The sequence below is a fragment of the Parus major genome, chromosome 2, assembly GCF_001522545.3.
Source record: "Parus major isolate Abel chromosome 2, Parus_major1.1, whole genome shotgun sequence".
Taxonomy (NCBI): domain Eukaryota; kingdom Metazoa; phylum Chordata; class Aves; order Passeriformes; family Paridae; genus Parus; species Parus major.
Genome location: NC_031769.1, coordinates 144879358 through 144951446, shown reverse-complemented (window position 1 = coordinate 144951446; position 72089 = coordinate 144879358).

Sequence of the window (72089 nt, the reverse complement as noted above, 5' to 3'; positions counted from 1 at the left end):
GAAGTCAGTTCCATGTGATACAATTGAAAAAAGATGAATCTCCATTGCTAAACATAAAGCACTACACCAAGTTCAAGTGGGTTCAAATTTAATTACAGCTTCCCAAGACTTACAATAAACACTGTTATTAACAAGCTTCTCAAAGTAACCACACCACAACAATTATTCTTCTATTTAATCCAGAAGTGAGAGATCAGGTTATCTTCAAATATTTCAAAGTTTTAAGAGATTAAAATTAAATGCCTCAATGTTATTTTAATAATAATAATAATAAAAATAAAATATTATTTTATAATATTGAATATTTCTGTACTTATTCACAAAAAATTCAGTTATCTTTAAACACTGACTTTAAACCAGGTCTTTTATATAGACTTTTTATATATGATTAGAAGAAAATTTCTGGGATTCAGTTATTATTTGCAAGAATTAAAATAACAAATTGTAGATATTCCCTTGCCCAAAATTTCTTGCTAAAACTCTGTGTTTGAGTGTGGCTAAAAATATCGTGTTCTTTTCTTTATACCAAATAATGGTGAATGCATTCAGCACCACAGGTCCACCTCAGCTCCTAAGTTACTTGCACGTTAAAGTTATAGTAGTTTGCACAGATGTATATTTTTTGTTAATAATGAAATCAAAGAACTATTCAAAACAGAAAACAAGTTTTATTTTTACAAAATAAAGAAAACAGTGTGTTCTGTTTTACTAAAACTTTGCCAAACATTTTAATTTACTGTGATTAATGCACATTTACAAGTTGTCCCAGAAAAACCAAACGCTCAATTTAAAGAAAATTTATCAGTTAAAGCAAGTGCATAAGTGTTTTTCATTCTCAAATCTTATATTTTAAATGGCACTTATTCCTTACATTAATAGATGACTTACAAGTAAAAAAAAACTCAACAATTTAAAAAGGGGAAAAAATGTATTCTAAAATGGAACATTAAGATAGGAAATGGTGAAACATATATTTAATGAGAGGTAAATACTGAAAAATTAAAAGTCAGCTGGCATGCCCCTGAGCAACTGACTTAGAGATATATTTACAGGCTTCATTGATTTGCCCAGCCTGTGGGATGAGTGAGTCATAAAATCACATTAATATAAAGAGGGAATCACATAAAGTCACTGCCTGATGTTGTGAGGACCCTGTGAGCTGGCAATGTCTGGCCAAGCAGTAAAATAAGACTTTATTTTTTTGAATAATGATTATGTGGAAGTTTTTCTCTGTCAACAAGGCATGAGCACCACTCATGCAGAGGAAAAATGTTAGTGAACTGTCCTGCCAGCCACCTACCCAGAGCAGACTAGGTGGATTCCCACCAACCTCAACAGATAGTTTTACATGTCTTGTCCAAAGGCACAAGGTCTAGATAAAAAAAAATCTTCTGAGACAAAATGGGAGCAAATGAAGAAAGAAAGAGGAGACAGTCTGTTGCATGAACTACTTTGAAAAATGTCTTCTGTTTAAAAGTCCAAATTTATTCCTGTTACTTAGTTATGTCTTGATCAAACACAACAGTAAATATTACTGGGTAATCTGTATCTGGTGGAAGTGCCAGTGCCCCTTTAGTATCGTCTAGTACATCCAGAAAAATAACTACCTTTGGCTGGCTAAAGGATTACTTTAAAGAATAAAATTAATTCAAGAACTTGCCAGAAAGCCACTGTATTTTAATGTGCCTTCAGTTTCCTCCTTATATCCCCAACCTCTTGTGTATGTTTCCATAGTTTTCAAGGATTCTGTGATGAGATGTTATAAACCAGAATCAAAGTTCTGGCAAATCCATTCTGACATGAAAGGTTTGCACACACCACTCAAGAATTATCTTTGTTATCAGCCAAGCCATTGGGACAGTGAGGTCATAGTGAACTCACACCAGAATCAACACTTCCACTTTTTGAGGGATGATCTGAGACCTTTTACTGATGGAAGTGAGCAAGAAAGAGAAGGGAGAAAGCACAAAAAAGAATACTGTATTTTGAAATATGATTACCTGACAGCCAGATCATTAGCATGGTTTAGTGGGTGTGGTACTTGGTCGAGGGGCTGAAGTATTTCAATGCCAAATCCAGAAATAAACTGATTCAAATGGTTAAAGAAAATCTCCAAGAGGTGGAGGTGTATTGTGTGTTGAAACAACAGCAAATGCAGTGTTAAAAGAAAAGTGAAGAGATAAAGAAGCAAAGAGTTCCCTCTGTCTCAATAGTAAAACTAAAACAAATCCCTTATAACAATAGCATATTCATTGAAAAATAAAATTCTGATCTAGCAAGACTCAGGGGTTTGGGGGAGGGAAAATAATATCTATGGTTTGATTCATGAATATGAGGGAAGAAACCTCACATTTCTATCTGCTGCCTTAGGCACAGCACTCACTCTGCAAGTGGGAACAATGCCTGAAAAAGTTTCACCCCTTTATTCTGCCTTCACTAAGCAGTGGATTACATGCTGCTCACTTGTTCAGTTTGTCCTGTTGACATACTCTAGATATGTGTATATAAGTAATTAAAACTGTTCCAGGGCCAGGACAGGGACTTGGCTGGCTTTGAAGAACAGGATGTTTTTAACCTCAGTTTCATCCCATGGCTACACTTGCTCTAAATAGTACCAGAGGGGTCTCTGGATGTGTCGTTTAGATTATGGTGATGTGTTTGTATGATCCCATACTCCCAGGGACACCAGCTGAAACAGGGAATGACACCTAAACATAAGAAAAAGTTACTTTTACTGTGAGGGTGCACAAACACTGGAAAAACTTGGGCAAAGAGATTTCACAGTCCCTATAACTGGAATTGTTAAAAACATGATTGGAAGCTGTCCTGGGCAGCCTGCTCCAGTTAGCTTTGCTGTGGATAAGGGAGATGGTATTTCATTACTATTACAAATTCAAAGAATGAAAAAGTGGTTTGGTTTGGAAGGGATCTTACAGATGATACCATTCCCTGCACAGACACCTTCCACTAGCCCAGGTTGCTCCAAGCCCCACCCAGTCTGGCCTTGGACACTCCAGGGATGAAGGATCCACAACTTCTCTGGGAAATCTGCTCCAGTGCCTGGCTGTGGCATGCTTTGCAAATAAGCAACTTTTCCAGTCCAGGTCTTTCCTTATGCAAATTTGTCACCTGCTGTGGATGAAGAATAACCCTGTGTTTTCCCTTAGTTTATTCAAGTGAAGGTGATTGTTCACTTTCACAGAAAAACCTTTAAGAAGAAAGAGACAATTTAATGACAGCCACAAAAATTATTCCTCTAGGGCCTTAAAAATTTTATAATCATTTAATTTGGAGCAGCAGCACCAATAAAAAAAAAAGGGATATTTGTTACTCTGGCAGCTGTGAGGTTCAATTATTAGATGAGTAACTGGATGAAATGAACTGAGAATGGTCAAACCCAATAAACACCCATTGTGAAGACAAATATGAGATGAACTGCTGCTGCTGTCAGCACTTGGAGGTGCATGGAATTATTAACAATATTTTAGTGGGACAGGTCATACCTTAACAAGTTAAATCAATAGCACCACCAAAATCACTGCTGAGCCTAATTTGCAGTGGAAGACTGGCATACCTGACCTTGGCCCTCTCTAACAAGCATGCCATCATTAACAGAATACCTAATAAAGGATAAAAGCATTATTTCAGACAGCCCTAGAAACTGGCTTACAAATTAAAACCTCATCATGTAAATTCACAGATTGGAGCCAAAAAATTATCAGATGTTGGCTTTTTTTATTCTGTTAGCACCAACACTGCACAGATGTTGAGCTGTGGGTAAACCACAATACCTAGAAAATAGGTGAAATTAATCAGGGTTATATTGTATCCCCATTATTTCTGGAGGACTGAAGTTGTTCTGTGCATTAGAAGGGTGAAGTTTTATTCAATCTCTGTCACTAGCCACTCAGCTATGTAACACTATTACCCCACCCAAAAAGGGTTTTCCTTGTTTGTTTCTTTGAGATTTTATTTATTGATTTTGTTTGGTTTTATTAGTTTTATTTTAAATTCCCTTACAGGAGCTACATTATTGATAAATTTGAATGATAATTTGCTGATACCAGAGAAGAAGACTAGGGCTGTGTGCATGATGAAAAACTTTCTTCCAGGAAAATCTACAGTATCTGCATCATACACCTCAAAAAAAAATAAAATAAAAAAAAAATAAAAAGTGTAGTTCAATTTATAAAACCATTCTGTACAGTAATTACAAACATGATAATTAAAGTCACATTTCTTATCATTTTAACAAGAGCTATGAAAACTATATTAATCCGTACCTGCTTTAGACTTTACATCTCTGGTCAACTCTATAAAATTAGAGGTAATTGTGAAGGTCATATAAATGCCTGGAATTTTTTTATGGCACAGGTTTTTGGTGGCAGAAACTGTACAAGGTGTAATTTTATGGAAGGAAAAGGTATCAGTTTTCATCAGATTAGGATGTGAATAGTTTTTTTTATTTTCCCTTTCCTTTCCCTTTCCACCATGAACTCTTAAGTTGTCTTCCAATTCTGGTAATTTTGATTCTTCTCTAACTGCTCCTACCTTGCTATATTGCTTCCTGCCCCAAGTTATACAATTAGGGCCTATCAAGCAATAAAAAAACAGAGACAATAGCAATTAATTTTTTTACCTACTCTCATTGCTGTGGAATCCTTTCATCCAGGGAGAGGGCCCACTGTGATTAGCAGATCTCTGTTAGTGAAGTCAGTGAAGTGACTTGATGGAAACTGGAGGCAGAATACCAAAATGCAGGCACAGATAAGATGAGGAGTTATCAATGAGCAGGAAGGACTTTCCTTGTCACAGAACACAGGTTTTCCTATTGCTTACCAGCTGCTCCTTGTGGCAGCTCACTCTCTAGAGACTTGGACAAAATACTGGAGAAAATGATTATTCCTCAAGGCAACACACCAGCAGATTATTAAGCATCCCATGGGTTAAACCACTTAAGAGAGAAGTATGTTGACTACGATGCTTTTTTCCTCTGAGGTGTTTTCTGGAGCTGGGCAGGTTTTATTAGATGTTTCAGTGATATGGAGAGGATTTAGGTACATTAAATTTATCCCCTGTTGAGCACCTGCAGGCAGCACGTGAGTAGAGTACATGTTGCAGCTTTTGTCTGGAGCTCAGAGCCTGTGAATGGGAGCTACCACCCTCTCACTGTAAATTTATTTTAGGGCATTTACTGGTCTGCATGCCTTGATGGTGTCTCTTTAAATAAAATAATTGATTAAAAGTGGGTGGAAAGAAAACAAAACGTTTTATTAGGGCACAATATTGTATTGCAATAGTAGCAATAAAAGGGGCTTAATGAGCTGATGAACCCCAAGGGATAAATTTATCAATGAGCTCTTATTTGGGACAGCAAAAATTGATACAGGGCACTGAAAAACTTTTTGATGGTGAAAAAAAGGAAAAGGAGAAAAAAGGAAATTAAGGCATTCTAGATGTAACTCATCTAAACCTAATTTTTGTGTTTTGGTCAATTAAATAGCAGTGTACTCTCAAATTTGGTAAGTCCTTCATAGATAAAGTATGGATTTATTGTAAAAAAAGGAAAATATCTTCTTTTCTGTTTCAATGGGAACAAAATCTCTTGCTTATATCTCCCTTTTTTTTTTTTTTTTTTTTTATTTGGCAATCCTCTCTAGCTGTCTAGCAATTTGCATACATGTAGCACCTAATAAAAAGATACTTGTTTTAATACAGTCTTTTTGATGACCTGCTGCAGCTAAACAGAAAATACATTGTTTTTAAGTCTCGGACAGTGGAAATAAATTTAGTGCATAGTTTTATTTTTATCCTTACTTCTGAACTGCCTTTTTCCTAGTAAAATTGCTATGAAATGCAGGTCTTATATGTGTCTAAATAAAAGGTGGATTTCTGACTTCATTTTATTTTTAATGGGCGGATGCAGCAATGAACTTCAAAGGCTCAGAAGCAATTTTGTTTTCTTCTCTGGATGTAGCCAGAGCCTCACACTGATTTTTTTTTTTTTTCACATGGTTCAGCATAGCTGCAAAAAAAATGTAGCATTTAGAAGTAATTTTTTAATGAGCTAAAATGTCAGGATTTTAAAACCTTTTTAGCTTTGTTTTCTTCTGTGTTCATTTAATGATTATTAAAGGAGTCTTGAGCACTACGGAATGTGCATTGGATAATAAAAAGACCTAATGAGTTGGGACTGAATCCCAGAGATATTTGAGAATTGTCACATCACTGTAAGCTGCAGCACAGACACCTCAGAGAGCTGAGATGAGGGAAAGGCAATGATGGTTTCCATCATCATTCCCAGCCTCACCTCCATCCTGCAATGGGGAAAGGGCAGATGTGCCATGGTGACGTTTGCACCCCATTAGCAACAGGTATCCCACTGCTCCCACTGCCCACAGGAGGGGTAACTTGGCTGGCATAGTTGCCTTCAAGACATATTCCACCTGGGAATGACAACTATTTTACCTACAAAATGTCATGAGAGCCTCCTGCTTTTAGTTCAGCAAGGCAGATGGGGAGCTGTTGTAAATTCAGAAAGCCTGAGGGTGCAGTCAAAATAGGTCCAAGAATGAGAAGCTTGGGGTAGCTGAAGGAAGAAAGAGCTTCTCTTGATCCCACTCACTGTTAGGTCTGTGGAAAGCTCAGGAGATAGCACAAAACTCCCCTCCTGTTACCACCTGCCCCTGAGGCAGGGTAGCTAAAGTCTTTGTTATTAAGTCCCTTGGGGTGAATTAGAGTGAAATGATACTGAATGAATGGCATGAGGCAGATTTATTTTCAAAAAATGTAATTGCAGTGGAGAGGAAAGTAAGTACGTGGCTGGTTTGGTTTGGTTTGTTTTTATTCTATATAAAGTATAAAAATAACATGAAGAAAATATATAAAAGAGAAAAACAAAGAAGAAGAGTATGTAGTGGAAAGAAAACATATCATCACCTTAAATCCAGAGATTTAAATTTTGTAATTTTGATGTCCATGACTGAAGTAAAGGTCTCAGTCTTAATTTGTTGGAGAAAAGCCCAGGAAACAAAGTGTTTGTCATGTTATATACATGAAAATTAGCATGAGAACACCTAGACCCATCCCCAGGGAGGGAATTCTTTGTGTCTAATGCAACACTGCACATGCAGTCTTCTGATGGAGAGTAGGGGGGCACTTTGGTATCCTTGGTGGTCTCGATCCTCCTCTCTTGCCTTGCCTGTCCCTTGTTGCCATTTCTGCACTTGTGCCATATGATCTGTCATGCACCTGAACAGGACAATTTGCTCCAGGGAGGTAGTGCCCTACCTTTGTACAGCCTCCCCATTCCAGGCATGCCTTTTTCCAGCTTCCCTACTTAAATGGTTATCTGTGTTTAAGGCTTGAAATAAATTAACTCCTTACTTCCCAGGCCTCTGAAATTCCCTTCCCTTTCTCCTTCCTAATTCCCTTCGCTTTCCCTCTTACATTTTCTGGTTTTTTCCCCAAATGAACCTGAAAACTGAGACTGCTCTGATTTACTTACTGACATTTTGACTTTTTGTTGTATTTCTGTGTATGTATACAGATAAATACCTGTAGCACTGAAGGGATAATAATGCAAGATATGGTAGATATAAATAAATTCCATTTTTGTTCATACACAATGGCTTATACCAGTGACAGATATATTTTTTTTTAATTTTTTCCTGTCAGAGAGGTCTAAAGAAAATTTTGTGTGCACACACCTGCGAAATGCATTAGAGGTTTTAGAGAGCAATGTTATACAAAAGATATTGTACTCAGAAAGAACTACTACTGAAGCACATCTTTGTAGGGAAAATACTCCACAACTGCTTCCTCATCAAATTCATGGGCCTGTCAAAATGATGGGACCTTTTCATTTTCTCAGATGTTTCTCTTGTCACATTTAGCCAGAGTTGACAGAGACCTTTTTGACACAGGTGATTTTATGAATAACCAGTAAAATTGACCCTATATATTTCTCTGCAGAGCAGACCATCCCCTGACTTTATATTTTAGCTGTTTGTGAATGTGTATCCCTTAAGAAACTGCAGCTGTCTGAACCAAAACTGAATTAAACAGAAACATAAAAAAAATCCCACAACATTTCATTTGTCTTGCCACTCTCAAGGATTTAGTAGCAGTCATGGGAGAAGTGAATTTTGACATGGAACTTGAAGGCCAGAGGTATCTAACAATTTAGGACTCCACACTGTTGTAAGAAAAGTCCCTCACATACACTTGAAACGAGATCAGGCTAGTTTTTCTAGACCAGTAGGTAAGTGTTCATGACAATTCATTTTAAGGGTGCTTTGATGAGATGCTTCCCAAGGTTTGCCTTTCAAAATTCAGTGAATTATTCATGAACTCTACGGGTTGATTCCATCTCTACAAAAAATTGATGACCTCTTTATTCACTTCTTTGCTACTGTCAGACTCCTCAGGGCTCAACAACTGTTTGATTAAAATGTCATTCCAAATACTGTGCACCATGGAAAATAAACTTTTCAGGAGCTAAGAAATTAGCTAAATCACATTTTGATTTTTCCAATATTATTGGACATTATATCAATTAAAAGGAGCTGTCATATCAATATTAAAGGTCATATATAGTTTTGCCACAATCTCTGAAACAGTTGCTGAAACAAAACAAAACAAAACATAAACACCTAAAGTTTAGCATATGCTCAAGTCTTTGTTTCTCTGTGATACAGAAATTAGAATGCTTTAATTATAGGGAAAAAAGGTTTATAAGTGTCTATCCCAAGATGTTAATGCATTTATTCCATGAATCAGAGTGAGACTGACTTATTTAAAGAAAATTATCTCCCTTTAATGGCTGCTTTATGAAATGAATAAACATCAGAATAGCCAGAAAATATTTGCTTTTGAATGTGAAGCCATAGTTTCTTATGGAACACAACTTACTTTCCCAGATCATCTATGAGAATTATCCCAGTATGGAGAAAAGAAATGGGGAGAAAATGTTATTTTTGAAAAGTCTTTGTTCAGACTAAACTTGCTAATATTCAAAATATGAGCTTGTGAGTTAGAAACCTCAATTGTCCTGTTAGCTCTCTATCTTTCCTGCCTCTGCACCATTCTCACAAGCTGTTGCCATTCTTGGTAAATAAAACTGGTGATTAAAGAGCCACACTCTAGTAACTGCTGGAACTTAAACCTCTCATTTGCATGAGAATAAAGCACTGAAAACAGAAGTTATCACATTCTCAATTCTACTCACTAGTGAAAGGTTGTGTGGGTTTTGTTTTTGATTTGTTATTTTTGTGTGTTTTTTTTTTAAAAAAAAAAATCTGTAAAGCAAATCACATACAGAAAAGAAAGGATGAGGGCTTTAATTTTCTTTTGTAACGGCTTAGCAAATTCAGATTCTGGTTGGGAAGTGATAAGGGTTTCCTGTACGGGCTCCCTGCTGTAAGTGGAACAAAAAATTGTTCAACACAGAGACCTGTGAGACAACAAATCCACATGACACTCTGGAGAGAACTTACAGAGATAAAGACACATTTCTATTTACTGTGAAAAAATATTGTTTCAAAAGATCTAATTTCCAGACAAGATCACTTCTGTGGAGCATGAAGATGGGAAAAATGCCTCAGGCACCAAACCAGATTTGAGCTCAGAGTTTATGCTTCTAATCTGAGATCACATACTACTCACACGACTTTGCCACACTCCAGCTTGTTGTTGCTCAAATGCTATGGTTGAAATATTCCTCTTTTCTTCATTATACTGCCAGTGAGCCTGAACACTTCAACAGCCAGTATGTAAAAAGATGCAGGTCATCTTTTACATTGGCCAGGTGGGTTTAAATCAGATAATAGTAAAAATGTCTTCACTGAAAGGGTTGACAAGTATTAGAATAGGCTGCCTGGAAAAGTGGTGGAGTCACCATTGTTGGAAGGGTTCAAAAAATGTGTGGATATGGCACTTGAGGACATCATTAAGCCACCGTGGGGGTAGTGCTGGGTTTACAGGTGATGATTTTAGAGATCTTTTATAACCTTAATATTTCTATTGATTCTAGATCCTATGACGTGGCTGAGCAATGCACTGTATGCAGCCCTCTTGGTCCATAGGTATTTGAACTCCAAACCTAAAACCATGAGCTCCCCACACCATTGGGTGAATTGTGACAGTCACAGCACATAATCTTTGGAGATCAGGTTCTGGCACCTGGAGTTTATGTGAAGTGACTTGGGTTTCAGGTGCCTTTCCTCATGCAACTGTTGAGATGCTGTGTGACACTGTGTCCTTGAGCCTGAAATTGCAAAATCATAACTGCTCATTTACTCTTCCTCAGCTAAATCAGTAACAGTCCTTCAATTCATCTGCAATCAGTTATTCACAGATGATAAACCTTGGATTAAAAAAAAAAAAAAAAAAAAAGAAAAGTACTTTTCTCTATGTATTTTTAAGTGATCTGCATAAATAACATGCAAATAGCAGAAATCAGGCTTGAAGATATAATAACATATTGCATGGCCAAAGAGAAACCAAACAGCATGATCCACAAAGGGATATGGATTACTAGAACTAAACAGCCGTGTCATCCAGCTGCTCCTTCTGCCCCACCTGAGGGTATTTTTTTTTCCTACTGCTTTCACACTGGGTGCTTTCAACACTTTTCAACAGAAAACTAAGAATTGATGGTCTAATGCTGCCTAGAGAACCCATTAGAGTGCATCTTTGAAATGCACAGCTACTGACTCAGACATCATAAAATCAAAGAGAAAGGCAATATTTCAATTTTCTCTCTTTTCTTGACATTATTTTTATGTAACACCTTCATGGCTTGCTACAGGCTTATTGTGTTGTGAAACACTATGTTTTTATCTGATACTTTTCCTGTTTCTGTGCCTGTGTATTTTACTAAACTTTAAATTAATTTTCCAAAGGCAGCTAGCACCATTTACTAAAGCACACAGACACAATTTGTCAGCAGACTAGTAATTCTGGGTTCAGAAAGAAGCAGTTGGGGACTGCATAAAATATCTATGCTTAGCCAGATTCTATTAACATCTGATAAACCAGAGTTGTCTGCTGTTCCCTTTAATTCAGAGTGATTGTTTTGCCACGAGCAGTGTGATTACAGCATTCCTGTGTCCCAGCAGCAAAGTATTTGTGTTAATATTAGGAAATACTGGAGAAAAGTTTGTCTTATTAAGTCTCATATTGCCTGCTGGCTTTGAGAGCTCTGAGACATTCCTGGACAGCAGTTGGAGGATCAAGTTGAACAGTAGAGTTAATTCTGAGCCATTCAAGGCTTATTTTTGAAAAAAATCCCACCTGTTTCTTGTAACTAGTTGATGTGAGGAAGTAGAGTTTCCCTGCACTCGGTGGGACTGCATTGATTTGCCTCATCTGAGGAGAACTTCTGTGTTACACTGAACTACAAGAAGACACAAAAAACAACAAAAAAGACAGACTTGTGGCGATTTGTTTCCATTTATTTTGGGTAGGATTTGTTTGTTTCCTTTATCCACTAAAACTGCTAAAATTATTGTAATTTCAGCAGCTCAACATAAAGTATTCACTTACTAGAGAAACCACCATCCAGTCAGTGACACACAAAACCTCCCAGAGTTTTAGGATGACAGATTGCTCCATAAACTATGCCAGAGATCAAGGAGTGGGCAGTGCATGCACAATTGTGCCAGCTACTGAAATTAAGTGGCATTTTCTCTTGTCTTTCTACGTGGGCATCATTAAAGGTCTCCAGGAAAGACATTTGATGATTGACAGTAAGACTTCACATGTTGTGTACAGCACATGTATTGGATGACCTTCATCTGCTGTTCTATTAAAAGAGCAAACTCATTATCTCCTTCAAAAGGCAAGGGTGATATATAAAATATTATTTTGTACTGAGGTGCCACACTCCTCAGAAGAGGTATCTTCTGTGCTGGTCCTTGGAGATGGGACTTGTCTTTTTTTCTCCAGGTTTAAAATCTACAAAGGGCACTGGGTAACAACATAATGCCTTAGAATCCAATAGGAATTCTCCCTTTTCTCTCATAAAATTACAGGCTTTAGGCAAGCCGATATTTTGGAATAATTCCAATTTAAATTATGGGTGAATTATTAGGGAAGATTGTCAGTAGGTGTCAGTTGTCAAAGGGTGGGGAATACAAGCTCTAAATGCACCTTCAAAATTTAATAACAAAACTACTAGTTCCCTTTGACAAAAGTGGGTAAGGGTGCACAACCGGAACAACAAAAACATTTCCATATACAGTAAGTGCAACTGTATCCCTGAGACATGGTATACAGAATTTTAACACATAAGCAACTCCTGTATGTTCACACATGTGTGCATGGCCTTTTTGAGGATATAATTCCCAATTTCTCTGCTGTGCTGCTGTCCAAGGTTAGGTTCAGCAAAGTTCTGCTGGGTCTGAGGAGGGGTGTCCCTTGTGCAGGCTGGGTTTCTGGCAGGAGCATCCCTGTGCTTGTCCTCGAAGCTCCAACACAGCCCTGATGCATTTTTTATGCTATGTCTGCTCTCCCTCACTGGAGGGATCTCTGCCCCTTGTCTTTAGCTTTCCCTGGATAATCTATTTAATTGGAATTCATGTGATTTATGCCCAGTCTTTGTTTCTAGGCAGACACCTTTCTACGTTTTAGGCTAAACAATAAGGTAATTGTGAAAATTTAATCACACTGTATTGTTAAGCAGCTTATCATCCTGATTAGAGGGCAAAGACTTCTCTGAAGTACTCAGTACAAATGTAGTTCAACCTATGACACTTGATGGTCAGCAGTGCCAGGGAGTCCAACCTGAAATATTTTGATATTCCGCTGCATTTTCCTTAACAAACAGAAAGCTTCATGAGAGAGTTGGCAAGATAATCAGGTACACAGGAAGAGAGAACCATCAATGTGTTAATTCTACATCTCCTGATTATATTAAATTTTGCTTTGCTTTGAGTTGGTTGTTTTATGGGTTTTTAGGGGGTTTGTTCTGTATTGTTTGGTCGGTTTTTTGTTTCTTTCTTTCTTAAAGGATACAAAGGTTTAGATTACAAATGTTAAGACGAGTGATGTCTTTGTCTAGTGTTGAACCCATGATGATAGAAGACTGTCAGAGAACACTGGGCAGAGTTGAATATATGTTAAAATGTATATTATAATTTTAATAGCGTAAATATCCTATACTACATATTATATAATATGTTGTAATAATAATAATATATAATGCTATTATATAAAATTATATATTATTGTATAAAACTATATCATATATATGAAATAGAATCTATTATATATAAAATATAAAGTGTGTGTATATATTATTTTTATTAGAAAGACATAAAATTAAAGACAATTACCTTAACTGTCATTATATATTTCTGATAAACAAATTTAACCTCCCTGCACAGTTTAGAAGTAGATATTAATCTATTTTTTTTTTCCTATAGTTAAGATTTCTCATGGAAATGTTGGTTTGGGAAGCATTTTGAGTTCATCCTGTTTGATGGGGAGCATATGCTCTGTTTGACCCCTGCCACACACAAAGATCTGGGTTATTTCTAGAGCAAAACCAAAATGATGTCCCCCTGACCAGGTTCCACATCTTTTTCTTCCCTCTAGATCTCCATTGTTATCAAGAATCTGCATGATGCAGATGAAAGTGTAACTTAGGAACTCACAAACCTGAGGTTAAAAAAGGTTACTGTGAAAATTCTGGGGGCTGAAGCTTTGCTTAGAGCATTTGAGCAACAGCAGCAATGAAACACAGACATCACCCACACATCCCTGTCCTCATGAGTGTCTAAAAATTATGTGGTACCAAAGACCTGCATATTCAGTTTAATCCTTTTTTTCCACATGCAGGTGCTAAGTAGAAGTTGTTCTTGGAGATCATGAGGGACAACACTAAGGCAGATGTTACTACAGTAAAGATGAGAGATAGATTAATAATTACTTTAATTGAAAAACATGAGAAAATATGAAAAACTGATCTTTCTGCTCTTCACTTTGCTGTTGGTAAGTGATCAGTTGGCTTCAGCACAAGGGGATTATTACCTAGTTTTTACCACCAAGTTTCTTTTTAGCTTCTGTAAATCTGTTTTGTTTGTTTGTTTGTTTGTTTGGAGTTTTTTGTGGTTTTTGTTTGTTGGGGTTTTTTTTAGGACTGGCAGAATATTTTAACACCCTAGAGCATTTTTTAATCCTGAAGCCTTTCAGAGGTATCTTCAAGAGGCTGAAAAAAGCAAGATATATCATTTATGAAAATATTTACATGTTCTTACCTTAGGTGTCTTAGAAGGCAGATGCTATGAAAAATTATATCTGATTGTCAAGTACTATGATTGGCATTGCTGAAAAAAACAGACAATTTTATGATCCTTCATCTGATGTCTACTTTTTTCTGAATATCTGGTGTACCTGATGTTGACTGATGCTGCTGCAGGCAGGTAATGTATAGTAGATTCCTTTTGCAAAAGGAGCAGATTTAATGTGAAATTCTTAAAACATGGAGTTCTGAAAAAGAGCCCTTTAGTGTTAGGATGCCCAATGCCATGTCCTACTCTAGGGAATAAACCCCAAAATTTCCAGTTCTTAAATATGCATAAGGATTTGATATTTTCTGTTGTCAAGCTCTTGAAAACTGATATCCAGACAAAACTGATCATATGTTACAGGTGAAATTTAAACTGTTTAAATACCATCCCATGAACTTGTACAGATCATTTTCCTGCACAGCTCACTGACCCACTTCAACACACCCCATGTGTAACTCAGAATTTCAACTTGAAAAATATTCATAGGAAAAAAAAATCCTAGCAGAAGTCACACTGGTGAGTTGCTAGAGCAAGGAGGGTTGAAGTACAGAAACCAGATCTCTGTTCCATACGAAAGGTTAGTCTGAGAGGCAATCAATTCTAAAAAGTGCTTTGGATGAGGAATTTTGCAGAAGCAATGATAATACTCCTGCTTCTCTGGGCATTCTGTTAGAACTAAAATATTTCTATTGATAAGCCCTGGCACCTCCAACCTGTTTCTGTATTTAAGTTTATAAGAATTGAGGGGCAATTTGAACAGACTTTTCAGCAATTGCCATTCATTCAGACACTGTTACAGTGTGGAATGGAAGGTGTAGATTCAAAGTAAATATGTTTTTTTCCCCTCTAAAAAAAAAACCAAAAAAGAACCAAATCATGCTCTTTGAACTTCAATTCACAGACACATATCCTGAGAATCAAAAACCATCAACAACAACATAAAACACCAACCTTAAACACTTTAAAATTTTGACTAGAAAGGTGGTTACAAACACAAGCTGAATAATAATAAAATAAGAAATTTATGGTATTTATGTTATTTGTTTTCTTAGAGTAGGGATTCTTGTGTATATTTTAATGGGAAAAATGCAAAAATAAAATTATAAAATGAAATTTTTTGTTGTAACCCTGTGTATACATGTGTGTGTGTTCAATAATGTTTTATTCCTAACAGCAATTCTTTAGTCTTGAGGTGCAAAGATTGGTTTACAGCAAACTAAATCTTGTGTAGAAAAGACAGGAAACTATCAGTGATAAATGTACCACTTCATGAAGACTCAGGATTGACCTGTAAATCAAATCATGAAGCCCCCTTCCTTTCTGCCCTCCACACAAATTCTAACCTGATCAGGGAAGCTGGATTAAAAGATATCATTGAGTAGTGTGGTCACATAAACTCCTACCACAGGGAGAGGCTGGACAAGAAAAGAGTAACAAAGGAACAGAAACAGAGGGGAAAATCTTAGAACTCTACAATGTCAGAGAAGCAGGACAGGAGGGAAAAGAAGCAGGCCCACTATTTGTGTAGGTGAGAAAAGTGAAGAATTAAAACAAAACAAAAAAACTAAAAAAAAAATTAAAAAATCAAAGTAATTTAAAAATATAAGGAAGAAAAAATAGGGAAAATTGAGAAAAATATTTCAAAGACAATCTTGAGAATATATGCCTGGTGTAAAATACTGTGCTTGAAAATTAAGCAAATGCAGGTGTGGTGGATCAAGGACTTAGCAAATAGAATTCAAAGAGAGAACCTGATGGAACATGAAAAATCAAGAGAAGAGGAGGGAGCTCTGTGAGAAAAGACAGGAAAAGCACAGGCTCAGATGCTGCCTAGCTACCAAGCACCCCAAGGACTGCACAGTGTTGATTCTGCTGCTTCTTTATTTTGCTTTCTTAGGTCATTCCTCCCTTCTTTATGGCAGCAGCTGCAGGGGTGAAGCCCTGGTGGCGTCAGTGGAGATGCAAGGAGGAAACAACACGCAGGCATCGGCTGCATCATCACTCCAATGGACTGAGGGAGCAGCTGAGTGGGACACCTGACACAACTGGCCATGTTTCTCCAGATTTTATCATTTTCTGACAAGAACTGCAACAAAATCAATCATACTTGGGGGGAAAATAGCTTTCACTGCAAAAAACTGTTTTGGTGTACCTTAACCAAGCTCAGGTCTGGGAAAGAAAGGAGAGTTCTGTCCTTGAGCTTACCTTTGCTGAAAAGACATTTAAAGTCTATTAACTAGTAATGGAGCTCTGTTATTGTTTGGGATTCTTTTTGTTTTGGTGGGGCTTCTTGGTCTCTTTTTGCTTTTTTTAAAATCTGTCACTAAATTCTCATGAACTCATGGGTTTGGAGTTAGATGCTTTGTTAAAATAATATTGGCAAAGATTGTCATAAGTATGTTGCTACCAAACTAATCTAATTAACATCTTTATTTATTATGAGTTACATTTCTAATTAAATTGCTCTTAACTCCAAACCTTGACAGAGGAGGGTACTCATTATTGTTCTCTTCATGAGAAGACACATACATCTGACTTACTGTTCTTGGATTCTGAAAATTGTGAAAACAGAACATGCAAGGAAAAAAAGATTAGAGAAAAAAGAAAAAGCTTGAAATAGATGAAGAAAGGATAATCCTGGATGCAGAAAGAAATCCAAAAAGCCATGACAGAAGGCAGCTTCTGTTGAGGGGTTTTGGTGTTAATTTATGACACCATATTTAAGGTGATCAGGAGTAGGAACACTTGACTTTATACCTTTGCGGCTCTACAAACATTTTACATCACAGTTCAAGCCCTAGTTCTGTGCCTACACCTCCAACTTTAAAAGAGAGAATATTTCCTTTTCTGTCAGGATGAAGAGACGAATGTTTAAGTACTCACAGTTAAGGGAGCCTGATGGCTGAAAACAAGACACTGCCAGTTGCTAGCTAGACCTCTGTGTGTGGTGCTCCAATACCAAGATTGATTGCACCAGGAAAAATTATCTTGCTTTAAAATACAATTTTTGTAAATATAAAAGCATTCAGAGCTATGCACTCTATAAACAAAAATGATCTCTCCATTTTGTGAAATTAGCTGAGAAGTAATCCCGTCTCTGACCTTTCTCACTCAGAACTGTGCAAATCCATCTGCCAAGAGTATTGTCCCCTAAAAGCCTACCAGTCTTTGCAAAGCCCTGCATCTAAAGAAGAGAAATCACTCCACGTGGAAGATTTCCATCATGCAAGCAAAGGCTCCAGATGGCAAGTGTTCTTCAGTCAAATTAGGAATGTGTAAAAGAGGGCTTGTTTATATTTACTTTAAAATAAATATAATTTAGCCTGGACACCCATTCACTGTGACCCTGTAAAATTATTTACTAAACAAAACATTGGAGACTTGTTTAGTTCTTAAGACTGAAAAAAACTCTTCAGCCTAGGAAAGTACTAGCAAATAGATTAATATTCTGTCAAGTCACAGGCTGTTTGCATCATGTCTGAGGCTAAACCCAGCTGAAGCAGGAATGGTCAAAAATCAATCTTTTTGTAGAGGCTGTAAAATCCAGAAGCTTAGTAATTGTATACACAATTATTCAAAAAGTATATGAAAGTATTTTTCTGCATAAATCCAACATAAATCAGCACAGGATTATATGCCACTGTCAGTTCTTGGAAAAGGGTGGATAATGTATTTTATGAAACGACAGAACCTTTGCTCATATTGCAGAAGAACAAGTCCCTTCCAAGATGGGAATAGATCATACACAAGATGCATACTTAAAAGGAGGACAGGACTATCACCTACTGCATGCCAATGTTTCTCCAGTGCTGTCTGTCATGGGCATTTCATTTCAAGGGCAAGGACAAAACTGAAGAAAGGACACTTCTCTCAGTCACTAATGCAAATTAAACCCCAGATGGAAATAATGGTATTTTAATAATAATCTCTAACTATGATATTATGATATCATTACAGTTTGGGTTTTTTTGTTTTGTATTTTGGTTTTTTAATGAATTTTCAAATCTTCATATTACTCCCAGGGAATAAAAATGAATTCAGACTCTGAAAAAGTAGGGGAAAAAATCAAGTCCTCTGCCTCAAGGTTTGAAAATATTGTGCGTCTTGTAAAATAAATTCACTGTTTGTCAAAAATGGAGTATCAGTTTGCTTCTAGGAGCTACCTCACCTTCATTGGTGCATGTATCAAGGAAACTGAATGGGAAATGATCCATAGATCATGGTAGGTCCTTGAATAAATTCAGAGCTTTCTAGCACTTTTGCTGGCATTTTCTGGATGACTTAGGATAAAGTCATCAGGCTTGCAGCAAAAATACTTGCATAAGTGTTTGTTGAGTTGCCAAAGTGTTGCCCCAAAACAGAACAAAAATCTTATCTGTAAATGAACTTCAAGAGTTCATGGAGACAAAACATAACTCCAGACAAAAACTGGAGACAAAAATAATAGTGAGGAAAAACACGTGTTAAATTAATTTTGTGTAACCCTTATCACTCTCATGTGAGATGAGGAAATTTTTATGTAAGGATTATATAACACTTTCTTTCCAAATGTTAGACACAAATCCAACCCCCAGCAGAAATGGGTTTTCTACCAGATTTTTGTAATTGTTATTATTAACCATTTTCTATGCTGCATGCATTATTAGACACCTCAAAACCATCAAATAAGTTGGTCTTCTGTATCTTAGAAAAATCTAAAAACTATTACTTGAGTTTTCAGAATATCTGATGCAATATATTCCAGTATCAAGACTCCTACTGACATTTCACACCATTAGTCATGGCAGAAACCTCCCCAGATCAGATTTTGAACACCTCAGCCTGTGATTGAGACCTCAGGTATCACACAACTGTTCACAGGAGGAGTGGATTCAGCATCACCTACATCTGAACATACATTCTGGGTTTCCCCAAACCTCTGTTCTGCTGGATTTCTGCACCTGTATTTGTGGCCTATGGTCCTACATGACTGCTGCATGGTATGTACAATCTCATGTTAGTGTCTTAAATTTTGTAACAAATATAACAAAACTACTTTACTTTTTTGGTTTAACCTCTGTCAGCAGCTCAGCCTCACACAACCAGTGTTTGGAATAAAAGTTCTCCACTACTGAAACAATGGCTAAACAAAGCATATACTAAAGGTCATAATTCTACCATGAAGGGCTCAGCCTTGGAATATGAAGGGTAATTCCACTTCATTACTAAGGAGATTTTCCTTATATCCTAGGCACAAACACTGTTTTTGGCATGTATGGTACTTGGAGGTTACAACCTAAAACAAACTTGATCAGGAAATTCTTGCTTCTTATACAAAGGCTGTAGGGTGAGATGGGGTGGGGGTAGGGATGGGAATCCTTCTCTGAAAACATACGAAAAAAAAGCTACTTATCCAGAATCAAATGAAACACACTGTGATTTTTGAGCAAATGTGCAGAATACATCTTTGGCTTTGGGAAAAAAACAAGTAGATTCAAAGTGCAGACAAAAAGGTCTTCTAGGGTCTGACAGTTTCCAACTTGAAGCTTGGATTATAATTTCAGTTTGCTAGCTTTTATTTTTAACTTTGTATGTTCTCCTGGGAGAAGGTGAAAGAACTAGAGGAGGATAAGTGGTTTTATCCTTTATTTAAGCTGAAGGTTGTCCCCATGAGGTGCTAATCTTATTCACTTGGCGTCGTCAATCAATTTATGATGCAAGAGGGAAAGCTGTGGGTGTGGGCTTTTAAATCACTGAGTATTATGTGTCTGGGAGCAGCTCTGGCTCTACAGGAAAGCACTGTAGCTTCTTCAATTGGCAGCACCATCTATAGAAAGAAACGTGAAATCCTCTTTCAAGCCTGTCTCCTTTAATTATAATCTTCTGAAGGCTTTGCAGATAATAGTTCCCATTTCTTTCATAGTAAATTGAGTACGAGAAATCTGTGTTGGCTTCCCAATGCCCAAGACAAATAAAGCTTTCGGTCTCTCCTCAGAAGTTTGTCTCTCAACAGGAATGTGTTGCTGTTACATGTTGCTGTACAGACTTCCATTCCTGACTTGAGGAGGTGAGAGGAATACAGACCCTCCACATTCAGAGAGACTCATTGTTAGGAAATCAGTAAGAATATTGATGAATTCCTGTGGGGTTTTGTTTTGGTTTTGGTTTTTTGTTTGTTTGTTTGGTTGTTTATTTTTATTTTTTTCCTTTGAGTTGCTTTACTGCTTTTCCATAAAAATTCTGAGACTTTCTGGTCTACAGATTATATTTCTTAACAGAAACTATCCCTTAAAACCATGAAATGTAAAACTGTTTGGGGTAGTTTAAGACCAGCAGAAAATTATGCTCAATAACAGCGACAATATTAACACCAAAAGTATGCGAAGAGAGGTGTTTTACCCACAAAAAGGTATTCTCCACCAGGAACAAAACCAAGAGTGAGGTCACATCCACACATGCTAATCTCTGCTCCCATCTCTGCAAAGGACAGTGCTGCCTCAGAGCAAGAATCCATCTGGACAAAGCTGTGTCTAACTGGGCATGAGCAGACCCAAAACCAGACAGAGCAGGGCAGACATGCTTGCCTGGAGATCCTCGTAGCCTGTGACTGTTTTCTGCTCAGGGCATATCCTCAGCCCAACAGTGAATACCAACCCTCAGAAAATTTCTTTTCCTCAGCCTTTCACAGTTCTAACTGTAGGAGCTGTATCTGCATTACTTTTGTTGTGCTTAAATCCATGATTAATGATGACAATGTGGTTAAGAATGCAGTCTCCATGGAAGTACTTCTGGAGTTTTTCCATCTCCAGGAAGAATTTAGCAGGTTTTTTGGCAGCCATGACTTCTGAACTGGGAACAAGGATAGGTTTTCCATTTCCAGGGGTGATTTCTCAAAGGTAGAATAAAAACATGGATCACAGAATCACAGAATCAAAAAATATCTTGAATTGGAAAGAACCTTAAACATCATCTAGTTCCAATCTCCTACCATGGTCAGGGACAACTTCCACTAGAGCAGATTGCTCAAAATCCCATTCAGCCTGGCCTTGGTATCCTTTGATCTCTGCTGGATGGAGGGCAGGGTGGATTTCTCCAGCTACAGATATTCTTACACTTGGAAAGCAAAATTTGAAAACAGAGGGCTTTTCCTTCCTTTCCCTTCTCTGTAAGCACCGAGAACAAGGGAGTCATAGCACAAAATCAAAACATCTACTACTAATGGCTGGAAAAATAATAACCTCTGTTCCCTCTAAAGAATCATATTTACATTTTGTAAAGAGTGACTGACCTTTTTGTAGTTAACTTTGAACATTAAAACATTTGGAATTTAAAGTTTTTAAAAATCTTACACAAGAGATAAAGCTGACTTTTTTAAGCTTTGAAAGTTTTAAGAGATGTGACAATGCATGTCACATATTTGTCAGAGAAAAAGATTTTCTAATCAAGTGATTGGCATCTACTGAAGATCCAAATATGTGAATATTTAAGTCTTTATTAAGATATTAAGAATTTTGACAAAAGAGATCAACTGGATTTGTGTAAATATTTGAATTCAAAGGCAAATTTTATTTTGGATTATCAGTTAGATGTCTCCAAGAGAAATCTCAAACACTACATAAACTTCAGTTTCCTCCCCATCCAGAGACTTCCCAGTTTCACTGTCAAGTTTTCATATTCTCAAGCACCCTCACATGGAAGGGCATGCAGCATATGGCTTTATCTATTGTTATAAAAATACCAGTCTGGTGTGGTAAACACAGCATCATTGTACTTTTTTCAATTAAAACAAACAAAACAACCTAAATCAACTAAAGCAAAACAAAAGCATCCCAACAAAACAAACATGGAAAAAAAATGTATTATTTTTATTTTTGGAGCTAATGAGGCCAAGAGGAGACAGAAGGTTAAGGGATTTATGGTGCAAGTATAGTTATTTTACTCTAAGAGAAATAACCCTGAACAAATGGTCAGAAGTCCATGCCACTTTTTCTCCTCAGAACCAGGGATCACTCTCTGTGCCATGTTCAATTTAGAAGTTAACAGTAAACAGAAGTTGTTCACAAGGTTAGGATACCTTAATAAGTCACAGGAACTGAAATCTGCTTTTGCTTGTGTATATGTGCACATAAGAAACTGGGTGTAATTCCATCAGCAAAGGTCCACATTCTCATCCCAAATCACCATCCTTGGGTTAAGAACATTTTTCCAAAAATGTTGCCAACCTGCTCTGACCAAGTAAATTGCCTTTGAGAACTCAGTGTTTCTCTGTATGGAATGATTTCAAGCAAGTGGCATAGAATAAAATCCTGATTTTGGGGTCTTTAGGGTGAAGTAAAAGATTCTTAACCTACATCTGCCATTTATTTGGTATGTTTTTAGTATTATCACCATCACATTTGTCTTGGGTAAAAGAGGTAGATTTGTGCTTCCTGTTGTGATATGTTGGTATGAACCAAACATTTCACTGCAGCCATCCAGACTGTTTCCCCATGCTGGCAGAGGACAATTTTTTTGCTGGCAACTACATGGATAGCACTTTCCAGAAGACAGTATGTATATAAATTTCTTGGATGCTGTCTTTTATTTTGGTTTTCCATTTCTTATTGAGACATTTCCAATTCTCTGTTTTGTTTTAATTCAGGCAATCTATAAGCTTGCCAGCATATGGTGGTTTTGGTCTTGGATGTTTTTGACAGTGGCCATGTCAATGATAAAGGCTGAGTGTTTGGGGGAAGAAAAAAGTGACCAAAAATCTTTATTCATCTTTACTCTCATACTTGCATCATAAAGTTACTACTTTAAAATACAGAGATGAGCCATATGCTGTAGATATATTTTGGATTTGTAGACCCCCATTTATCCCATTATCCAAAATTATTCATGGAAACAGGCTTTCCTTCTTCCAATTCACTGCTCTCCACTCAACACTGGGGTTTTAAAATGCTTTCAGCCTACTGAACTGCAAGTTCAGAGCCACTGTTACCTGCAGAAGGTTATATTTTGCATGCCAGAATTACAAAAATGCCCCTGATGCTTCAGTGGTCCAATGTTGAGGTGGGTTCCATAGGGCTGCAGAAAATCTCACGTGGAAGATTTCAGGATTTTTAATGCTAAAGCAGCAGGAGGACCAGCCACACCAGCATGGTAGCTTGAGGGTGGCTCAAAAAGGGATGTCTGCTGCATTTGAAATTTGACCAGAGCTGCAGAGCCCCAGGAAGGCTGAGACAAGAGGGTATCCCTTGTAACTCTTGTCTAGTTAGTGGTGCTGATAAACACTGCACAGGAAGGAAGGCACAGGACTGCCAATGTCACAGTGTCGGTCAGGGGGTCAGCTCATCCAGAGCTGATGTGTGTGCACAGCAATGTCTGCCTTAGAAATCAACAGGTTTCACTGGGAAGTCCTATCTGAACTGCCTGAAAACTGGCAGTTCAGGTACTGCTGGCAGTGGTGTGCAGAGGGGTCAGAGATCACAAGGGCTGCACAGCCTTGCTGGGATCCTGGGAAAGTGTCTGAGCAGCCAGACTGCAGCACAGTGCCAGAACAACACTGCCTGCAATAATGAGCTTAAAAACAGGCTGGGAATGTCCTCTTGCTCTGTGGTTGTGCTCCTTTGAGCTGTGCTCACACAGTCCCCAGATCCCTTGGTGCTGTCAAACCTCTGTGCCTTGACAGAGCACAGGTTCCCCTTCATCTTGTTTGCTTCTCCTCTTCCTAAGCAAAGTGCAGAAAGGCAGCTAGTGGGAGAGTTGTTTGTGCTGCTTGGCATCAGGTGAGAGCTTCTGTATGCCACAGAGAATTTCAGACCTTTCAGCAGTTCCCTGAGCAGTGTAAAGTGGCAGGAAGGGAAAGAGGGATTCTGGCACATGGCTGTGTGCACTGTCGTCCTGTCGGAAAGCTTGAGCTGGAACAGACACTGAACACAAGGGTGAGCAGGACAACCTCTCTGGGGTGTTAGGGATCACACAGGTACATGAGCTTGGGACAAACTTCTGGAAAAGAGCCAAGCAGAGATTCTTATACATAGGAAAAAAAAGTAGTTAAAGCAAAGACTTTGGGATTTTGATAAAAACCTTATGCAGCTCGGACATGATTTTCTCCATCCTGATCTCAGCAGCTGTCTACTCCCCTGTTTCCAGCCTGCCTGGGTTTATCCTCCCAGCATTGCTCCATATCACTCCCTCCGATACACTCCCACCTTTCCTACTTCTCTCCTGTATTCTTTCTCTCAGCAAACATAGTTTTGGAGAGATCAGGAACAGGGAGCTGCAAATAAATAAATAAACTAGTAAAGGAGATGAAAAATGGTGAGTGGAAAATTACAGGGCAAATGAGCCTCTCAGGGAAACTTTCATTCTGAATGCCTGAAGAGGTGATAAGTTAAGTGGTATTTAGTTTCCTTATTCCAGGCATATTTTAAAATTCTTTTAGACAGTTCTCAAAAGACATATCATTGCTTTACATGAAACACAGTAGGGAGACTTTACCAAAATAATAATTTTTGCTCCCATCTTTTTTATCCTTAACTCCTACAGCAGTTGAGACTCTCTTACCAGCTATCTAGTAGCTTAATTTACTGTAATTTAGTCCTACCTTGCTTCTGATGGCTTAATTACTTTCTAATTATTTTTTACTGTGGGAGGAAGCCAGGTGAAGGCAGAAGAATGAGCTGTTATAAACTATTTGTAATCTAGTAAAGCTACGGTTTCACTCCAAAATCAAGCCTGTCTCTTGCTTAGCATGACATGTAGAGTGATAATCCCAACAGACAAGGGAGGAGGGAAAGTTGTATTATGAGCATCCCTGTTTGGACTGAACAGGTGATTACACATCAATCAATTTATTACCTGCCAAAAAGTAGATTCCTTTCAGAAATAGTATTCCAGTCCCTTCTGCCAGTCCCCAGCAGACTCATACTCTCTGTACTTTTATTTTATTATAAATAAGAGGTCTTGTGTTGGATTTGATCTTATTTCATTCATGAGTAACAGGAACAACAAACAGATTGAGAAATCTCTCTACTGCAGCATCAAAAGTTGTCAGCCAGAAGAAGAGGTGTACTCTGAATTTTGAATTCTTTACCAAACCCTGGTTTTAGTAGGTTTCTCATATAGGCCTTTTTTTGTTTTCCTCTTCTTTTTGTTTTTCCAAATATTAAATATGAGCCTGAGTTAACTAATGTTAGCCATCTAATCATGTTTGAATTTTCATAGGGAATCACACCCAGTGTGTTTCAGAGCAAGGATTTTCTTTCCAGGTTACTTAGATTCACACCAGTCACTCCCAAGACTTCCATGGCAGTTTGCAGTTTGCTTTCATTAGACAATTCTTCCCTCCTCCTTTTCTCTCCATTTTGTGAAATTCCCAAGCACAAAATCCTCCAGACTTCATAAAACAAGCTCTAAAACAATGGGATATTTTACCTTTCATAAAAGAAAACCCAGCAGTAATATTTCATTTATTAAAACGTAACAATTACCTGTAATATAGTTAAAATATTTTCTGTCTTCAGTGTTTGAGCACGTCCATCTATATCTAGAAAGATATGTGGCATGCTTATGTACATAGATACATAGAAAGTTTGAAAGTACAAATTAATATGTGTGGGGTTTTTTTTAAGTCTGAAACAGCAAAAAACCAAAAAACCCATAGATTTTGTGCTAGGTATTAGCTAGTGACTGCACACACATAGACACAATGTGACTTTCTGACAAATAATGTAATATTGTGGTTCTTTGCTCATTCACACCCAAGAGGACAAAATAAAGTGCAATGCAATGCAATGCAATGAAAAAAAAAATCAGGCTGCAAGCCAATGATACAGATTTCAAGAAAAAAATGAGCTGCAGGCCAAGCATTGCTATGTTTGCCAACTTTGACATATTGGGTGACAGCATAATACATTTAGTCCTAATCTAACACATAATCCAATTATAACCAAAATCTAGCATATTCTGCACAAGGTCACATTTAATTTTATTGACCACTGTAATGCCGGAAAAAGATTTATGAAGATGCCTTAAAAAGTCTCAAGCGCTAAAGCAGAAGTAAAATGTTTCTCACTTGAAAGCCAGATAGGTAATTGTCCTTTTCTTCTGTGATTTCTGAAGAAATCTCTCTTTTTCTGACGTCTGTGATGTACCAGTCAGAAAATTCTCTGTGCCATTATCAGTAAGCTGAAGGTTTTTGAAATGTCAACTATAAAGTAAGGGCATAAGTGTGCTAAGGTTTTTTCCCATAGGTAGCAGAATTTTGTAGATATTCTAGCAGCTTCAAGACACCAACAATAAATATTTTTTCTGCTGCCTTCTCAAGTGATTCCTTTGAATCCCTTACTAAACTGAGCATGGAAAAGAACTGGTTTTCTTTTTCCATCCTTAACGGAGACAGAGTGGATGTGCTGCAGCTGGTTAGGACTGAGATGGAAATTGAGTAGGACTTATGCTGGCTTTGTGCAAGACTGGTATTTGGAACCTGCAATCATAATTGAAAAGGTTTGAATTCTCATTTAACACTTACATCACTTCAGCTAAGTGTGTAAGGCTTAAAATCAAAACAGCAATGCTGAGTATCATTCTTATGAAATATTAATGTTACATTCAGCTTTGAATTTCATTGGAATACCCTGTACTGTCAGGGTCTGCTTCAACCAATGGAAATAACCAGATTATAATGAGTTTGGTCGCTTTTTCTATGCTTACATCCTCAGTAACAGAAAAGAAAGCAAAAAGTAGTTAATTTTCTAGCAACTATCCAACTTCTTTAATAAATTTGTAATCCATTGATAGTGATTGTTAGTATAGATTCTTTTTTCAGGAAAGGGGAAGTTTTGCCTTTCAATATCAATATACTAACATGCAAAGTACTCTTTAATCAAATCTGTGTGACTTAAGATAGTAGGAATGAATTTTATTTTGAGATGACATCACATAAATTTAGATATCTACATGTTTGTGCCTGTAGACATTATGGATATTTTCTAAGTGTGTCTGATGGGTGTTTAAATTTTAATTGCATTCAGCAGAACTCTAAACAATTTGGTCAGTAGATTTTAAACATCGTATAAAGCATTTTAGTTTATCTTAATGTTTACAGAGAGTGTGGTTTAGACTATTCAGTTTCTGTTGCCTATGCCTAAATGTCTAACTTTATTTTGCTAAAGGCTGATATTCTACTTGGCTTCCAGATCTGAGAAAGGGGGAGGCCATCTGAACCAAAAATTTGTGGAATTCATACCAATGAATTACCTTGCTAATCACATTGTGTCACAATGGTTGCATGTTGAAAACTCCCCATTTGCTGGTTCTTTGGATCAAGGGAAGGAATAGAAATATCATAGCAAAAATATCTTTAATTGATAAAGTCAGTTTAAGGTTAAGAGTTTTTACTTAGGCAAATACAATGATCAGCTGCTATTAAATAAATTTTAAAACAATAATAAATGCTTACATTTCTGAGTTTACAGTGAACTAAAAAAAAGTGTAAATAACACACAGTCTAACACAGAATGTTCAAACTTGGGAATTTTAATTTTTCAGAAAATAAATACACAAATTTTGTACATCTTAGCTTCAAGGCTTGATTTTGAGACAGCTTCAAACGTGTTTTTACCACTGAGACAGAGAACTTGCAAATAAAATTATCTTCACAATTCTGTTTATTCTGTTTATTCAGGGACTGAATTTTAATGGAAGGAATTGTGGACTGGATCCATCATACTGACCACACCCCCCTGACTGGTGGCCACAGCTACAGGATGGCTCCAAAGCGAAGCCCATGTGGATGGTCTCATGCTAATCACTGGAGGCAAGGGATGCTGCATGGTTGCAGGGGAGGTGTTGTTGCCATTCTGAAACTTGCTGGCAGGAAGGCACTGTAAACAGAAATAATGGAGCATTTGATACTGTTTACAAGCAGAGAAAACTGGGGGATTGTTCTTAGAGAATTAAGGCCACTGTCAAAACACCAACAGTCCACCACACTACAGAAGTGACACCACAGGAAACATGTGCAAGACAAAACCACCACAGAAAGCCGGAAAAATAACAGAGGGCTGGGGCCCAACTGCTATCTAAACTTTGTTTGGAGCTTCACTTAAATCTCCAGGGAATATTGCCTTGTTTAAGTTACTAAATTTCTTGAGATAAGCAATAAAGATTTATATTGCTCTGTGGAAATAACAGGCTTCTCTGGAGGGCAATAAAAAATGCCCAAATTACATCTTCCTAAGAAATATTCCCAGAAGAATCTGTAATGACTAAACTTTATCTGTGTAATCCTGACATACAGAACAGCTCCTGGAAGTAAAAGGTTGTAAGTTTTGTAGAGTTGCAAGGCCTCAGGACTGAGGTTTGTCAGCTTTGCTCTGTCTGAACCTTTCCTGATCTGGTTGGAGCATTGTTGTACCTGATTTATCTTTGACAGCAATTTCTCTAATTAACCAGGTGTCTGTAATTAATTTGATTTACTTTTGCTTATCATGAGTCAGAAGTGACAGATTTTAGACAGGTGACAATAACAAGAAGTTGTTCTTTGCAGAATGCATAAATTATGATTAACAAAATGATGATGCAGGTCTTGTAAAACAGTGGAGGCCTTGAAAAGTGGATGGATGGAACTTAGGATCAAAAGAAGGGCCAAATGTATAAAAGCATTTTACAAAACATTAAAAATTATCCCAGATGGATCCTGGAGAAGAAGACATTAATATCTTATTAATCCCAGTGGAAGATTCTGGGTGCTGACAACTATGTGTAGGATCCCCATCAACATTGCTTAATATCTTAGGTATTAGTGCCTAATATCTTTTAAACACCCATGAGGAATTGAATAGAGCATTTCAGACTATTTTTTTCACTGGCATTGCCTTTACTTTCCCTCTTGAGCCCTGTGCAAGGCAATGGTTGGCAGAGAGAGGCCTAAAACAGCCCCAGTGTGAAAGATGTTTTCTGCCTGGCTTAGGAAAGGAGTTTAAAAACTTTGAGGGATTTTACTTAAGTGGATTTTTGAGCATTTCATTAGCCATGGGGTACTGTGAAGATCTTGTCAGCCTTGCACATATGATTAAGTGAAAATTAAGAATCCAATTCATTCTATGTTTAGACATTAACTGAGGTGTTAAAATTGTGATTATGACTATTTCAAATTGTCTCATAGAAAGAGAAATCTGCCTCCAGATTGATCTAAGACCTTATCTACTTTCAAAGTTTACTTCTCTTTACTGTAAGCAAGGGCTAAGATAACCAACAAAGGTATGCTAATTTTGGATGAAATTAATGCAGAAGGTTGACTATAAAGTGAAGTTCTGGTAAATTAGGGTTATGGGGATGTCAGCAGTATTCAGTATGGTGGATTACCTGCTAAAATCATTAGAGAGGGTGAAGCTTCACATCGTGGCAAACTGAGTGGAAGTGTGATTTTCTAGGGCAAAACTCTTAATATGATTGAACTTCATGCATAATCAAGGCTGATACAGTGAAGTTGTCTTCAATTTGATAAGAATGTGTCTATTTCAGAGTGATATTAACCATATAAGCTCTGGCCATTCTGTACTCTGAGGTCAAGTCTTGTGATCTGTGCTGGTTCACTTCCCACCTGTTTAGAGCAAAGATAAATCTTGCAGATGACCCAGGATGAGACTGAAATTTCTCACTGTCTTAGAGCCACTGGAAAAAGGTTTTCAATGCATGTAAATGTGTATCCAAGTCCTTTGATTTTATCTTTAATACCATCTCTTGGCTACTTGCAATCATCATATTTTTGGGTAATGTACTAATATTGAGTTCATTTTCACCTCAAGAAGAAATTAAACCAACAGAAGAAAAAACAAGAAAATAAGAACATGGTAATATAAATCCCATTAGACTTCAAATCTTTCATTAATCTTTTCCTTCTGTTTCTAAAGGATATCATATATGTACTCAAAAAGAGATTTATTGTAGCTTGTATCACATAATCTGATTTTTTCATGACCTTATCACAGACAGTCTTACAGTGACTTTGGTTATGTGAACAGTGATCTGTGGATGTATTCAATAGTGCAGCTGAGATTTCCTAGACCAGTGATTAATGGTGAGCTCAGGCTGTCCATTGCACATCCTCTGCTGTGGCATAAGAACTATATTCCCAAATCCAGAGCTATGTAGTAAATGTACAATCATAACTTGGTGTCATAGTGCTGACAGGAGTTTTTAGCCAAAATTAATTACCATTTATTTTAACAGAGTTAAGGTGTAGTTTAAACAGTAGGAGCAGATTAGTGTAGGAGCTCAAACAAAAACCCTCTGGGAATGGTCTCTCAAGCCAATAGCTGCCAATCACAAGTGAAATGAACACCTTATAATAAAATGCTCTCAAATTCCAAGAATTAATATTTGGGTCTGAATCCAATACACTTATCAGATGTTTAAGCTGCCTGAATTCTGTTCCGCTTCAGACAAAAGCTCTAACTCAGTCCTGCCTTTTTAATAGATTTTCTGTTTCTCCAAGACATTGTAGTGAGGCATCCACAGTTTATCTGGTCAATCTGTTCCAGTATCTTATCATCTCATCACAACAAATTGCTTCCTCACGTTCAAACTAAACTTGCCATCTTTCAGTTTAAATCCATTGCCCCTCGTCTTGTCCGTGGAGTCCTTGGGTGTTTTTCTGTCTTTCTTTCAAGTTTTTTTTAATACAATATGGCAACAATAAAATCTTTTCATTACTTCTCCTAACACAAAAATCTGAGCTTTCTTTGTCTTTCCTCACAGGAGAGGTATTCTTGTCCCCTAGTCATTGTCATTCTACTCTGGAACAATTTGGACAATGATTGTGTCTTTCTTGTGCTGGGGGTCTCATGACCTCTTATTCATTGGGATGGAATTCTTTGGATCTTTGAGGCTGTGATACTTGAACACTAATCATCTTTATCCCATCCAGTATGGCATAAAGCCCTCTTTCCTCCAGAGCTTTATCCCATGGGACACTTGTAAGCAGATCTCCTTGCCTTCAGGGTCCTGAACTCCACCATCTCATGGACACTGCAGACAAGGCGGCCTTTGGTCTTCACGCCTCTGATGAGCCCCTGCATGGCAGTGAGTGAGAATTTATAATTATCTTTAATGTTAGCTCCCAAACATGTCTAAAAATCTAAAATCAAAAGCAATTTTTCAATTTCTTCTTGATTTGTGATAAAAATGTTTAACAGCATTAGTCCCAGTATCAATTCCCACAAAAGTCCTCTCCTTATAATAAATATTTTATGAATGTTTATCTTCTATCTCTTAATAAAACTAACTTCTACATTTAATATTGCAAAGGGGTTTTTTTCTACTATTCTTAAGTTTTCCTGCTATCTTTCTTTTTCACTTCTGAAAAATTTCTTTGCATTCCCAGAATTCAGGGCTACAGCAGTCCAAGAGGTCTGATCTGCAGATTGCTTTTTATATTTTCTATCACACTGATGGAACGAGGATATTTAGAATATAAAAGAATATCTTGCAGCTACCCAAATTCCCCCCTCCAATTCAATGAAAATTTCCTGGGTGCCATTGATTTATATTGGAGGAACAGCTTAGAGAGTGTGTGGTTTATTATACAAAAAGGGAAATAATTAAATAATATTTCACTTCATTTCACACAGAGGGTTAAAGCACACAGAACTAAAAGAGTAATGCAAGAGCGTGAGAAACATTGATTCTTAAACTGTGAGCAATTAAAAGCACTACAAACTTCTGCTAATCTAGATCTCATTTGGGGTCACAGGGTCTTGCTCCAAATATTATAGTACAGTTAAATGTACATGAGAGACTATTTAATACTTGCAGAGAGATACTATAAAAAATGATAATAAAAACCACATGAAAATGTGAGCTTAAGCACAAATTATGATCTGGGAAATTTATAGAATGGATTAAAAGAACATTCATGTTCCCCTTATTTTTTCACTAGCACTAGAGGCACAACCATTTTAGAGAAAACCCTTAGTAAGAAATACAGGGATAAGAATTAAGCTTTTCCTGTGTATGACTTGGAGCAATTACAGGTTTCACTGTACCACTGCTGATTCTGATCAGATTGGACTCATTTCCTTGTAGTGGTAAACTGAATTCTTAAATTCTCTTTAAAAAAGAAGAGAAACAAAAGTTAACTGCATCCCCCATTTATTTTTTTCATCTCTTTTAGTGAGATCATGATTTTGAAATTATTTTCTGACAGCATTTTTTTGGTAATTGCATATTGCAATAATTATTTGGCTGATAAACAGACTTATCCCACTGCCCTACACTGATGCAGAACAGACTAGGGACAGAAAGAAACATAAAAGTTAGGAAAGGAAGTTTCTCATAATCATGGATTTTACAAGTTTGTGTTAGAATTCCCAGTAGTAGCCTTAACATCACCAAACTGCTCTCTGTTTTTTCTATATGTATTCATGGGAATGAGAATTGAGGTAAAAATATGAGCAAGCAGTGGGCAAACATTGACATCACTCAAGTAACAGCGCCTTAGCACAGTTTAGTTCTCCTGAAAACTGTGTATAATTCCTCATGAAGAGTCAACACTGAGCAGGAAAGGTTGTTCTGAGGATAGAAAAAACATGTATTTTTTTCATAAGGGTCTGTGAACAACCTGATCTAGGGAGTGGCATCCCTGCCCATGTAAGAGGGGTTGGAGCTACTTTAAGGTCCCTTCCAACCCAAGTCATTCTGTGATTCCATGATAGATGAAGGCTGGAGAGATCCTTTACAGAGATGTGCAGGCTATGGGAGAGCCCTTCCCACTCGCAGTGTGAGTGACACACAGCTCACAAGTCCTTCGTGCACTTTGCTGCTGCTTCCTCCTGATGCCATTTGGCGCAATTCAGAACTCGACCACAAAATATTGCTGCAATTGACTGAGCCAAGAGAAACCAATTATATTAATAATGAGAATATTCTGAAAAAGTGTTCTGCTTCGTTTAGCTTTAAATGGGTCTGTTTTCCACAGCTCATCACATTTTCTGCTGTATCCAAGCTGATAAATTCATAGTTGTTGGGTTTGGGGTTTCTTTTGTTTGCTCGCTTCTTCTTGTGGAAAGGGGCTTTAGTTTCTCTGCTTGCTTTTGGTTAACATAGACCTTTTCAAATACCATGTTTTTCAAACAAATCTGTCAATATTTTGGAAAATACAAAATACTTTAAACAGCTTTCATTTTTCATGTAATTATGTCATTGTGAAAACCTCATTAAAGCTGCACCAGAAAATGTGATGAAAAATAGAAAATCACTGTCATTATTATTCATAAAAAAATCTCAATTTTTGAAAAAGACTTTATTTTCTAGCACAATTTGTCTTGCATTAAAATTGATGTCTGTATTTTTCAGTCACTGTGGTATAGTTACTTATTGCTCACTTCATGTATTATAAATTATAAACTACATTAAGCACACCAGAAAAAAAAAATGTTATCTAAGTATCCTTTTTCTTTAGAAGACATTGCCATTGCACTGAAATGAATTTTCATTTATCAAGTATTAGTACATTACGTTTTGCAATGATGTCCTAAAAGAAAACAAAAATAATTGTGCTATCAGGTTTCCTGTTAATTAAGTAACCAAAGATTTATTGTCATAACAGTTTTCTCATGTTGAAATTTTTAACTTAACAGCTTACATTATTGCAGTCTGGTCTATATAAACACATCCTTGTCTTATCCCCATCTGTGACTAGGTTTTATTTCTGTTATTTCAAGTTGTTATTTTTCTCCATTCCTCAAATCAGGTAAGAATAACTTGTTTCTTTTCTGTTGACAGCCTCTCACACTCAATTTCCTTTCCAATCTAAATTATACATATTCCTAGTCTGCTTCCTTCACACTCTCCAGGTCTGCCAGTTGTGATTATTTAAAATAAAATTAATTATTTTTCAGTGTTTTGAAGTGGACAGCTTCTCTTCTCAGTTCTACCTTGCCTAAAAAGAAAGAAACTTGAATAACACCAAGCATGCTACTCTATATAGAAATGATCAGATATAATGTAATTCTGTTTGCAGGGTGCATTGACACCTTGGTTTTGTCTAAATTCTGCTTGAAGTTTGAATATGATGTGTTCCTTTTGGACTTTACTCTGTTTTTTATTAGAACTTAAATACTGTATTCAAAACTCAGTTGTTTTTGTTGCTTGTTTGGGTTTGTGGGTTTTTTTTGTTGATGTTTTGTTTTGGTTTTTTTTTTTGGGGGGGTGTTTCTGGTTTTGTTTTTTTTTTCCTAAAATTATTCCAGTAACAAAATTGGAGTATGACCTTTTCCTTCTTGCTGCCTTTCTCTCTTTCTCTTCTTGGTGTCTCCCCCCAGCTCTGCTACTATAAAGAGTTACTGTGCTGCCAGTGAAGTTATCCTGAGAGCTAACCTGGGCTGACCAAGTGTGTTATGGGGTAAAAGGGCTGTTAATAAAACAGATCACAAACACTCCCAGTGGGTAGCAGGGACAGAAGGAATGAGAGGATCCAGTGGGAATGAACAGTGAGCCCAGGACATTTGGTGGACAGAGAACTTTCTAAAAACTGTTGAAAGCTGGTACACTGACTGTGCTCTCCAGGCTACAGTGGGCATTGCTCTTGACAAGGAGGTGTTGGATGTTACTGCAGGTTTTGCAATTTTTTCCTGTTGTTCAATGAGACAATGAATTCTCCAGCATTGAAGCTGTTATTTCTGTTCAGCAGGATGCTGCCAACCTTTTTAATTGACACACTGAGGTAGGCTCTGACTGAGATTACTTCACAAGTTTTGAAAATTCCACCAAAGTATTTGCCTGTTTTTGTTGTTTTTTTTTCTTTTTGCTGTTGTGGTTCGTGTGGCTGTCTCTAAAAAGTTGAGTTTGTATGTTCATGTCTCATAGCTGAAAGCAGAGCATGTCCTGCAGGCAAATGGTGTAAAAAGTTTTCTTAATGCTGGTAAGAGTCAGAATCCACAATCTGGGAATTGGAACTGTCCTAGTAATTTATCCCAGGTGTTAGGGATAATGATAATTCCCATTAGTTTGCTCATCAGAGTGAAGAAGGAAGAATAAAGGTTTACTGCAAACCTGGTGTGCACTTCCCAAGATGGAAGTCAGTTCAAGTCTAAAGATGAGTAAAATTTAGAAGACCAATTCAACAGATGTGCATCTATATATTGATTAGGATGGAGACAATTACCAATCAAATGTATGCAGCATATGCCCCCAGACCTAAGCAAAGCTCCAGTCAGGCAGAAGTTCAAATGGGCAACCTCAGCACAACATCTGAGACACTGATATTTCTACCAACTTGGTTATGACTTAGAGCGCTACAGAATTACCCAATCTCCATCTGCTGATCTCAGAAACAGACAAGCAGAAATAGCAGAACACCAGACTTGCAAACCATTTCTGCTGGCATCTGTGTGCTGTTCATGGAAAAGGAAGTTCAGAAATCATGCACACATATCCCAGTGATGATACAGAGGAAAGAAACACCAAAATAGGTCTGGATATCACATCTTAAAATTAGATCAAAAACATGCCAAAGATTCTAACTGGGCCCTTAATATAATTGTCCAAACATTGCATTTCACTACAGCTATGGACAGAATTGTAAAAAAACTAATAGGCAGAGGAAACAAAAACATGTAAAACAGTAAATATCAGTAGAGGAAAAGAGCTGTACAGGGAGATACACCTTGTCAAACTAAATAGATGAAGTATTTAAAACAAGTCAATACTGGGGATAAAAGAGGTGTTTCTGATCTTGTTTTCCTAATTGACACTCCAGTTTTAAAAATTAGAGAACGTTTTACTAGTTACATGCAAGTAATTAAGAGAGATGTGCATTTCACTTGTATAAGGTCTCTTTGCAATTTGCTGTCAGAGTGATGGGACATCACCTGGATGCAAATGTAACCTACAATGATTGTAAAATAGGTTCCAGGCTACCAGCACTGTTTTCATGGATGTGTAGTGCTATATCATGACCTTAGCACTTTCTTGTTGTTTCAGTGAAGGTAAAAGTTTAATTATTAAAGCATTAATTTCATTGTAGAAATTGAATTCAAGTCAAGAACATAAAAATAATCATAAATTACAAGTGACCTATACTTCATGTATAGTATTCAAGACCAGGAAGTTATTTGGTGACTAAATAATCTCTTGTTTGGAAAGAAAGTAGATTCCCAGTTTCAGCATATGCATATGTAAAGCAGTTTATTCTGAGGCCGTGTCATGTCTTTCATCAGATGAAATGCATCTCTCATCAGATGAGATGAAATGTGCACCAGTAAAATTATCTTTAAGCATGTTAATAATAATGAACTGATAACAAAAAAAGCTGTTATAATATCTTTAATCCACTAAGAATTATATATTACAATTCTACTCACAAATACTATTAATTAAAAGGGCTTTAACATGGACAAAGCAAGGAAAGACAAACAGAAATCTTTAAAAATAGACAAGAAAAGTTTTGACATCTTCCAGAGTTTTTTTTGAGGTCTGGAAAAGAACTTAAAGAATTATTATATTTGTACTGACTATACTTAACTCTTCACCTACCACAGCTTTTGCAGGAATCTGAGTATTGGGGAAAATAAATCTTTGCTTTGACTCAAGTACTGGCCATCCCTATTTTAGGAAGATCTAATCATTGTTGAAGGAGAAGAAATCCCTCTATTTTCTTTACACACATGGTAATTTGGGTCAACTCTGGAAAAAAAGAGACCTTATACCTCCAAAATGGATAGTAGTAGGTGGTTAAACTTCAAACTTCTGCTACAAGCAGATCCTCACTCATTTCCCACTAAAATCTGAAGGCATGGGAATTTCTTTGCTGCAGCAGACTGCATGGATTTCCAAGGCCATTAAAACAGAGATTCTCCAGGGAAGATACTCAGTTTTAATAGGATGGAGCAGCCAAATGTACAACATACACGCCAATTTGAGTAGGTTTCAGAAACAAGAGGTAGGACTCATCAGTCTTACCTGACTTTCAGCACAGGCACCTACCATTTTAACTGGTTATTTGTGCTTCCATTATCATCAGCAGAGATCTGATCAATTCAGTTAATGGAGTTTAGGATGCAATTCCTCTGAACAAATGCAGGAATAAGGATTAGGATAAGATGAATCACACTCTAAATTCCATTGTCTCTATTACTAGATCTTCTCTGGCAGAAAAGGGAATTGAAAGTGACTTGCTGAAATGCACATCAGCACCCACATTTAGTCAGATGAATCCTGCCGTAAGAGATGCCACATGAAGAACTCAGTATTACAAATGTTCCAACAATTTGTCTAACCCAGCCTGATAGGACTGAGAAGGTAAACAAACAGCTCTTCTTTAATCTATAAAGAGGACTTTCCTCTAACTTATTTTCTTTGCAGTATGCTATAGGAATAGAAGATACTTGACTTGTAAACTGGGAGTTTGCACTACATATCTATCTACAAACAAACAAAATTACCACGTGAAAATCTGAGGTCAGGCTCTCTCAAAGAAGTAACACATTTTTCTCTGAATCCTCCAGGGGGAAATTTTCACCTTTGGAACAGGGCTAAACAACTTTTAAAGGTTTTACCACATATATGCATTTGCCTTTAGAAAATGAGGCCAGCATAATTTCCAACTTGCATTATAGTGTCTATGCCCATGGCATAAACAGGCTGAAAGAGTTGCTGAGAAATTATATAATGCAGGGAGCTCTGAGATGGACTGATCCAGGAATGTGAAGTAGCATATCATGTCTGACAAGCTGAGAGTCAAGCACTTAGCCCAAACACTTAAGCACCTTGTGCCACACACTGTGGCAGATATAAGCTAAATTTGTGTTCCCATGACACTTGTACTGATCCATGCCCAATATCCCCTGAGGGTTGTGTAAATTGCACTGCCTGATAAACTGGTAACAACTCACAGTTCAGCTGAGCATGTTGAAATCCCTTGCTCATATTCCCTTTAGGCCACTCAGTCTTATTGGACATGAATACCAGCAGAACAATTTCATTTCTGTTTTCATGTCTCTTTCTTTTCCCTCCAAATCTTTTTTCTCCTTAATTCATGGGGTAGTAAGAGAAATTGGAAAACACTATTCTTTCAGCTGCCACGTTCACCCTCCTTTAATGTGTCTATATTTTGAATACTAGAAAGACTCTGGAAGTGAACACCAATGATTGCTATGTTCATTAACGCTGAAATAAAATTTAAAATAAATAAATAAAGCAGCTGAGGTATGTCTGGGTGTACAGGGATATAAATATCACTCAGCATTTAACCAGAGTTCGTGTTGTCTGGTGTAAAAATCCAATAAACCTCCTCTTTAAAGGCAAGTTATTTACAGTGTTTTTCCTCCCTTAGGGGATACATTTACAAGCTCGATGCCAATAATTCTAGGCAGGAAACATTGTGATTACATCTGAAAATAGTGTTCAGCAACAGATGAATTAGCTGTCCCCTTTGCTGACAGATAACGTTATTTGTGTTCCACAGCTATTGTTTTAGTTAAAAAAGTAATTTTTAACAGTTTATCAGAGATTAGAAGTACAGAGTATCATATATACACGGAATAACTGTGGCTGAAAAGGGTATCTGATTATTGTGTGGTTCAACCTGCATCTCAAAGCTGGTCTAGTTTCAAAGTTATTTCCAAAAACACCCCAATATTAGAGCTTCAGGGGTTGAAAAAATCTGTCAAAGACCTGTAACTGTTGTTAGATCAATTTCTAGTTTTAGACACTTTTGTGTTTGGAATCCAGTCAGCTTTCACTAAAGAATGAGGACAACTGACTGCAGAGGGCACTGCTACTGCAAGGTGTGGACCAACTTACACATCTCGCTGTCTTCCAATGATTTTGAGCCCTCAGATTTTTTTCTCTAATGCATTTTCTGATTTTTACTCAGCAAAAAGGTAGTCTTACATGGCAAATCCTAAAGAAGAAGCTGTGAGTAAGAGCACAGAATATAGACTGAATATTGGTTGGAGTGCTGAGGGAAATTTTCTCTGCTGAATTTGGGTTTGATATCATTCTTAGCATGCAAAGCTTAAGGGTGAGATAATGATGCCTAAGGTGTCTCTAAAAAAACACCCAAACTGTTTATATTATTCACACTCCTAATGAGAAATGCACAACGAGGCAGTCTGAGAAGCATTGAAGACCAGCTACATGACTACAGCTTCTTTCTTTATCCTTATATCCAGCTTCCAGCTGTGCCACAGGTGCACCTGGAAATAAACGTAGCATGAAGGCACATGATGAGTATTTTGAGCTGATTCAAGAGCAGAATGTAAATGCTCTGATGCTGAGTAGTCATTCCCAAAATGCAGGTTAGGCTGTGACAGAGGTTAATATCAGACTAATGAGTATGAGGGTGTATTTTTTTATATGGCAAGGTTTAGGGAGTGGGTGAAGCTTTTGTCAGAAGACATCAGGAGCTCACCCTGTGTTGGACACAGCTGGTTCCAGCTGACTCCTAAATGGCCCCACCACTGACCAAAGGCTGCTTCTTCAGCAAAGCTGGTGATGTCTCAAAAACAAATTTTAAAAAGGAACTAAAAACACTGTAGCAGCTGTGAGAGAGGACTGAGAAAAGATGTGAGCGGAAAAAAAAATCCTTCCTTTAGATCTTTTCTTCTACTGTTGAGGAGGAGGAGGACTGAGAAAGTGTCTAGGTGAACATCCAGAAGCCAGCCAAGGTCAAACCCACCACAGGGAATCTGAAATAAGCTTCAAGAACAGAAAAATGACCAGTGATTAGATTAACATGAAGCTGTTTCTACTGATTTTCTTCAGAACCAGCCCCTTACTCACCTTCAAAATAATATAACAAATGTCAAGAAAGCTCATTCCTTTTGAAGTCTCTACCACCAGTTCTGTCACCTCAGCTGGTGCCAGGTAGTGGGATTTTAAAGGTTATCATCCTGTGCTATTGAAAACAATCTCCATAGTTTAGAAATAGGAAATGGTGACATGCAGGATTAAAACCCATTTGGATAGATAGTAAAGTAAATTAATATATAAAAAAAGCACCACTCAAATTCAGGCTTTTTAAATGTGTTTGAGATAAATTGAAAGTATTGTACATGATACACTTGAATAAAAATAGGGGGTTTTTACCTCATATTTCCACTCTCCTGGAAGCTAGGAACAATGAAGAAATCTACAGTTTCTAGAAGTTAGGATATTAGGAAAAAGGTTTTTACAGAAAAGGTGATAAAGCACTGGAATGGTTTGCCCAGGGAGGTGGTGGAGTCACCATCTCTGGATGTGTTTAAAAAAAGACTGGATGTGGCACTTGGTGCCATGGTCTAGTTGAGATGTTAGGCCTGGGTTGGACTCGATGATCTTGGAGGTCTCTTCCAACCTAGTGATTCTGTGACTATTTCTCCTTTTAATTTACAATGTAGCATGTGAAATTCTTGCTTAATTCCTTTTTTTAAGTCTTCCTCTTTTCAGTCTTAGTTCTTCATACTTATGGTAGTGGCATTCTGCCAGAAAGAATAAAATTTTCTTGAAATGTGAGGGAATTACCTACAAGAATTTAAAGAAGATACCTGTTTTGTATGATTACAAAACACAACTCCTCAAACTCACTTAAGAACACCTTTGTACACAGGATTAATCTTCCTGATTTACAATGTCACAGCATGAGCAAGGAAGACAGGGGGGAGGAACTTTTGTAGCTTTGGGTCCTCAAGTGACCCTCAATGGTGATTGGTTTCTCCTTTGGCAGTAAACTTTTGTGAAAATAAATTGCCCAATCTACAATTTGTCCCTGTAGTGTTCTACTGTTTACGGATCATTTACAACACTCTTGTGAGCACCTTGCTAAAAGTACTTTGAAATATCAAAATGGACATTATTTGTGTAATAAGGTTTGGGGTTTAATAGCTTCATTCACACATGAGGAATCACAGGCTTTCCTGATAGGCATCTATTAAACAAAATGATTTGCAACCTCTCCTTAAGGGGAGAAAACCTTTGTGTTACTGCTCTGGACTAAGATTAAATAGGCCTTATATCTAAGCAGGAGGTTTTTTGCAGCAAGAAAAAGTAGAAGATTTTTAGCACAATGCTTTTGTTAGGGTGGTGACTGAAGTGAGAAATAATCTATGCTGCTGCCAGAAAGAAGAAAGGGATTGGGAGCAGAGTTTAAAGCATAATGAAACCTAATTCCTGAAAATATGTCCTTAGGTCTGATTTTCAATTTTACTAATTCTTTTGGAATTGAAGGTTGGTGACCAGGAGAATTTTCTAAAATTCTTCTTTTTCCATCTTCTTAGCAGTCAAAGAAATTCTTAAACATATGTGGCACCTATGGCACTCATCAAGATGGGATGAGCAAAAGTGACTCTTTTGACTCAGAAGTCATTTATTGTCTATATTATAAATCACTACACTACGTCTTTCCTATGTAATTAAATAGCTTGAAGAAACATCGATGGGTTGTTAAGTTTCATTCTACCTGCAGTGAAGTTGTGATTAACTTTGGCATGACTTTAATCTGGGGCAGCCTTAGGACAGACTCTCTTTAGGCCTTTGTGCAAGCTTGAGATCATTCCCAGGAGGCATTTTGTGTGTTGCTGCTCTGATCTGGAGGCTAAGAGAGTTTTACAGGAAAAGCAGAGGCCATTATGTTTCACTCAAATTTAGTGCCAGAAGGAAATTCTGCTAGAATTTATTTTAAATAATTGATGGTTTGCTGCCCCAGTTTATCATATAAACTCTTAATCCTAGCACTTGCTAAAATACCTTAAGAGAATTTTTGGCCTGGTTCAGTTTTTCACCCTGAGCAATCTACTGTAATATCAGATTATTTTGAATTTCATGTGTGGCTGACACTTTCCAGAAGGACCTAAGTTCTGCATTATATTTGCCAGTTCAGTTTGGAGGTTTCTATCAGCTTTGGACAACTTAGGTGATGACAGAGACCTTTGCATAGAAATCTCAAGTCCAGTTTTGGTGAAAATGCATTTTCTTAAGTAACTATAATGAAAATCTACTGCTTGGTTGACACCTTAAACAGCTCTGATTTTCTCTGTTTTTGCTTGTTTTTTTCCCTCAACTCATGTCACTGCAGAATGGCACAGGGCCAATGACAGATCTTATCTCCTTAGCTCTCACACATATATGACATTTGACATGGCTTTACATACCAATATTTAGGCAATTAACCCATGTTTACGTGCTTGTGTAATAGGCATTTTGATCTGAAGCTGAATTCTACCCTCCATGACTGTTAATCAGAGAGCTTGCCCTGAAAGAGATACTAAAAAATCATTGCAGTGAACAGATGTGGTGACTGTGTTCACTAATAAATTAAAAATGGCCAGGCCAACGGCTTGGGTCAATTTTTACTTTATTGAGTAATGCCTGAGGGCAGTCAGGAGGAGGACAGGATCAGGGACTGCTGTAATTAGGCATGTAGAACCTTATTATTTTGAGTAAAAGGACTGGATTGTGTTGTGGACAAGAAATCTGTCCCAGCCTGACCTCTGTTTCCTGTAACCCTGTTGAGGTGATAATCCCCAGTGACATTTGTAACCTATTTGTCTGGTCACTCAAATTGGATTCAGGGGAAGCAGATAACAACATAAGAACCAAGAGCTAATTTAAGCAATGCACTTGCTTAACCAATAATGCTGGTCAAAGTTTGGCTGAAGCCAGGTCTGGAGGAATCTAACATCCATAGTGAGTCTGCAAATATAACTGGATCTATCCGTAAAGAGTGGACATAAATAGTATGGCAGTGAGCTGCATACTAGGATCTCCCCTTGCACAGTGAAACCTCTCAAGGTTACTCCTAGAAGCCAAGAGAGACTTTATTGTGTTAAAATGTTAAATACTTTATTGTGCTAAATAAAGGACTGATTGCACAGATATAATCCTCTAGGCCCACTAGGCATAATCCACTGACCAAGTCTGGGACAAAGTCTGCATCCAGCCACACCTAAACTCCCCACTGAGAAGGAATTCAGAATGCATGAGTCAGTGAAAAGCCCTTTCTGAACCTCTATGCAGTAAATGCTCAAAAATGCCTTGCCATTGAATCTTGTTAAGTCACTGTTACATTTACCATCTACTTTGTAAAATCACTCTTTTATATCAATGAACATGCTACTTCTGTCTTGTGAGGGTGTTTCATTTCAGTCTCAACAAAGCTGCTGTGCTAAATGATCTCAGTGCCAGAGAACATACTTTATTCTGCTTTATTTACTAGTTTTACTAGGGTGTTTTCTCTGTGAACAGTTAAGTTGCAGTTTTGTATCACAGTGAAAGTAATGTCACACCTTGGTTTTTCTCTGCCACAGGATGCTCTCATTGCCTTTCTCTTCAGGCCTTGAGTAACTTCCCTTTTCATCTCCTGCTTCACACCAGTGCTGGGGCTTGTTTGATCTCCAGAGAAGCAGTTCAGAGAAAGCTGCACATTTTTCTACTGTGCTTTTTTTATGGGTCACCTGAGGGTTTCATGCCCACAGAGATCACACTTATGCAAGTGTTTTCACAAAGGAAACAACCCATGGGTGCATCAAGCCACAGAAGGGAAAGGGAAAAGAGCATGACTAGAAGACATTAAATCAGTATTTCCTTAATCCATGCTGTCACAGTGCTGCCCGTGGGTGCAGATACCCTACAAAGCTCTGCTAATTTAAAAATGGTGGTGCAGCAGTGAAGTGACTGAATTAGTGTCCCCTCCTTCTGCTTCAGCAGCTGGAGATTTCAATGACATGTTTTAGTCCCTTCAGGTCAAGGGTCTGCTGGTAACTAGCTCTGCCTGGTGGGGTAACCTTAGCCCCCTTCCCTGGACACTCTTTCCTTGCCCCTTCTCACCAGAAGAGGAGAAAAGAGGGAGGAACAGCTCAAGGGCTGAGGTAAAGACAGGGAAATTACTCACCAGTTACCACCACAGCAAAAAAGACCTGACTTAGGGAATAGTAGCTTAATTTATTGTCAGTTAAAATAGATTCAGGTAGTGAGAAATAAGGAGAGACTAAAACATATCCTTCTCACCACAATGCTTCCCCAGTCCACTCTCCTTCACTCTTGACTCCTCTTCCCTGGGCTGCAGGGGTGTCTTTGCTCCAGTGGGGTCTCTCCAGACCTGTCAGGGAAAAATTCCTGCTCCAGGGCCCATTTTCCCCTCCTCCTTAGGCCCCTCTTGGGGTCCTTCTGGTTCTCTTCCCTCCTTGGCTCTCTCTTCCTCTGCCTCTGTTGCCTGTAGCCCTTTCTTGAATCTGTTTCTCCTGGCTCCCCCAGCTTGGCTGAGGGGATTGTCTGTGCCCTGGGTGGATCACTGGAGCTGGCTGGGACTTTGTGTGTCCAGCACTGAAAGCATTTTTGGTCTTCTGAAATTTTGTAAAACACCTCACATGGTCACAGACTACCCTGGAAACGACTGGCAGGAGCAACAGGCTCATTGCCACCTGAGCTGATTAATTCAGAGGGCTGTTAGAACAGGAAGTTCTTTCCCACTGACTATTTGGTGCTGCCATTTTGTTACAGATTCCACATCACAGGGAGTTGCCATTTTATGAAATGTCATATCGTTTTTTGTATGTTTTCATAGTGCCTTTGCATTGCCTGGCAGTGACACCTTCCAGTAGAAAAGGTTGTTCAAAGCTCCACGAGGGCTCAAGGCCAAACAATCTGGCCTTGAACATTTCCAGGGTTGGGGCATCCACATTTACTCTGGACAGCCTGTTCCAGTGTATCACCACCTTCCTCATAAAAAATTTCTCTCTAATATCTACTATAAATCTTCCCTCTTTCAGTTTAAAGCCGCTCCCTCTCATTCTATCACTTATTGCTCTTATCAAAACTTCCACTCTTGCTTTCCCTTATGGGCCATCTTTAAGTTTGGGAAGGTGCTAAAAGGTGTTTCCAGACCCTTCTCTTCTCCAGGCTGAACAGCCCCAACTCTCCCAGCCTCTCTTGATAAGAGAGGTGCTCCAGCCTTCTCTCTGATCATCTTAATGGACTCACTTCTACACGTCCATCACCTTCTTATGTTGGAGGCCCCCAGACTAAACACAATAATCCAGAACAGAGTGGCAGAATCACCCCCTTGGCTTGATGGCCATGTCTTCTTTGAAGCACCCCAGGATACAATTGGTTTTCTGGGCTGTGAGTTCCCATTTCTGGGTCATGACAAGCCTCTCTGTACTCCTTCCAGGCTCCTGTCTTTGCTTCTACCCTCTGTAGGCTTTCTTTATGTGTTTGAGGTTTATTTTGTGATTCCACTTTCAAATAATGTTTTAAATACCTTTTTGGTGAATTGTCACAATACTGTTTCACCAATGTCCTCCTACATGTGTGTCAAGGGCTACAACGTTGGTTAAGTATAACTTTATCATTTATAATGGACATTTCATTTGACAATCTCTTTTAAATATCTTTATTCCTATTCTATACTCATCATTTGTAATTGGGAAAGGCAGCAAATTCTTTCCTGAGATTAGCAGCAAAATGACCAGTGCTAGATGAAGTTCAGTTCCACAAATCCCTGTTAAGAGAAAGCCATGATGTTGAAAAGAAAATGGAGCTGTGCAAGAATCAGGCAGGCATATTTAATGAACCCATACTAACAAGAAGAACCTTGGTTTTTGCACATGGTTACCTCACAGACCATATTTCATACAATATCTGACATTGAAATAGAACTTCAGAAAGCATACAATGTCTGTATATTCAGACTTACATTCTGCTAGGAACAGCTGGAGGAAAAAAATTGCTGTAAGTGGAAGGAGAGAAATTATTCAACTGCTTTATCATTAGATGATTAAGATAATTTGGCAAATTGTTTCAGAACCATTAGAATAATAATGAAAATCTGCTGATAAAACTGGAAAAACGTAAAGCTTCAAAAGCACACTAAGTCACTAAAGAGCAGCCTCTTCAGGCTATTTTCGTAGTTAGGATTGCTGTCTTCCACAGCAACCCTCATTCCACATCCAGTTTCAAATACTGTGGCTCACATGAGGGGAAAATATGTAAAATAAGTAAATAATTAAATTGTGTTCTGTGTGGTTCTGCATTTCCCTAATACATATGCTGTGTCATTACAGCCTATAAGAAATCTCAAAAACAAAGATATTTGCTAGACCAGCAAGAAAATTCCATTTTACTGAATTGTTACATCTGAATAGAATCCTATAAATCAGCTAAATAGGTAAAGGGAAATATTGTCCCACAGCAGACACACAAATACGACAAAGAGAATGCAGAGATAGTATTTGCTTCATGTCTTTAATCCTGGTCCTGTTTTTTCTCAGACATAATTCCTTGTTCACTGATGAAGGAAGTTGTACTCACTTACTGTAGGTCACAAAATTCGAATGTGGGGAAAAAAACACTTTATATAAAATGATATATCACTTAAAATATGTAGGCAGTTCAGACTGCTAAAGAGCCTAACTTTATTCACATATGGTGTAGAGCTCCTAAAACCAACAGTATGACAGTGATGAATAATCTGTAGTTGTTTGAGCAAAACACAAAAAGCTGGTTTGAGACCCTGGATTCATCCTAAATGATCAGGCCAAAACATCTTCTAATAAATTTTACCCTTGCATGTAATGTGAAGATAAAAGTACTCACTAATAATCTTTATGTAAACAATTACTTTTTTATGTAATTGTCATAATGTGAGAAAAAAAAAGTAAATGGAAAAAAGAAATCTCATCTAAAGAAACTCTTTCAATATTCAGTAATATATGAAAAACATCAATTTTTATGATGGAGAATTCAATATTTTTATTTTAATTATTTTTTTTCTTTTAAAGCTCTCTCTTGTCAGATTTTGTGAACTCTATATCTCCCATCTTCCAAGCCAAGTTTCCATGTACCTTCTGTTCAATACAGCAGTTTGCTTGTCAGCTGTTTCAAAGAGTGGATTTGAACCCACAAGTCTCCCACCTCCCTGGGAGCATAATCAGTTTTTTAACAGACATGATGGTATAGACATGTCTGCTGACATGCTTCTAACCCCACACATGTGAGAAATGGAACACTGAGCAGTGTGTAATTTAACTAAAGCACCGAAAAATGTTATTAGCAGGTTATGATGAGGACTGGATACTGGCCAGGCTCATACAGCCTTTTCCCTTCTTTCCTCGAATTCCTAAGATTTTCTCCTTCCTATGCCTAATTCAAGTATATGAACAGATCAGAACATGTTTGTTTTCTGCCTCCTTCATCACACAGACATAGTGTTTTGAAGCTTTCCAAAAGGTCATTGACTTGTGGATAAGGATTTAACACAAGCTTCCTCCCACCCTCTCTGTGTACAGTTTATCTCAAAATAAAGTTCCCAATTCACAGACCATGAAGAATCAGTCATAGTTTCTATATTCTTCTAAGATATTTTGAACATTGTATTGAGCTGGTGGATGTTGTAGGGTCATGAAGGAGTACATGAGAATTCATGAGAGTTCATCTTAACAGTCTTCAAAATACTGTGAATGTTGTACTGCTTTAAGAGTCTGTTTAATGGATTTAAAAATTTGTTTGTTTAATGATTCAAAAATTCTGTAAAAACTCTTTATCTTGTCTGCAATGTCCTAGGTGTGTACCACTGCTAGAGGTAGTTTTAAAAGCCCTGGCTGCTTCAGGCCATTTTCATTTTTAATCCAGATTTCCAGGCACTTTGGGTACATGGATATATTATGGGTGGTGTTCATTGACAAAACAGAATGCCAAGTTGCTTCTGATCAGTTTGGAAATTCTCCTGTGAGATTTTCATTACTGTAACTTTTCCCACTTTCGTGGAAGTTTAGTTTGTTAAACGAGACGTCATAGTCACATCTACTGATACACTACTGCTACTAGGCACATGTAAGAGATTGCATTCTGGATAATGCATTGTACTCTCACACAGAAATGTATTAAATGTTTATGAAGTGTGTGGGTAGATGGTCAGAATTCTTCAATCTTCCTCTTTCTTTCCTCAAATGCTGCCTTCTTCCCTTTCTTCGAAGCCTGTGGGCCCAGAGAGAAACATAAATTGGTCATGACACACATCTGTCTTCTCAGGAGTTATCCTAGTTCAAATTCCTCATGAAACTACACTTAATTTGATATATTTGAGTTCTATTTGCTTTGGAAGTGAAGGAGGGAAATTCAGTTAAGTCTGCTTTTATTCCATTTGGAATAGCCACATAGTAATTTCATATGCTTAAATAATCCATTTCAAATAACACCTTTAATTCAGAATAATTTTATTGAAAGTGGCTGTGTGGGCAAGCTTAAAAACTCAATCAAGTAACTATTAAGAAAATTAAGGAAAATTGTAATAGTAGACATGCAGACAAAATTGCATCCTTGAAGTTCATTCCATCATTGAGAATAGAAGAGCAGAAGAACATTGCATACGCACAAGTACCTAGATAAACAGAGCTGCTCTTTACCCTAATGCCATGCATTGGTAGATCACAACAGAGCACACCAGAATTCTCTCCATTTAAAATGACTGTGAAACAGCAAAGCATGAGGGATGATGACAGTGCTTTTATGTGATCAAAAAGACATGATGACAAAATGAAGACTTCAGCTAAGAAAAAATAAATTATATGGAGATTGCCTTGATGTTACAACTGAGCTGGCCAGAACCTGGATAAATCATGCCAACACACTGGGTCATGCACTCAAAGGAGTGTCCTGTGCACACTGTAATACTTCTTGGCTGAGGTTGAGCTTTGTTTTCCAGGAACTCATTTGTGTGTTTTCATTTTCAAATATCTGCTTATTTTTTAGAATGAATAGGACACTTCATCAAGAAATGGTTGCTTATGTGTAGATGAAATTGAATAAGAAAGAAGGCTGAACTGGAGTAGCAGGGCTACTACATTAGGTTATAAGAGTCTCCAGCAGATTTCCTTACTCTGCCTAGTGCTGAGCAGAAATTTGAATATTGGTTCTGCCATCTGCAATTTTTCCAAAGTAGTCTTTCATTAAAATAAGCAACTTCATTTATATAGTCTGTCAGCTTTCTGTTTTCTTTGGTATTGTGGTAAGCAGCAGAGAGGCTACAGATTAAATTTCTTGTATATTGCACTTGAACATGTTACCCCCTTGGGGTTTTTAATATGGGTTTGCACCCATCTTCACGTATTTGTTCAATGACAGACTTTGAAAGATGTGTCTTTTCACCTGATTTGGAAGAAAAAGCTTACAGTGCTTACAATTTGAAGTAATTTTCTGCTTATCTGTAACCTAGATATACCTAGATCTGTCCCTAAAATAATGTATGACATAGAAAAGATGAAAAGTTTTTATTAAGCCCAGATGAATAAGCTTTCTTTCTTATCCCCTTTCTAGAGGATGAGCTGCTATACGTGTGTTTATTTAAATAACCATATCAGACACTTTAAAACCCTGAGATGAGGATATTCATGTGAAGACTCTTCACATCCAGAGGTAATCCTTTGTGGAATTGTATCTTTAAACAGTAAGAATAAATCCATCAGTCCCAAATATGAGAGGGAAGAAGTTACAGGGAATTAGTAGGAGATGCAGAGTGGTTCTGCCAAAGCTAAAACAATGGTTTAGCAAGTAGACGTCTGTGATATTTTGAGGAGGACTGAGAAGGGTATGTGAGACTACAGATATTAAAGAGTTATTCTACTAATGTGGTTGTATTTCAAATCTTTAAATAATATTTTTTTTTAAATAAAAATTAGATATTTATTAGCCTAAACTATCTTTTCCTTACAGAAAAAACTCCATGTCCAGACTTTATGTTATCCATTATAGCTAAATCAGCCTTACAAAACTACCAAGTACTCTAAAAGTTGAGTTGTCAGTGCCTCATGCTGCTCTTTCAAAACTATTCAGCAGCTGTGCCTTTCACCTCCCAGGTCTCCACTTTGCAGGACATTGCTCAGTGCAGACAAAAAACCAACTATTCACACACACATGAACAACCTTTAAAACAAAATGTTAATTGAATAAAATGACTGTGAGGAGCTGGTATGCACCAAATCTATTCCTCATTGAATTAATTCTACTTCAGAAATAAAATTCAGTCTTAAAGTAGGATGAAAATGACAAGACCAGTAAACCCAGATAATACCTTCAATTTAAACTCTCCTAATACCTAGCTGTTGCATAAAAGTCAATTAGTCACTGTCAGACATATTTTCTCAAAATATTCCTCTTGGTAAATATATTTAAAGGATAACTGTGATTGGCATGAGGTTTCACCAGATGGATGTGATTTTTCAAAAATCGTGCTTGCAAGTGTTGCAAGGAAAGAGGTTGATGAATACCATATATCACCATTTCATAATGAATGTCAAAAAATTGCAGTGTAGAGATTAAGACCTTTATTTCTTTCCTCCCTTTATTTATATTTTCAAATGTTATTTTACTGTTGAGAATAAATGCGTTGAAAAATCCATGCTTGCATGTCCAGTGCAATAAATAAATAAAGCAAATTTTGCTGCAGATAAATAAAAGTAGATATTTAATTCTAATTTAATAGATATAATCTCCATTTTAAAAAGAGCAGTATCAATTTAATATCTTGTCACTGCAGCTCAGAATTAAGCTCAGTTTCATCCATATATTCATTGTTCATAATCTTTTGATGTACAAAGAGTAGCACAAGGTCCAGGCCTCTCCCTTTTACAGTTTAAGACAAGACCCTGATCATCTACTTAGATGTCTTTATCTGAGATGCTTTTTGTCTTATGAATCAGACTCCCATGGGAAAAAAGACTCAGTATTCAACATATCATAGGATCAAAGAATGCTTTGGGTTGGGCAGGACCTTTAAGTTCATCTAATCAAATCTTCTTGTAATGAGCAAATGTAAGGGGCATCTTCAACTAGATCAGGTTGCTCATAGCCCAATCCAGCCTGACCTTAAATATTTCCATGGACAGGGAATCTACAACCTCTCTGGGCAACATGGGCCAGTATTTTACAGCCCTGATCATAAAAAAAAATCTTCCTTATATCTATTCTGAACTTACCCATTACCTCTTGTCCTACCAACACTATTGCACTGGGATGTAGATTCTATATAAGTTCCAGGCACCTTGCAATTGGGCTTGTTACAAAATTTTTCTTTGCAATTTATTTGGTTCCTTCCTGCTTCAGAACCTCTTGGGCATGGAACCTCCAGAAAATGGGCACAGAATATTATCATCTGCAGATGAGAAGTTTCAGGTATATATATATTTCAGGTCTCCAGGGTTGTGAGAAGCAGTAACATGACTCAACCATAATTCTCAGAAAGCCTACACCCCAGCCTCTCTAAGTTATCATTATCAAAAGGTTTACTTCAAAAGAATCACACGTGTCTCATTTTTTATATATATATATTTTTGAAGTTTCTGCACAGTTCTAGTCACAAACTTAATTGAACTAAGTTATTTTCTTCATTTGAGTAGACATTTCAAAGATCTTTTTCCTCAGATACTACCCAAATTCAAAAAGGTACAAAGACTAAATAGGGCATTGTGATCAAATTATCATAATCTCTTAAAGGAGGTTAAAGAATGGCAGCAGTGTATGTAATTATGGCTCAAGCACCTGGAAATGTACCTCAATGTGTTTAACAGGACACAGGTTGCCTTCATTCTGTGTGCAAGGAGGAGTGGTGTGTCCAGCCCATCAACATGTAGGAAAGTTTTGAAAAATGCTCAGTTATCTTAATACTATAGTTAATCCTAGGATAAAATTCAGAAATCAAGTTCTTTCAGCTTTTTTCTTTTACCCTCACTTGAGTTTTACTTATTTCTAATCATATTCTCTTCACTTCAACATTTTGTTCTAAAGTTAATAAAAACTGTGTAGCATAAAACATCAGGACCCCAATTTTTCACTTTGTGTCTCCTTTGTGAGCTATGGGATTGCAACAGGAGCCAAATTTCTCACCTTGTGTCTCCTCTGTGAGTGATGGGATTGCATACAATTAGGAAACACAATTGAAATACCTCCATTAACTCAGTATTGGTATTCTACAGTCCATTTTTCTCATCAGCAGTTTTTATTTCTCATATTGGACTTCAGCCCAGATCTCTGAGTATGCAGAGTCCATTGATTTCACAGCAAATAGTTGCTTTCAATAACACTGAAATCCCTCATGAAAAATATGGGCTTCGTTTGTGCAAGCACCAAGTCTCTGTAGTACAGCAAGAATCCCAAAGCTCAACAAACTTTGTAGCAGTTCTGCAGGGTTTTGTTGTTTAAGAGCAATAACCTTTATCTTTGAGAAACAAAGCTCCTTCAGGAAGTGCTTTCCAGGTACTTTCTCCCTGGTACCAATTGACTTACAGTCCTGATTATTCTGCTGCTACACAGTAAAAATGCAATTCAGCAATTCTGAAGGAGTATCATATTGATGCCAGCTCATAGAGTTTCAGTCATCTGACTCCACTTCCCTTTTCTGTTCTTCATATGGAGTGTGGCAAAATTTGGTGTCTGTTTGGTCTCCAGACAGTCAAGATGCTACAAGATTTTAACCCTGAATCCCTTCATAAAAATAACTTTAAACCCTTCCACATTCCTCACTTGACATCCTGGCTTCTGGCCTGTATTGCAATTGAGGCATCATAGCTTTACCAAAACCGTCGTGTCACATCACAGTTTTTCATTTCATCAACCATGGAGCTGTTAGTTAAAAAGAACTGGTCTATTAGAGAAAATATTTGCATATTTATAGAGCTACTTAAAGGATGAAATGACAAAACAACAGTGATGGGATGGACAAGAGACCTTCCTGGAGCTGCAAGGACCCGCATCCAGGATCCTTGTATCAGTAGATAAAAGTATGTCCCACATGGCTCACTCAGCAGCATATTCCATCCCAGTTTGAGAAAGCAGAAGGCAAAGTCACAATCACCACATCCTCCTGTGCTGACAAGATGAAAATCCTCCTGCTTGTTCTGTGTTCAGTCACAGTCACCCACCTCACCAAAGAAGCAGGTTACAGTGTTCACATCCAAAAAAAAAAAGTTTTAGGTCAGTATAGTTATAACTGCTGTATTCTGAAGCAGAAAGTCTTCATTTTCCCAAAAGCAACATTGCTCAATAGTTAAGATGGATAAAGATTTCATGTTTCAGGTGAGTTATGTATTTCTTATTACAGGAGAGATAGCAGAAGGTGGTTTTCAATGACAGGAGCATTCTGATGTCAAGATATCCTTCTCTTTAAGGAAACTGCAATAAAACCTACTAAGCATAATTGATGAGAAAGCAGCATATGAGATACATCCAGATACCATTTTCCCTCATGGATTTTTTTTTTTTGGTGTTTATTAACTAACTTATTCTGTTAAAAACTCTTTATTACTGGCTATAAATCAGAGTTCTCCTTAATCACCACCTAAGATTAGCCCAGCGAATTTCCCTGGTATGTGATGACAAACAGCAGTTTATCCAAAGGTGGAGATCATCTTAATGTAAATTATGGAACAGGAGATATTTGGAATTAAGGCACATACAAGCAGATCTTAAAAGCTATATAAAAAAACCCCCAAACTGGTGGTGAATCAAAATCACTTTGAAATCAAGATGAATTTTGTGCTAAATTCTGCCAGACGTTGATCAAGTTCCTAAAAAAAACAAAAAAAAAACAACAAAAAAAACCCAAACCAAGAAAATGTCTTAATATTTGGAATTGTTCTGATATTTCCTGACTGATCATAAGGAACAGATTTATTGTAATATTACTGATGTAAGGAATAGAATCATAGAACAATAGAACATTTAGGTTGGAAAAATCTTTAAGATCATCAAGCCAAATCATTAGGCCATCACTGCCAACTCATCATTGATCAATGTCCCCAGGTGCCATATCTATATTTTTTTTTTAAATACCTCCAGGGGTGGTGACTCCACCTGCCTGGGGCAGCCTATTCCAATGCTTGACAACTCTCTTGGTAAAGAAATTTTTCCTCTTATCTAATCTAAACCACAATTTAGGACCAATTCAGGACCATTTACTCTTGTCCTATCACTTGTTCCTTAAAAGAAGATCAACCCCCACCTCACTACAACTTTTCTGGTTACTGTACAGAGCAATAAGGTCTCCTCTGAGCCTCCTTTCCTCAAGGCTAAGAAAACTCCAGTTCCCTCCTCATAAAGAGTTTTCAGTGATCATCAGTGTAGCCTAAATGTTTTTTACATGAACTATTACAGACCAGTTTTCCTTGGATAAAATAAGACCTGGACTTGCTTTTTTGGCTCTGCTCCTAGCTTCCTGTGCAAATCTTTTGATTATTCTGTGCCTTAACATTCCATTTCATGAAACTGGATAACCAATTGTGATAATTTTGTGATAGGTTTATTAAAGCACTATGAACTTTGATACTGTTCAATTGTTGAGGAAATCTGCTCCAAAAAATCACAATAGATGTCTTTAAACATGGTTTCATTCTATAGCATGAAGAAAGAACTAGCAGGCAGGTATGATTTACTAGTGAGAATGAAATTACTCAACCGAATCACGTGCTAAATTCCCCTTGATAAATACTGTTTGGTCAGACTTTCAGTCCTCTGGCAAACATAAATAGTATTTTCCTGGATTGTATCTTCCTTCTGAAAAGCAAGGAATGGAACACACCAGAGTAGTTGGTGACATGGATAGAATGCCAAATATCATGCTAGTGTGAGTTTGTGTACACAAACGCAACACTCTGAAACCATGTTTATGAATATTGGCTAAGAAACACCTAGCAAAGAGAAATTCAGCTGGAAATTAAGCCCTAGGCAGTCACTCCCTTCTGCCCACTCCCTAAAATGAGAGGCACAAAAGTCAGAGATAAACTGTTGAGATAACGATTTACTGGAAACAGCAATGAGATAAGAAAATGGACAATAACAGCAAAAATCCTCATAACAAAATGTACCCAAAAAAATGTCTTTTTTTTTTTTTGGCAAAATGCTCACTGACATGGTACAACCACAGCCAGTGCCACAAGACAAAGAATTGGCCCCCCAGACCCCTCTGCACTCATGGCCTCTCCCCTGAGCCCAAGACAAGACTACAAAACACTGCTGGACAAATGGTCAGCATCCACATTCCTCCCCCCAGCCTGAGACATTGAAAAACAATAATGAACATTTTTATCACCTCAGGTAGGGACCAGACTCCAATAATGACACTGGTTCAAGAAAACAAATTCTTGTTTCAGCAGCATACTTGATTTATCCATTTAAACTGCTTTTTTCCTAAAATTTCTCTCATGGAGTATATTGATGAGACAACCAATGGCCAGTATAGTTTCAGATTGCTTGAGTTTCATTAAAAATATCATCAGCAGTGGATATAGGACATCACAGTCCTCTGTGCCAGCTTGATCTCTGCTTCTGTATTTTATGGCTGAAAGACATAATACCAGTATAAATAAGGTAGAACCAGTCTCTGAACACAAGTTTTCCCTGTTTCAAATCCTCTGAATCATCTGAGATCCCCATAGCTCCTAAGCAAATAAAGTCTGTGTTTATTTAGAATGTGGTCCAAGTTTACCACAGGGATTTTGAATATTCAGGTTTGAACAAAGGGAAAGGTCAATATCTTTCACACTCCATGTAACATCTATCTGTGGATTAGCAGGGATAGTTTATTAAACTGGAGAACTAAGAATAATATAAAATGCCTAATCAGTGCCCAAATGACTTCAAAATCAAGTTCTCTGACAATTTTAAACTGGATACTGTCAACTGATACTCTGCTAACTGCTAGTCCCACATATATTCCTTCATGGACCAATATGTGTTTTCCTAATTGAGAGCAAATACCTCAGCATCAACAGGTGTGTTTCAGTCCTAGCAAAGCTGGAAACCATGATCCTTTGTTTGTTTCCAGTCTGCCCTAGTTATTTTTTATATTTATTTTTGTGATATTTAAGTGGGGAAGAAATATCCATGTTTAAAGCTTTCTAAATCTGGAAAGATGCCACTAATGATTCAGTCTCTGTGGTTTAAGCTTAAGTAGTGTTACAGTTTGTAAATCTCCTATGTTCATTGTATTGTGCTTTATCCATGTAAATATCTTCATCATCCCCCTCTCACAGATAAGTAGTTGCTGTGTCCAAAGCCAATATTAATATAAATATAAACAACTGCAATGTGCTTAGGTCTGTCACATCTCCCTAAATACCCCTTTCAGGACCATTTTCTAAATCATTCTGGCCAAGTACTCTGGACATCTTATTGCATTGTTTTAGGGAGCTTTGCTTGATCTGTGCAGCTGAAAGGGTATTATGAATGGAGTGTAAGTCACGTTTTTGAGAGGGACAAGCTTATTTATTGAGAATTGCATGGGTTTATGTAGACAACTATTGACAAGAGTGCAGCAGATCACTTATAGAATCAAGGCACTCTTATTTTGCACACCTCTTGCTCCCTGGACTGGTCAGGTCCACAGAATTAAAAATTGTCTTGACAGTTGCACACCTCCTTCATCTCCCAGCTGTTCCCTGAAAGTCCTTGTGTCCCATCAAGGTCCGTCAGTCACTGGCTTTGCATAAGCCACTGCACATTTTTAAATCACCTCCTTGGACCATTTATTGTGTGCTGAATGTCTATTACTATTGCCACAAATTCTACCTGCTCCACTTATCTAGTCAGATAGATTATTTTATTGTTATTTTTCCCCTTTCTTTTAGTTGGCAAATAGTTGAAGAAGAAACAAGCTCCTTTTTTCATGGTCTGAAGAATGTCTTGCCTGCATCTTCTGTCAGTGGCAAAATGGATAGTGTTGTATGTCAAGTGTGGATTCAGATCTAATTCTAAAGTCATGTTAAAAATGCTCCTGTTCTTCTTAGTTAACTTGATAGTCTGGTGGATCTTGAGCATTATATTGTTTTTGTCATATTTTCTCTTAATGTTCTACTAGCAAAAAATGCCAGCCTTAATTGCAGCAGTCTGATAAGGTGCCTACACTCAGGACAAACATCAGATCATTACAGCTCTGCAAAAATGTTTATTTCTGGTAAACTAAGATCAAGTGTTGCCTGTCTAGGATGAATCACTCTTTCTACGTGATAAGTCTGTGGAATACTGCCTGCACTTTTGCTATTTGAACACACAGATCATATCTATACTAATGCATTAAATATATGCAAAGCACACACTGGCACTGAAACCTGTCAGCACAGAACATCCTGTTTTCGTGTTGCAAAACTTTTAGTCTTCAAAACACAGCACCCACACACAGGCTGCCTACTGGGAATAGTACATGGCCTGTATTACCTCCCAGAACTCTGCCCTGAGAATGAAATTTGATCTGGGTCAAACTGCACCAGGCATCAAAGCTGGCACATAAAGGAAGGTGCCCTGATACTCTTTCAGTGATGAGATGTACAGGTATAGGTGTAGGTAGAGAAGGATTTTGTGTATGAGAGAAAAATTGCCAACTCTAGGCAGTGGATTTCTTGCTGTACTTTAAAGCTTGGAAAACAGACAGTTGTAATTTATTGACAAACAACAAGTTCACTATATCACTGCAAATTAAAGAACCCTCTGTGAAAGCCAGCTTTCAAAAGCCATTATAGGGAAGAATTTACTTAAAATTGTCACAATCATTCTGGTAGATATGTAAATCATAGCCACAATATGTTTTTACTCTTGTCATGTTGTTTGACATGATGTCCAGAAGTATATCATGGCAATATTTTTTGTTCTGTACAGTGCAAAGACAAATGCAGTTCTGGTTTCAAACATTTTACTAGTGCAAAGAATTTAAAAGGAACTTCAAGAAAATCATTGTCAATTTCTCACTGACAATGCAGTTTGTAGATTCTGCAACTCATTCTCACACTGCCTGAATAGTTTCACTCCTGAATGCAAGTAAATTTCTGGTCCTCTTTATTTACATTGAAAGAGGTCTGGGCTCTCAAGAGAAGCAGAAAGAAATGTATCTGAATTAAAACAACTCAATGGCTACACTTCTGGTAGCACTTTGATCCAATTAATTCACTGTGGGAATAGTGTTTTATATACACTGGATCTACATATAAGTGCTGGTAAAATTAGTGCATCAAACAGTGCCAGGGAATGTTTCTAGATAAGGAAATACAATTATTCACACTATTAAAATGCATGCTGTGATGCTCTTGAACAGTGACAGCTAGCAGTCTCCACAAAACTGCTGGGAATGGTTTGGGACTTATGACAGGCCAGGAGTCATTCCCTGAATGGTGGTTTTGGAGACAAAGATAATTTATAGCATTAGCCCAAGGCACTGTCTGCCAACTGGCCTTAGAGCCAGAGAACAGCCCTGGCAGATCTAGCAAAGGGTGGATGAGGAGAGCTGCACTCCCACTTCTGGCTGTGTGACCCAATGCCAGCATCACTCTGTGCTGCAATTAGTGGGATGGGAAGGAGGGGAAGAGTCACCTCTTATTTCCCTGTTTGCTGATGAAGCTGGGTTTGAATTTGATAAGACACTGCTGGTACCTCACTTGCATACTTGGCCACACCTTCTGGCAGTGCATTTTACTACAATATTTCTGGCTCTTTGTTCTGAGGAAATTATTTGGAATTTAAGGTAAATGAGGTAAATCCAAAGAGGCACCACATATTTTTGTCAGTGCAGCAATGTTAACAACTCACTGCTTATGTGCCCAGGAAGGATACTCCTCCTTATCCCATATCTATTGTTCTGTGTCTCTGTCATATCTTAAAATATCACTCTTCTTTCTAAGTGTAAACCATATTTTATGGTCCTACTGGAGCAACAGAGCAGTACTTGAACCTAACCAAGAGAGAAGGAACCTTGCCAGCACTAATTAATCACCCCAGCAGAAATTGTTTTCAGATTATGACACTGCCTTTGTTAACAGTATTTAGGAATATCTGTCTGGAATTACTGTCACCATGATAATTTTTGACAAATTACCCCAGGATCTTGGTCAGCCTACTCTCACAGCTGGGTCTTATTGAGAAGGCAGTGACTCAAGTCTGGTTTAACAATGTCGGGTCCACCCACTGGCACACAGGGGAGTCTGTGGTGACAGTAAAACGTGTAGAGCTGAGAGATGAAACATCCTCAGTACTAGCAACTACACTGATGAAGAGAAGGCAAAATAGATTATTAGCATGTTGTAATTCTGACTGGAATAATCCAGGTGATTTACTTGCTTCATCAATTTTGTGAAATTGCTTTAAATTCAGTATAGACTGATGAATATGAGTATGACAGAGGTGAATGCTATCTTCATTACAATAAATATACTAACCTCATATCAGAACTTTTCTGTTAGTATCATTATTCAAATGCTCAGTCCAAGATGTATTTTCAAAGTACAAAATTCATGTTATGTTAGTGTATGATCCTGGGTCAGATGAAATGTACTACAACTTTCCCATTAACTCCTCATGAAGACAATCTGATTCCATGGAATTATTTGGTAATGTTCAGAGAAGGAGATTATTGCAAATTTTATATAAATAATATTTAACAGCTGAAAAGATAGGTGGAAAAACCACAAACACTCCAATATATATCAGTGTTTAAGTGCAAAGAGAACATAAACAACATGGGTAAGAGGAACATTCTGTTAAGTTAAAAGTTAGGAAGAAATTCTCAAGCTTTTATTAAAGATATCTAACCCTGACCACCTATCTCTCAGATCAATCAGTCTAGGAAATTACATTAGAGAATCTCTGAAACTCATGAATCTCCAGCTGAAAATTGTTTTACTGTCTTCCCCCTTGATCCTAATGCACAGATATTCCAGGACTTTACAATTTAACAAATTAGGTCCTGATAGTCTAGAAGCTTTTAAAAGTGTGAGGTACTGTATTACCAGGAATTAAGGAAATAAATTACCTTTTTAATTTCCCTCAGTGTAACTTAATGTGACTATATTAGATTGAATGGCAAAAGCTGAGCAGCCCTTCATTTCATCAGGGGTAGATATACCATCAGCCTCTGCCAGACACCCATGGTCTAATCACAGAATTGTAGGAATCTGTGTTTCCTCTTGATCAGTTGTCCTCAAGATGCATCAAATAAATCTCATTAAGTGAAAGAAAGGAGCACAGGTTTCAATGGTGCAAGGAGCAACTACAGCAAGGCAAGAAAAAAGAGACAGAAGGGAAAATCTTCTTATCCTGTGATTCATTGCTGAATCACATTCATTCTTGTTTCACAGACAATGATGGTGGTATGGAATCTCAAAAGGGAAAAAATAAGCTTGTGGGACACAGATTTTTATAAAGGGGTTTTGCTCTGGGTTTTAAATTTATTTTTTTTTAAACTCCAAGTGTTTTTTTCAAATTGAATTCTGTAAATTGTGTCATTGTTAGTGTGAGGCACGCACTCCAAGTACTGTGCTGTTTCCTGTGCTGTCAGCTAGACCAGCATTAATTCAAACATTCTTCAAAGAGCATGGCACTGATGGTGTGCAGTTTTCCTACATCCACACAACAGCAGTACTACTGAATCAGAGGCAGCCAAGCAAATGGGTAACACGGGACAGGTTTTGGGGATCTATTTCAACCTTCTAATGGCTCAAGAGCTCCTTTATTTTTCTCTCATTTATACTAAACTAATTAGGACAAAGTTGCCTGGCTTGTCCTTGGTTACACTGGTGAATGGCTCATTTAAGCAGAGTCAAACCTCCCTGGCTGTATATTTTCACATATTCAGAGACTTAGTGCCTCAAATACTGTGCAAATGTCCTGTGTAAAAACATAAAAATGTATGTACAGACACACTTGAGTGTACATACATCAAATATATCTTGGAGTTCAGTACCAAGAATTTTTGTCTAGAGGAGTCTGCACATACAAAAAGGCTTTGTGCCCATACACTCTGCAATAAAAATACAATTAAAATTTTATGAATATTTTCATCTTAGGTATACTGAAGTGATAAAGCACAAAATTTGATCTGAGTCATAAACCCAGGAAAATAGCCTTTCCACTGCTGTGGAAAACTCCCATTTGAAATCAGAAACACCAAGATGCCCATTAAGAATAGTATGTATGTCATTGCAAGGAAGTAAAATTGCTCTCCGTGCCTCATCATCGTTCTGTAATGGAGGAGCAGGTTATACCCTCTCTGTCAACCACCTTGTTAAGAAAGGAACTGTCTGTGTTTGTGGAACAAATACCTCCTTTCATCCATCTTTGTTTCTGGTCACGAAAGTGTCATTAGTACTTGAATCCAGGTAGGCAGAATTATCGCATCTATTTTTCCTTCCAGAGCTTCTGGAAACAAAAAATAATCAAAAAAGTCTTAAAAATTTAAAAATAAGGTAAATGTAAATAACACTTGCACAATAAGACAATGCATTAGATCTCCTCTTTGTTCTTTCCTTCTGTTTTTCAGAGAATATATTTTCTCACCCTTTCTAACAGTTGAGAGCAACAAACTAAGGACAGTGAAGGATTTGCTCAAAAGGCACATGTTGTTTGCCATAGTTATTGACAAGCAAGGAAGGTTAAAATTTAGATCTCACTGAATGTGTGGGTGAGATGGCTCACGTGCACCAGGCACAGAGAAAACAAAATTAATTCCTCCTTGCTGGATTCCCCCTCCAGCTGCAGTCACCTCTTGCCTTTCCACTGATTTGTTTATTCCAGCTCAGTGACATCCAGGCTGCTGTCAAGGCCAGAGTCAGCTGTTTCCAAATAGGTTTCCTGTGTTTTGAGGACAGGACTGAGGACCACTGCCCAACTCCTGGCCCCATTTCTGGAGACCAGGGAAGTGGTCCTGAGTAGCCAGCCAGTGTTGGATTAGCACTGGTGTCCCAATCCACATGAGCCATTTTGACAGTACCCAAAGCACAGCTCTCTGGTGAATCATGAATCATATCAGATGAATAGGTCCATTCAAGAATTTATCTTCCCTGCTGTTCCCTCACCTCAGCCCTTTCAGTGCAGATCTGCATGCTGCCACCAGAATTCAGGACATGTCAGCCATCAAGGCATAGGCAAGAAGGCAAGCCAGCTTGCTTTTTATTGCAATGAATTAGGCATGCTTTCATGGTTTATTACTGTGTCTCATTTTAGAACTGATAACATCTTGCAGAGGAATGGCTTCTCCTAATGAGCCAGAAGGATGGCTAGTCACTGCCAGAAAATACCTGAAAACACTATATAGGAATTTATGAACAACCTGTTGCTGTCCCCCTTGATCAGGGAGCAGAGTTCAGAGAAGATTGTCCAGATGGTGAAAAGGATAAACAGGGTATTCATGTCTGTTTGAAAGCATGGAAAGCATTGCTTCCAAATGAAAAACTTTAGCTCACTTGATCAAGCTGATATTGGAAGAGTTTATTTGTTGTTTCCTTTTACAGGTGATACACGTGAAGTGGAAAGCATCAGGTAATGAAGAAACTTGAGCAAATTACTTTCTTTTTCAGCTCATGTGCTGATGTCAGCCCCAGATAACAAAATAAGCAGATTCTGACGAGGAAAGCAAAAGTGTTGATACTAATTAGAACAGACAAAGGCATTTTTCATCCTGAATCCCTTGTTTAAAGGTTGACTCTTGGCAGGCATGTGATTGCTCGGTGCACTAACAGCGCTGTTGACCAGGGCGTCCATCACACAGGGAATGTGCAGCAGGTCCAGAACATGAATTCATGCCTGGAACTGAAATGCCTGCCAGAAGCAGATAGGCCATTCTCTTCAAATGATGACAGAATAATTGCCTCCCAGTGGATGGCTAGAGTCTGCTGGCAGACCTTTCAGGGTTTCTGTAGATATTGCTTATCTGCCTGATTATTGCTGAATTTAAGGAGGCTGTAACAGGTTACCCAGGAATCTTCAGCATGACACTAAACCCAGAACAAAAGTAATTTTGGAACTTAGATCAAAGACTAAAACTTAACACCAGGGACCAACACTTTTTATTTTTATTATTTTATTTTATTTTGTTTTATTTTATTTTTTATTTTATTATTTGTTCTTGTAGTGTCTAACATTAGCAACCTCTGGCCTTATGTCATTGGCTTCAAAGTGGTATAAGAGACAAATGCAAAAGAAATTCAATATGAGAGAACATTAATCAAAAAATATAGTTGAACTACTGCCCAGTGTTATTGGGATGACTCCAAATGTAAATGTTCTTTCTCACACTTCCTTTAAGGTCAGAGCTATTCTAGAGGTTAGCTTAGATTAAATATTTTTTGTCATTTTGGCTACACTGAAGCACACCGTGCTGACAGATTTTATGTGTGGCGTGGTTTCAGGAGGAGAACCAGTGAGGCAGTCCTGTTGTGCAGATGAGTGCTATAAAAAGGTGCTCTTGTGAGTGTAAATGTGGTACTGGATCTTGTCCTCACAGTTTGGCATCAAATGGAAGATAATGCATTCTGATACCCAGGTTTAATATCTTCACATTTTTTAGGAAAGTTTGGAAGTGGAAAAAAAAGCTAGATACAGAATCAAAAGATAAGTTATAAAATCCTTGGGGTTAGAAGGGACTTTTAAAGGTCATCTAGTCCAGCCCCCACATAAATGAAAAGACAGATTTATTCTATTTTTCACATCAGAGTCTGGTACTATAAACAGAGCATAGTTTTGGATCTGGCTGGGGCAGAGGGCAGTTTTAGTGTTGCCTGATTGCTGTTTATGGTCCCTCACCACAGCTGTGGTGTCTCATATGCCTCTGCTCTTAACCACAGCCTCACATTTGTGCTTTCCCTTTCTGTGAGTTTCAAGGAATTGAAATTTTTCTCATGTTCTTGGAATGTAACAATATAAAAAGGGAATAGATGTTCCACCCTCTGAGGACAGTTTGAAATTCAACCCCTTGAAAAGTTATGTCCTCACTCTGATACCGTAGGAAATTACTTTGTACTCTCAGGGAGAGGTGAAGGAGGGCTCTGGACATTTACTGCAGCATTCCTTGGTGTGGGTCTGACGTTGTGTCTATGACAAAACCATCTGAAATCTGAGCAAGGCCAGATACCTCATTTGTACAGAAAGCAGACCAGCCCAATATGCAGTTTTAGACATGAATTGACAGACCTTTTAATGTTCTCATATTAATTCACATCCCTAAACTGACTGGGAAGAAGACCATCTTCATTTTAGGGAGGTCATAGATTCTAAAAGTTAAATTAATATGATGACTGATATTTTTGAGACAATGTTTAAATTCAGTGGCAATGACTTAAAGGAGCAGAAAGTGCTTAAAGAGGTGAAATTGTCCATTGGGAAAAGTGATATGTTGAATGCATGTAAACAAGTCACAGAGAAGCTGCAAACTAAAATTCCCCTCTACTTTTTTTTTCTCCTTATATACATATGTATAAAACAACGTGAGTAAATGTAATCTTAGGGTGCTACATCATTACCAGATGTAAATTGGCTCAGCTTCATTGATTTGGGTAAGACTATGTGCATGAATTATAAAGGGGGACATTAGCTGGTGGTTTATTTTTATATCAAGTCTGTCATCAGTCCATCCTACACTCCTGCAGCACTTAACTGAATTGCTAGGTAATAAAAATTTCAGTCAAGTACAGAGATGTTTTCAAAAGTTAAGTCGGCACCTAGCAAAAAAAACAAAAACAAAAAAACAAAACAAAACCCAAAAAACCCCAACAAACCAAGGGTGAAAAATAATGTCACATATTTTACCAACCAGAGCTTTACACAGTGAGGAAAATGACAATATGTATCTAATATTTTGAAATTATCAGTTGTACGCAGCTTCAGTTCCAACTTTGTTCTGAACTACCCAGTGTAGAAAGAAATGATTGTGTGGTAAGAAATGAATGTGTTTTATGACCATCATAGAATGTGATGGTAGTATTCATCTTTTATTGCTCCTCTTTTTTAAGTAGTATTTCAAAGTGTTTCAGTTTGAGTGCTAAAGCTCATGAGTTGCTGTGTTTATTCTCTAAGGTATTTTTGTATGTGATTAGTCAAGAAAACACAGAACCTTTATTGACCCCATTTGCTGGAAAAATAAGATAAAATAAAATAAAATAAAACCACAAAACTCATAGGATAAATTAACTGCACTACTTTGTGGGTTATAACACATAACTCTTGATAAAAAACATTGCAAATAAGTAGTTCAAGATTGCTACTCCCAGCTGCATGACACTTGGCTCCAGCTCAAGAAGGATTCACAAGGAGCTGTGTGGTACCTCTGAAATGGAACATGCTGTAACTTTGAATGGGATTCTTATTGTCTATTTCTGCATTTGGATACACAGGAAGGAGGAAGATGGGGAAATGCTCAGCTGTACTCATATCCCTTTCTTACCCTCCTTCTCTCTCCTCCATTTCTCAAAGATCCAGGAGGACATAGAAACAGTGCTGAAACCTGAGGACTTCATTCCAAATCTGACTGGGAATATAAATTTGTGACCTCAGCAAAATCAGTTTTGAAAGAGAAATTAAAATGATTGGAGGTTTTCTTTTTCCCCTCCCTGCCTGTCTGCCACCACCCCCTGAACTAAAAGGCTTTAAGAAATTCTTTTTGAAGAAGGCAAATGGAGACTTTTGTATCTTGTCAACTTCCTGCCAACTGAGCGCTTCGGTCAATTTCACCTCGTGACCTCTTGTCACTTTCATTTTCTGCCAGAAGGCAGCGAGTGACTCTGATGAGAATCTTCCAGGCAGGGAGCCAGAGCCAGATGCTGCTCACCTGCTTCCTCTGCTTCTCCAGTTCTCAGCATCCCCATCTGTACCAAGCCTACTTCCAGTTCCCTAATTCTTCACATGAAGAGTTTTTGACAATTTTGTTTTCTTTTTCCTGATTTTTTTTTTTTTTCCTCATGTAGATAATAGCAACCAAAACTGTAATCACATTTTTTCAACAGAAAATCGTATGGACTATTTTTTTTTCCCCCCTTTGGAGAGTTTAGATTATTTTTTTTCTGAATGGATTGTTCTCTGCTTGAAAATCACTCTGCCATAAAATTGGCTATCAGTTCAGTTCCTTTTTTTCCTCCTCCAATATCTAAAAAGGAGCTTAGCTGACTCCAGAATATGCAGGAATGATGCTTGGTAATGTACTCAGCATGGCTGCTTGTGTTGGAAATGAGATGAAAGCACTTGAATAATTTTCCTTTTCAAATGGCAGGCTAATTAACATATAGATCAGCTGGCTAACACTTCCATGAAATATGTACAGTACTTGTTATTAAAATACAAGCACTCTTTGAACTTCAGCAGTCACTTGAAAATTTTAATCTTCCAATTCTGCCTTTGTTTGTAATAGTTTAGATAAGAAATTGGACAGCCAGGATGCTAAATCTAAGGGATAATTTGGACACTCTTAATGTCGTGGTTGTGCCTCTATTTGTTTAACAGCATATATTATGCATAAGAATCCCAGTTCAAGTATTTATCTAAATTGAATGTGTTCTAGCAGATGACAGCAAGAGGATTTCTTTCAAAATTAGTGTGTGTCTTTTTAGGCAGAGTGAATTATCCCCTGGTCCCATGAAATCAACTACAATAACTTTCACTGTCTCTTGGCAGCAGTGGTGCCTTCTGCTGAGAAGAGACAATCGACTGGAATATGCTTTTATTGCTCAACCTGCATGAGATTGGACCATGGTGCATGAAAATTGGGAAAAACCTGAGGGTAGGGTTGCTAGTCCCAGGCCTGTACATCCTGGATATAAAAGTCACGGTGAATTGAATGCTTGATTCATGGTGGGTGAGACAGAATCCACACAAGAAAATAGTTGTTTACATCTAAAAGTGCTATACAGCGGGTAAGAGAAAGGAGAACCTTGACTTTAATGCATTAAGCAGCCTGTTTAATAAAAAAATCCCTGTTATAAAATTACTTTCCTTGCTCAATATTTACGATTATTTAATTTACTTCAAAATAAATATGGACAACAGATAAAATGATTGTCAAATCGAAAGATTGTTTTGCTTAAGCTCACTTTTTCTACATATTGTGATATAGATATATAAAAAAAATGTGGTTTGTTTTTATGGTTGGGTGGCTTGGTGTTGGATTGCTTATTTTTGTACCTGGTTTCAGCAATTTCAATAAGTGCATTACAATGTTTTTGGGAGAAAAAAAACACAACCCCTTCCCAACAAATTATTTCACTTCTTTTTTTTAAACATATATTAAAACAGCTGAGTAAAGTTAACTATTGGCATTTTCAGTAGACATATTTCAGTGCTCACCCAACAGATAAGGAATTTGGGCATGGGCTTCATTTGAAGACTCTGGGATTTAGACATTTGGTAATTGCTATAGTGCACCATTTTGATTTTTCTCTTTAAGAATAAACTTGGTCTTGTTTTTTAAGCTGAATCTTTATCACAAGGACCAGTTTTGCTCATAGTTTTTCACAGAGAATCACAGGGGAAAGTGATGAAAGAAATGACAGGCGAAAAGCTAGAGGGACTATTCATTTTACATGCCAGACTGTAACCTTTGAAACTTTCAAAACTCTTAAAAGGGTTAAAATTCAGTCCAGCTTTTTAAGATTTCACTTTTCCAGATAAACACAAAAAGACTACTAAAAATATCTTTGATGAATTTAGTCAAAACTTATTTAGGTTTTGACATTGAAAAGAGACTAAATTAAACAGTAATTCATCCCTCGCTTCTGAAAGTCTTCTAGGACATGTTCCAAAAGAATAATCAATATACAACAGATAGACACTAAATATACCCTGAATATCTGGCTGTCTTTTATCCCTCAGGCTCACTCACCCTCTGCTGCCTGTGCATTGCTGGCAGCATGAGGACCAGCTGAAGGGTGGAGTGTAAACTTACTGCTTTCCACTTCTCCCTCTGCAAATGCAGAAATCTCATTGTAATCAAGGTGGTCAAGACATTTAATAAAACACTATTTTATAGTTTTATTTAAGTAACCACAATTACTATATCAAGTCAAAAATTTTGGGAATGATAGACCCAAGTCAGAGATCAAACATCCATTTACATATCTCCATTGACAGGTAAAAAAAAATTCATGACAAATATTTGTGCTTCTGAAATCCAGAGCTTGTACTTCCATTCCCTAGGTGCTGCCTTTAATTTAAGGAGCTAGACTCAAGCAAAGGACAGACATGAGAGCTAAAGTCAAGCTCCAGTTTTAAACCTCCATCTGACAATTTTGAATCTCACTGTTAAAAATTCCATCTGTAGACTCACAACTAAGACAGGATATCATATTACCAGCTTGATATACCCATACTTTTAGTGGAGGAGAACATTGCTCTGATTAAATACTAAATTAGGTTGATTTGGGTTTTTAAAATGATTGGTAGAAAAATGCATTAATATAAATGATGCCAGATTAATTGTGGTATTGTATAAAAGTTATCAAAAGCTGGCTATGGACCATTTTAGGCTGGAAATTAGAGTCAGGTTCCAACAACATGAAAAGAGGAGATTTGGAATAGAATTTCTATGGGAATTATGGAAAAGGGAGGGTATAATTAATTAATTAGGAGCTTGAAGAATTTATGAGTATGAATAGATTATATGGTTCCTTGAGTTGGCAAGGAGCCTGTTCAGCAACCCATGAAATAAATCCTCGATGCAGACTCCTCTGTCATCAACTGAACCATTTATATACACCAGGTTCTGACTTCAGTTGAGTATCCATTATTATGATGAAGGATGAGTTTGTATCAACACTTTTTGTGATGTTACTTTTGATTTGTCAAAAACATGGCAGTCAATGTGTGTGTGTGTGTATGTGTGTATGCTGTGAATGAAATATAGATACCTTTCATTATTACTCTGCATTATTATTATTTCATTAGCAACATTTTTTGAAGCTGTTGCAGACCAAAACACTATCTCAGCATATTTTGGTGACCTATTTGTGCAGAATTGAAGCACTAGCCTAAAGGGTATCAGTCGTGTACTACAGTAAGAACGATGGCAAAGACACTGATTAAACAGCACCTTTCTCCTCAGCTTTATAGTTCTATTTTTAGTAAATCTTTATAGCCAGTGGGAAGATAAAGATTAGCTTGAGCAAATGTTCAGTGGTGCTCTCCTTTCCACCCTCAGACAGGGTTATGACTAAATCCCTGAGTGTTTAGGTAATAGCTCACAGAATACTTTGGCAAGTTGCAGAGGATTGAGCTCTGGCAGTCTGACACTTAGCTCTTGAAGCCTTGTTTTTACAAGATAGTTATGGCTGGAGATGCTTTTCACTAAGTAGTTTTAAGTGAATTTAAGCAGAAGGTGAGAGGACCATAATTTAACTGAAGAACTTTTTGTGTGTCTTGCCTTCAGAATATCACATTTATGAGTTCTCCTGTCAGCAATGCTTGGTGCTTACAGCTTAGGAATTAAAAAGTACTTAACCTGCATGTGTTAACAAAGCAACCTCAAATGAAATGTATCACTCTTCTCTGGAATGGGGAGTGAGAGAGATCTGATACTGTGGTATCAAGTAATCTACCTGGTCTGAGTGTCATAAATCACTCCTAAAAGAAGAGAGAGAGAGAGACTTAAAAATAATTGAGACTTCAAGAAAATGTAAGACTTAGTTGGTCTAACAGAAGCACTGCATAGTACAGTTACAGCTGATGCTGCTAGTAAGATTTTTTTCATGTGATTATTTTCTGTGGATCTGCATTTATTCTCTCTTGTTCATATTTCATAAATGCTAAGCAGTGAGACAAATTTTCATGCTTTTCCTTTAAATGAAGGAAATGTGACATAAAGACCATCTAGACTTCCTCTCCTGCAGTATTTTTCAATAGCATTCCTTCTAGATAATTTCATTTTTCATAATCTGTATCTGATAAAAACATTTAAAGATTTTAATTCCTGTTTAATGACACCTGGATTTCAAAATAATATCCTGAACTCCTATCACAGTAATGGTAGTTTTGGCTGTACCAGCTGATGCTAATATTTGTATTATCCTCTGTTGAGGGCCACTATCCTGTTACTAAGGAGAGCTAATTGGAGTATAAAAACCCTTCTCACCTTTCATGAAAACCAATTAATCCTTTGTTTGTTTTGATTGCTTTATGAACCCAGCTGTAGGCTGTGAAGGCTGAGAAAAGAGCACATTTCATTTAACCAACAAAGAGACCTTTAAAAAAGCAGAATGAGAGATTGCTTAAATATTCTTCTTTTTTAGCCATCTTCAATTTTAATTTCCTGCACTGATGTACAAAACCCATGATATCTCCTGCTGAAACTTCTATTTATTGTGCACAGCTAAATTTGGGGTAGAACCAAGATTTTAAACCCCTAGAGCTCCTCTACTACTGGATGATCAAAACAAACATTTTCTACACTCACTTTACTTCTGCTTCTGACCAAGTCTTCATATGGGGGGATATTCAGAGCTTTCCTCCACCCAAATCTAAACTGATGGATAATAGAACACTGGTGTGTACCTTTCTGATATGATAACAATCAAACATCCTGTGCTGCAGATTTTATTTTTCTTCTCTAAAGACATTTCTCCTCCTGGGGATGGTAAATTATGCCTTCAATGGGCACAATCACTGTCCCAATTACACATGTCCATGTTTAGTCAGATTTTTGTTATATATAGTGCTGCCTGTTCTCTACAATAACACTCAGATTCTGGTGTGTTGGGTGCTTGGAGATACCCAGAGCAAATGGAAAATAATTAAACATTTTGTCGCCTTCTATTTTTAATTTTGTTTCCAAGCTATTTTGAGGTGATTGGAACCTTTAATTCTCTTACTAAAATCTGTCAGGCCACAGTTTATATTACACATTGGAACGAGAGGGCAACCTGCTCACCCTGGATGCCCTCACTGATCCACATCAGGGCAGATACAAAAGTTATGCATGCTTAAATATGTAAATATTACAAATATATGTGTACACATAGATTTTTAAAATTCTATACCCACAAAAGTTTCTTCTGCCCCCTCTGAACTTACATTTCCAGTCTGAATCTCCACATGTGCTTAGATATTTTTTCTTGTGTTTGAATTATCTTATTCCTTATTTTTCTATATACCATTCATGATCTTCCTCTGTAGTTGTTTGACATTCTTCTTGATGTCTCTATCCTTTCTTTCCCTCTGGATATTTACTGTCTGGTCCTTTTAACAGCCTTTTTTTTTGAGAGTAACATAAGCACATTTGTTCTTGACTTGAAGTCATTGTCTCCTTACACAATTGAAATGAAGTAAAATATCTTCTCCCAAACATTGTAATAATTACTTGTATCTCTTGATAGTTATGACTTCTTAAAGTTGGTGAACAAGCCTTGAATTCAACCTAAGTATTTTTCAGCTTTCGTTGTCTTAAAATAAGCAGTCTTTGGCTGGTACAAAAAAAAAAATAAAAGAATGAAAACCTTATTTTGATTCAGTTGTGAATGTTTTTTGGAATGGAGTATCAATTATTGCCCTGTAGAGAAGATGGTTCAGAGCTAGTGAAAAAAAAAATCTAATTCTTTCTGGTAGTTTTGTGTTGCTTTCTTGTACTCTTGCCAGTGATGTCCGAGTTCATAACTCTTGGCGACAAAAATATTAAAACTTATACTATGTGAGGAAATCACACTTCTTAGTTTTCTGTGGTTTCTATATTTATGAGTATCATCACCATTCTTTTACTTTAAAGCCAGTATTTTTACATACATCACTTTACAATTGTTCATTTGAGATTTATATTTCTGAAACACTAAAGTGTCAAAGAGATATAAAGAAATATGAAGTGGTTAAATTTGGGTTACTATATAAGAATTCTCTGATATTTGCCTATATATTACTTCAAAGGAAACCTTATACCAATTCCATCACACAATTTTATTATTCATTATCTCACTCTCAGAGCTTCATATACTTATGCTTAATTAATTTCTCTCAACTGTTAATTACTTTGAGTATAGATGACACTTACTCAGTCTCTTTTATCCATAGTTTTCATCATCTCTTTCACCTCTCCTAGATTCCTCCTCTGTACTCACAGAGTTATCTGAAAAAACATAACTG